Source organism: Lethenteron reissneri, unplaced genomic scaffold (assembly GCF_015708825.2).
Source record: "Lethenteron reissneri isolate LAM-NWPU_2019-01 unplaced genomic scaffold, ASM1570882v1 scaffold_1400, whole genome shotgun sequence".
Classification (NCBI taxonomy): Eukaryota; Metazoa; Chordata; class Hyperoartia; order Petromyzontiformes; family Petromyzontidae; genus Lethenteron; species Lethenteron reissneri.
The window spans coordinates 36,333-102,682 of record NW_026891114.1 but is presented as its reverse complement, the minus strand read 5'-3'; the positions used below and the strand labels follow the sequence as shown (position 1 = coordinate 102,682).

The 66,350-nt window shown below is 54.3% G+C and overlaps 1 protein-coding gene and 1 non-coding gene across 2 annotated transcripts; both read right to left on the bottom strand.

Annotated features, from left to right (window-relative positions):
- Positions 1 to 6,877: 6,877 nt before the first annotated feature.
- Positions 6,878 to 30,416, bottom strand: LOC133362199 (neuronal cell adhesion molecule-like). The gene is made up of 14 exons (XM_061581140.1): positions 30,305 to 30,416; positions 27,967 to 28,072; positions 27,531 to 27,648; positions 27,389 to 27,470; positions 26,932 to 27,057; positions 24,867 to 25,034; positions 23,764 to 23,872; positions 16,042 to 16,271; positions 14,148 to 14,282; positions 13,284 to 13,427; positions 9,876 to 9,987; positions 9,202 to 9,368; positions 7,502 to 7,750; positions 6,878 to 7,014 (listed from the first exon to the last, which is right to left on the bottom strand). The coding sequence occupies exons 1-14, from the start codon at positions 30,414 to 30,416 to the stop codon at positions 6,878 to 6,880; spliced, it is 1,995 nt and encodes a 664-aa protein (XP_061437124.1).
- A 7,756-nt stretch (positions 30,417 to 38,172) lies between these two features.
- Positions 38,173 to 38,245, bottom strand: TRNAR-CCU (transfer RNA arginine (anticodon CCU)). The gene has a single exon. It is a non-coding gene; the product is annotated as a tRNA-Arg (tRNA).
- Between the last annotated feature and the right edge of the window lie 28,105 nt (positions 38,246 to 66,350).

The window sequence follows — 66,350 nt, the reverse complement described above, 5'->3', positions numbered from 1 at the left end:
AAAATGGAGCGCTTTGGCATCAACTCAACTCGCCGTGTTTGGAGGAGGAATGCTGCCTATGACCCCAAGAACACCATCCCCACCGTCAAATATGGAGGTGGAAACATTATGTTTTGGGGGTGTTTTTCTGCTAAGGGTACAGGACAACTTCACCGCATCAAAGGGACGATGGACGGGGCCATGTACCGTCAAATCTTGGGTGAGAACCTCCTTCCCTCAGCCAGGGAATTGAAAATGAGTCGTGGATGGGTATTCCAGCATGACAATGACCCAAAACACACGGCCAAGGCAACAAAGGAGTGGCTCAAGAAGAAGCACATTAAGGTCCTGGAGTGGCCTAGCCAGTCTCCAGACCTTAATCCCATAGAAAATCTGTGGAGGGAGCTGAAGGTTCGAGTTGCCAAACGTCAGCCTCGAAACCTTAATGACTTGGAGAAGATCTGCAAAGAGGAGTGGTGGGACAAAATTCCTCCTGAGATGTGTGCAAACCTGGTGGCCAACTACAAGAAACGTCTGACCTCTGTGATTGCCAACAAGGGTTTTGCCACCAAGTACTAAGTCATGTTTTGCAGAGGGGGTCAAATACTTATTTCCCTCATTAAAATGCCAATCAATTTATAACATTTTGACGCGTCTTTCTGGATTTTTTTTTGTTATTCTGTCTCTCACTGTTCAAATAAACCTACCATTAAAACTACAGACTGATCATTTCATTGTCAGTGGGCAAACGTACACAATCAGCAGGGGATCAAATACTTTTTCTTGGTTCTTTCGGTAAAGTCACGTAGAAGGGCAGTAATAAAATAATAAAAATAAAACATAATAAAATGGTATAATAATATAATTATTTTATTGTTTTTCGGTAAAGTCACGTAGAAGGTAAGTAATAAAACAACAAAAAAAAACAATAAAATAATAAATAATATAAGAATTTTTATGTTTTATTTTTATTATTTTATTATTTCCCTTCTACGTGACTTTACCGAAAGAACCAAGAAGTTGAATCCCTGCAGTCACGAAAGACGCTTTAAATCTAAATTTAGATCAAATACTTGTCCCCTCACTGTAACAATAAAACAGAGTTACAAAGTGGCGAGCCGCGTGAAGACAAACTAAACTAACTCAGGCGAGGGCAGGAGGCAAGGCCCCGCGTGGCCAGGCCGCGCGTTGTAATGTTCCAACGTGGACATCGATTCCAATGCTGCTCAATTGACATCCCTACGAGAGGCTCTACCTTGGTAAACAACAACAACAACCACAACAACAATCACAACAACCACAAGAATTTATCACCTCAGATTTCAGATAAAGCGCGGAGCGGGCAGCTTCCTGTTACCTCGTGACGCCACGCGGCAGCAGAAAGTGACATGACGTCACTTCAAGGATACAAGACACTCCCCTCCCACAGATTCAGCAGTGACCATCGCGGAGGTGACGTCACGCACAAGAGCGCGGTGGAGTGTGACGTCACACAGCTGGATTGGAGTTTAAGTTTTTAGATTAAATTTCCATTGCTCATCTCTTGAACAGAGACCCCTTGGGTGCGTGAGCTCAGCAACAACAACGTGGACATTATTGTGTGTGTACACTGTGTGTGTGTCTACATTGTGTATACACAGTGTGTGTGTACACTGTGTGTGTGTACACAGCGTGTGTGTACACAGTGTGTGTGTGTGTGTGTACACTGTGTGTGTACACTGTGTGTACACTATGTGTGTGTACACAGTGAGTGTGTGTGTGCATTGTGTGTGTATACTGTGTGTACACAGTGAGTGTGTGTACACTGTGTGTGTGTACACTGTGTGTGTACATTGTGTGTATACTGTGTGTGTACATTGTGTGTGCACACTATGTGTGTGTGTACACAGTGAGTGTGTGTGTACATTGTGTGTGTACACTGTGTGTGTGTACACAGTGAGTGTGTGTGTACATTGTGTGTGTACACTGTGAGTGTGTGTGTACATTGTGTGTATACTGTGTGTGTACATTGTGTGTGTACACTGTGTGTGTGTGTACATTGTGTGTGTACACAGTGAGTGAGTGTACATTGTGTGTGTACACTATGTGTGTGCACACAATATGGTAGCGCATTCTCTATTCATTGCAGAGGTTCAAGGTTCAAATCGGACAGGCACAGCTGGCTACCCCAGTGACATTCACCAAAATATGCGCAGTCTGCTTCACGGCGGATGTAAGACAAGCCACGTGTCACTCACAACGCACAGGTCCATTGCATGTTGGTGTCACGGTCTAAATCGTGCTAATTCCAGACATTGTCCAGACATTATCTAGGTTATTTAATTTAGTGTGTTCTTTCTCCCTCTCTCCTAATGTTCAAACTTGCTTACTTCACTACGCGTTTTCCGCACTCATTGACATGTTAATTTTGTCTCTGCCCCCTCCCTCTCTCTGCCCTCGCCCCCTGCCTATTTAAGGCCTCGCCACAGAGACGATCTCCCTCTCTGTGCCTGTGTCTCTCTATGTATCTTGGTGATATCTGTCTGCTCATATGTCTGTCTATAGTTTTTCTGGTTAGAATTTTTGTTGCTATTTCATTTATACCTGATGATGATTGCTTGTGTTGCAATCGAAACGTCGTGATTTTTATTTACTTTTATTAATTTTAATTTTTTACCTCCGTGACTTTACCGAAAAACCTAAGAATATTATCCAGAAACCCCACAACCACCTTGTGCCACACAGGGGCAGCTGCCACTTAGGGGCGCCCTTCGATTGTTTGAGACGAGATTCCATACGAAACACCGAGTTGCTGAGGCAATTAAGCAAGCAACGTATGAATGCAAATGTGATGTTCATAACGTGGTGAATCCATAAGAGGTGTTTTGGGTTTGATCGCAAAAATATAAATGTGTCGTTAAAATCCATCACCACCAACTAGTGAGGGTTGTCACGTAACAGAACGTGCCAATTCGTCACTAGCACAGCACTAGTGTAGTGTAGTGTATAGTGTTGTTAGTGTAGTGTAGTGTAGTGTATAGTGTAGTGTGTAGTGTATAGTGTAGTGTAGTAGTGTATAATGTAGTGTAGTGTGTATGTATAAATAAGTCTTCCCGTTACAGAAGATGTCTTCCCGTTACAGAAGATGTCTTCCAGTTACAGATGTACAGAGGCACAGACACGGAGACAGTTTCAGTTTAAAGTTTCATTTATTTTGAGGTATAACCACGTGACCCATGCGGCAACAAACAAAAAACACGAAGAAATAAAATTCTTAAAATGACGACGCGCAACAGAAACATCCAGGAGAAAAAAAACTTCCCCGATATCAAGCAGCGCATATCAAACAATGACAACCATAATACAATGTACATTAAAGTTATCACACAAAGACAGACACACACGCAGAGAGAGAGATGGCTTAGCGAAGTGGCTTATCATCATAGGGACAGACCCAGCAGGTGCCGTGGGTTGACTGCTGTGCCAGGCTAGGTGCATGAGAAAGTCACGGGACAGACCCTGCAGGTGCCATGGATTGACTGCTGTGCCAGGCTAGGTGCATGAGAAAGTCAAGGTACAGACCCTGCAGGTGCCATGGGTTGACTGCTGTGCCAGGCTGGGTGCATGAGGAGGTCACGGGACAGACCCAGCAGGTGCCGTGGGTTGACTGCTGTGCCAGGCTAGGTGCATGAGAAAGTCACGGGACAGACCCTGCAGGTGCCATGGATTGACTGCTGTGCCAGGCTAGGTGCATGAGAAAGTCAAGGTACAGACCCTGCAGGTGCCATGGGTTGACTGCTGTGCCAGGCTAGATGCATGAAAAAGTCAAGGTACAGACCCTGCAGGTGCCATGGGTTGACTGCTGTGCCAGGCTGGGTGCATGAGGTCACGGGACAGACCCAGCAGGTGCCGTGGGTTGACTGCTGTGCCAGGCTAGGTGCATGAGAAAGTCACGGGACAGACCCTGCAGGTGCCATGGATTGACTGCTGTGCCAGGCTAGGTGCATGAGAAAGTCAAGGTACAGACCCTGCAGGTGCCATGGGTTGACTGCTGTGCCAGGCTAGATGCATGAAAAAGTCAAGGTACAGACCCCAGGTGCCATGGGTTGACTGCTGTGCCAGGCTGGGTGCATGAGGAGGTCACGGGACAGACCCAGCAGGTGCCGTGGGTTGACTGCTGTGCCAGGCTAGGTGCAGGAGGAGGTCACGGGACAGACCCAGCAGGTGCCGTGCTGTGCCAGGCTAGGTGCATGAGGAAGTCACGGGACAGACCCAGCAGGTGCCGTGGGTTGACTGCTGTGCCAGGCTAGGTGCATGAGGAGGAAGTCACGGGACAAACCCTGCAGGTGCCATGGGTTAACTGCTGTGCCAGGCTAGGTGCATGAGGAGGAAGTCACGGGACAGACCCTGCAGGTGCCGTGGGTTGACTGCTGTGCCATGCTAGGTGCATGAGCAAGTCACGGGAATGACCCAGCAGGTGCCATGAGTTGACTGCTGTTCCAGGATAGGTGCATGGGTCGTGTGGTGAGTCTCTATGGGTCTCTGTGTGGTGAGTCTATGGGTGTCTGTGTGGTGAGTCTGAGGGTCTCTGTGTGGTGAGTCTGTGGGTCTCTACGTGGTGAGTCTATGGGTCTTTGTGTGGTGAGTCTATGGGTATTTGTGTGGTGAGTCTATGGGTCTCTGTGTAGTGAGTCTATGGATCTCTGTATAGTGAGTCTATGGGTCTTTGTGTGGTGAGTCTATGGGTCTCTGTGTGGTGAGTCTGTGGGTCTCTGTGTGGTGAGTTTATGGGTCTCTGTGTGGTGAGTCTATGGATCTCTGTGTAGTGAGTCTATGGGTCTCTGTGTGGTGAGGCTGTGGGTCTCTGTGTAGTGGGTCTATGGATCTCTGTGTAGTGAGTCTATGGGTCTTTGTGTGATGAGTCTATGGGTCTCTGTGTGGTGAGTCTGTGGGTCTCTGTGTGGTGAGTCTATGGATCTCTGTGTGGTGAGTCTATGGATCTCTGTGTAGTGAGTCTATGGATCTCTGTGTAGTGAGTCTATGGGTCTTTGTGTGATGAGTCTATGGGTCTTTGTGTGGTGAGTCTGTGGGTCTCTGTGTGGTGAGTTTATGGGTCTCTGTGTGGTTAGTCTATGGGTCTCTGTGTAGTGAGTCTATGGATCTGTGTAGTGAGTCTATGGCTCTCTGTGTAGTGAGTCTATGGGTCTCTGTGTAGTGAGTCTATGGGTCTCTGTGTAGTGAGTCTATGGGTCTCTGTGTAGTGAGTCTATGGGTCTCTGTGTGGTGAGTCTATGGGTCTCTGTGTAGTGAGTCTATGGATCTCTGTGTAGTGAGTCTATGGGTCTTTGTGTGGTGAGTCTATGGGTCTCTGTGTAGTGAGTCTATGGCTCTCTGTGTAGTGAGTCTATGGGTCTCTGTGTAGTGAGTCTATGGGTCTCTGTGTGTGAGTCTATGGGTCTCTGTGTAGTGAGTCTATGGCTCTCTGTGTAGTGAGTCTATGGGTCTTTGTGTGGTGAGTCTATGGGTCTCTGTGTAGTGAGTCTGTGGGTCTCCACACCCTGGTCACGACAATATTTCGGGAAGCGTTCGGAGTTTTCTCGTTTGGCTGTTGCTGTTGTTGTTGCTGTTGTTGTTGTTGCTGTTGTTGTTCCCAGTGAAACGGATGAGGACAGAGCGCCTATCCAAGTTTGAGATCCTGCGAATGGGAAGAGAACGTCTCTGCTGAGCACAGGTACCGCACCACGGCAACTACACACACGTAGTAGGTGTTTACCCTTTATACTGGTACAAAAACTGACACCTTTATACAAGGCATCATGTTTGCAATAACCACAACACAAGCAGTCAAAATGCAACAAATAGAAACAACTCTTTTGTGTTTTATCTCTCTCTCAAATTTAGCATTCTCAGGAAGAACGTAATCAACCAGGTGGGGTGTTGACTGTTATGTTATACTGGTAGGAACAAAGTGGACCAGCCTACAATAGATTATATCGTACGTCCGTTTTTCCGTCCGTCCGTCCGTGTAGCAACATCGCCCCCTACTGCAAACACTTGGCATGACCCTACAAAAACCTTTACTCAGTGACGCTTTCCTGGCTAAACAAGTGTACATTCCCTTATAATTCCCTCAGATAGCTTTTAATTAAAACATTTCAATTAATGAGGCTTTCCTGGCTAAACAAGTGTAACATTCCCTTATAATTCCCTGAGATAGCTTTTAATTAAAACTTTGAAATTAAATAAAAAACTCACAGCGCCCTAAAGCCTACAGCTAGGCATAAAGCCTCGAACTACGCCTATCACTTTCCCTTCGTATCGTACCCCCGCATGTGTGCAAGGGAGTTAATGTTTAACAATGTTACATTCCCTGATGCTTTTAAATAGAAACATTTAAATTTAAAGCTTTTACATAAATATAAAAACATTTAAATTTAAAATTAACTCACGGCGGCCTAAAGCCTAGAGCTAGGCCTAAAGCCTAGAACTAGGCCTCAAACTCTATCTTCGTATCGTCCGATTCGGTGTAGCAACATCGCCCCCTACTGCAAACACTTGGCAGGACCCTACAAAAACCTTTAGACTCAGTGGGGCTTTCCTGGCTAAACAAGTGTAATAATACATTATGTTTATATTCTTTGGTTATTCGTTCCTACCAGCCCACCCCGCAGGGTCCTGTTCCGACTCTCTGTTGTATTACATTTCTAAGTATACTAGATTTGTGTTTCCATTTCATTTATACCTGATGACGATTGCTTGCGTTGCAGTCCAAACGTCGTATGCTAGTATTTAATTTATTATTTTCTCTTTATACGTCACTTTACCGAAAGAACCTGTACTGCCACGACGCTTGATTGATTGGTCACTCCACGATGCCACTGCCGCTCACCAGGGGGCTCTGCTGCCGCCGCCGCCGCCTTCACAGGCACGCGGCGACCACTGCAAGCGTCACCAGCGGGAGCATTGCCGCCGCCACCACCACGACGCCCACCGTGGGGCTGACGAAGGGGCTCTGAGTCGTCGTGGCGACCGCCTCTTCTTCTGACGAGGAGCGGGCTGGGGGTGGGGGGTCGGGGGGTCACGGAGAGCAGAGAGAAATCCAGCAACGGCGAGCGTCGTAGTCGCCCGTGCCACGAGCGATGTGACTTTTCATCGATAATAAAAAACACTGGGACCGGACTCATTTCACTGCCTTGGTGACCCTCCTGGTTCGTCTTTCATAATCAGCGGCCACCATCGATCTACCTGATACACGAACCCCCCTGGAGACTAGACAAGCCATCGCCGCCATCTTGTGCACAGCGATCCAACTGGCTCCATTGAAGCTGTCCGGCAAATGAAAAACATCGTGGACTTTTCCCACAAATCTCACTTGCGATTGCGCAAGGAAATCGACGCAACCGCAGGGAGAGAGACACGCGGACAACAAACGTACAGGCATCGTCAGGGTCAGGATCGAACCCGCAAACTCCTGCGCATCGGGCGAGGTAGTTAACATTTTGGCGTCGCTGCGATCGTGGCGGGAGGGAGGAGAGGAACTCACCGTCGTCAGCGCTGGCACCTCCACCGCTGCCTGGCGGCGTGCATGCCGACGCTGTGCTCACGCCGTAGAAGCACTGCCGAGTGGTTGTGGTGGTGGTGGTGCTATCGGCGGTCGTGGCGTCGGTTGCGGCGGTGGTGGTGATGTAGTCCCAGAGGCCTGTGTCCCCGCCCTGCGGCGTGCGTGGTGTGGCGCTGGGCCGTGCCGGGTCACCGCGTGACACCGCTCCCGGCTCCGAGCTGCTGCTGGCGACTGTGGGGGGACAGTTACCAATGGGAAGGGGAGACAGCGGCGAGCGATTGGCAAAGCAGCCTGAATGTTTATAACCGACAAAGATGCTGCGTTAGCGGGGGGATCCACGTGTCTTTGCGAGCGAGAGAAGGGAGGGAGGGCATGGACGTGGCCGAGACGACCTCTGCTGGACCCATAGACTCATCACACAGAGACCCATAGACTCATGAGTCTATGGGTCTCTGTGTGGTGAGTCTGGGTCTGTGTAAGTCTATGGGTCTCTGTGTGATGAGTCTATGGGTCTGTGTGAGTCTATGGGTCTCTGTGTGATGAGTCTATGGGTCTCTGTGTGGTGAGTCTGGGTCTGTGTAAGTCTATGGGCCTCTGTGTGATGAGTCTATGGTCTCTGTGTGATGAGTCTATGGCTCTGTGTGAGTCTATGGGTCTCTGTGTGATGAGTCTATGGGTCTCTGTGTGATGAGTCTATGGGTCTCTGTGTGATGAGTCTATGGGTCTCTGTGTGATGAGTCTGTGGGTCTCTGTGTGGTGAGTCTGTGGGTCTCTGTGTGGTGAGTCTGTGGGTCTCTGTGTGGTGAGTCTGTGGGTCTCTGTGTGGTGAGTCTGTGGGTCTCTGCATGATGAGTCTATGGGTCTGTGTGAGTCTATCGGTCTCAGTGTGATGAGTCTATGGGTCTCTGTGTGATGAGTCTATGGGTCTGTGTGAGTCTATGGGTCTCTGTGTGATGAGTCTGTGGGTTTCGGTGTGATGAGTCTATGGGTCTGTGTGAGTCTATCGGTCTCTGTGTGATGAGTCTATGTGTCTCTGTGTGATGAGTCTATGGGTCTCTGTGTGATGAGTCTATGGGTCTCTGTGTGATGAGTCTATGGGTCTCTGTGTGATGAGTCTGTGGGTCTCTGTGTGGTGAGTCTGTGGGTCTCTGTGTGATGAGTCTGTGGGTCTCTGTGTGGTGAGTCTGTGGGTCTCTGTGTGGTGAGTCTGTGGGTCTCTGCATGATGAGTCTATGGGTCTGTGTGAGTCTATGGGTCTCTGTGTGATGAGTCTGTGGGTTTCGGTGTGATGAGTCTATGGGTCTGTGTGAGTCTATCGGTCTCTGTGTGATGAGTCTATGTGTCTCTGTGTGATGAGTCTATGGGTCTCTGTGTGATGAGTCTATGGGTCTCTGTGTGATGAGTCTATGGGTCTCTGTGTGATGAGTCTATGGGTCTGTGTGAGTCTATCGGTCTCAGTGTGATGAGTCTATGGGTCTCTGTGTGATGAGTCTATGGGTCTCTGCATGATGAGTCTATGGGTCTGTGTGAGTCTATCGGTCTCAGTGTGACGAGTCTATGGGTCTCTGTGTGATGAGTCTATGGGTCTGTGTGAGTCTATGGGTCTCTGTGTGGTGAGTCTATGGTTCTGTGTGAGTCTATCGGTCTCGTTGTGATGAGTCTATCGGTCTCGGTGTGCAAACCTTCGACGTAGAGGCGTGCCTGGAGCTGCTGGTGGTGCAGCTTGTTGACTGCGTAGCAGGTGTACGTGTCGGAGTCGGCAGGCGACAGGTCCGAGATGAGCAGCGTGCCGTTGGCGAAGGTTTGGTGGCGCTCGCTCGCCAGGGATGCGCCGTGGTCGCCCTGGAACCTGGCGGTGCGCGGCGTAAGCAAAGAGGGGGGGGGGGGGAGGGAGTCTTGAGTGTTGTACACAGTGAAACTGCTGTGTGTGTGTGTTGTACACTCACACACAGCAGTTTCACTGTGTGCGTTGTACACACACACACAGCAGTTTCACTGTGTGTGTTGTACACACACACACAGCAGTTTCACTGTGTGTGTTGTACACACACACACAGCAGTTTCACTGTGTGTGTCACACACACATACAGCAGTTCTTCATCTGCGGACAGCTGCTTGCGTTGTGGCCGAAACGTCGTGAGAATTGTATTTTATTATGTTCTATTTTTATAATTTTATTATTTCCCTTCTACGTGATGACTTTACCGAAAGAACCAAGAAGATGAATCCCTGCAGTCACGAAAGCTTTAAATCAGTATTAGGGTTAGAGAATTACCAGTATGAACTACACTACGTCATCCTTGACAGTGTTTAGTTCATGGAGGCAGTAAAGTAGCCGGGCCAGCGTCGGTCTCACCACAGGATGTTGGGACGTGGCAACCCAAACACGGCACATTCTAAGTACGCGGCCTGTCCCTCTGTGGCCGTGTACAGCCTGTCCGGCTTCGACAGCATCCGTGGGGCCACGGCTGTGGGAGAGGTGGGGGGGGGCAGAGACAGGGGGAGGGAGGGTTGCTGAGTTAGAGGAATGTTGTAGTAGGTTTTAACCCTTTTAAACTGGTACAAAACTGACACCTTTATTCAAGGCATCATGTTTGCAATAACCACAACACAAGTAGTCAAAAAAGCAAACAAAAAGAAGTAACTCTAATAATGATAATAATATGCACTGTCCTTGATACAACTCAAACACAGTGCAATATCAGAGTATTGAGAGCTCTAAGTAAGCATTTACACTATGAGATCTCTTTTACCAGTGGTACGCCTTCTGGTGTCATCTAGTCCAACACCAATGGGGACTAGGCTCTAAAGAAAGCTGTCTCGGGTGTGGACCAATCAACATCAAAGACAGTGCATATTATTATCATTATCAGAATTGCTTCTTTTTGTTTGCTTTTTTGACTACTTGTGTTGTGGTTATTGCAAACATGATGCCTTGAATAAAGGTGTCAGTTTTGTACCAGTTTAAAAGGGTAAAAATCTACTACTATATTTTGCCACTGCTAAAAGAGATCTCACAGTGTAGAGGAATGTTGTGGAACCACAGCAGAGATGCCACCAGGTGAAGCAGGAGGAGATCTTGGGGGGTGGTGGTGGCAGGAGTTGACGAGGGAAGCTTCAGGAGGGAAGTGAGAGAGAGAGACAGGAGATTGGAGAATGAGGAGCGGAGGGAGACACTGAGTGGTTATCCCTCCACGGAACACAGGAGGTGGAATGTGGAGGGGGAGGGAGGAGAGGGAGGATTTGAAGGGGGGAGCAACACGAGGAGAAGCAAGACAGATGTTTACCGAGAGGACTCACACAGAGACCCACAGACTCACATAGAGACCCACAGACTCACACAGAGACCCATATACACACACTGAGACACATCTATATATATAAAATCGTGCATGTCTGTCTGTCTGTGTATGTGTGTGTGGATTTCGGACCATACGCACTTTCATTGGACGGCGGTTGCCCCTGGCAACAGCTAACGACGCCTTCGCCGCTTTCATTGGACGGCGGTTGCCCCTGGCAACGAGTAGCAACTTTTCGCCGCGGGGTGGACGCCATTTTTAATAGCGCGGGGGGGGGGGGGACCGGCACCCGTACCCAGCGTTCGCCAGGTGGGAAAATCAGGCAAGGCGTGAGGCTCTGCACGGTGCTAGGCCTCGACACCCAACACGCCACTCTGAGGTAAATTCATACAAATTTCACGTCCTCTACAGAGTGGCGAGGGAGGCAGAGTGGCGAGTGAGGGACTCAGCCTCAAAACGAGTAACTGGTGTGGCGTATTAACATCGCCACTGGGGAGACAAAGGCGGCCGGGCGTGGTGGATACAAGTCCCGGGCAAAGCCGGGTCATGACTATGTGTGTATGTGTTTATGTGTATGTCTGTGTGTCTGTATGTATGTGTGTATGTATGTGTCTGTATGTGTTTGTGTGTATGTATGTGTGTGTCTGTATGTATGTGTGTGTGTATTGTGTATGTTTGTGTGTATGTATGTGTGTGTTTGTATGTATGTGTATGTCTGTGTGTATGCATGTGTGTGTATGTGTGTGTATGTGTTTGTGTGTATGTGCGTGTATGTATGTGTGTGTATGTGTGTGTCTGCAGCAAGCGCGTGTATGTGTACCTATGGACGCGCGCGCGTGTGTTGTGTAGGGGGAACGGTAGTGTAGTGCTTAGCGTGCTGCCTGTGTCTGTGTGTGTGTGTGTCTGTCTATGTGTCTGTGTGTGTGTGTCTGTGTGTGTGCGCGTGTGTTGTGTAGGGGGAACGGTAGTGTAGTGCTTAGCGTGCTGCCTGTGTCTGTGTGTCTGTGTGTGTGTGTCTGTCTGTGTGTCTGTGTGTGTGTGTCTGTGTGTGTGTCTGTGTGTGTGCGCGTGTGTTGTGTAGGGGGAACGGTAGTGTAGTGCTTAGCGTGCTGCCTGTGTGTGTGTGTGTCTGTCTGTGTGTCTGTGTGTGTGTGTCTGTGTGTGTGTCTGTGTGTGTGCGTGTGTGGTGTGTGGGGAGCGGTAGTGTAGTGGTTAGCGTGCTGTCTGTGTGTCTGTGTGTCTGTGTGTGTGTGTCTGTGTGTGTGTCTGTGTGTCTGTCTGTGTGTCTGTGTGTGTGTGTCTGTGTGTGTGTCTGTGTGTGTGCGCGTGTGTTGTGTAGGGGGAACGGTAGTGTAGTGCTTAGCGTGCTGCCTGTGTCTGTGTGTGTGTGTCTGTGTGTGTGTCTGTGTGTGTGTCTGTGTGTGTGTCTGTGTGTGTGTCTGTGTGTGTGCGTGTGTGGTGTGTAGGGGGAACGGTAGTGTAGTGCTTAGCGTGCTGCCTCTGTGTGTGTCTGTGTGTGTGTGTCTGTGTGTGTGTGTCTGTGTGTGTGTGTCTGTGTGTGTGTGTCTGTGTGTGTGTCTGTGTGTGTGTCTGTGTGTGTGCGTGTGTGGTGTGTGGGGAGCGGTAGTGTAGTGGTTAGCGTGCTGTCTGTGTGTCTGTGTGTGTGTGTCTGTCTGTGTGTCTGTGTGTGTGTGTCTGTGTGTGTGTCTGTGTGTGTGCGTGTGTGGTGTGTGGGGAGCGGTAGTGTAGTGGTTAGCGTGCTGTCTGTGTGTCTGTGTGTCTGTCTGTGTCTGTCTGTGTGTGTCTGCGTGTGTCTGTGTGTGTGTCTGTGTGTGTGTCTGTGCGTCTGTGTGTGTGAGGAGCGGTGGGTGTAGTGGTTAACGCTACGCTGCGCTACCAACCCGGCGAACCGAGTTCGATTCCCGCTCATGGCCACCACCAGTCAAGATTATTTGAACCTCCCATAGGTCGACTCAGCCTCAAACGAGTAACTGGTGTGGCGTATTAACATCGCCACTGGGGAGACAAAGGCGGCCGGCCGTGGTGGATACAAGTCCCGGGCGAAGCCGGGTAGTACAGCTAGTAGACTTACACAGACACAGACACTCATAGACTCACACAGAGACCCAGAGACTCACACACAAACTCACACAGAGATCCACACTCACACAGAGACCCAGAGACTCACACAGAGACCCATAGACTCACACAGAGAACCATAGACTCACACATAGACCCATAGACTCACCACACAGAGACCCACAGACTCACACAGAGACCCACAGACTCACACAGAGACCCACAGACTCACATAGAGACCCACAGACTCACCACACAGAGACCCACAGACTCACCACACAGAGACCGACAGACTCACCACACAGAGACCCACAGATTCGCACAGAGACTCAGTCGTCCTTCCCCCGCACCTCCGACCGTCATAGTTGGCTACGTGCGGCTCTCACCCAGAACGTTGACGTAGGCGTTGGCCAGGATGGTGCCGTGACGGTTGGAGGCCTGGCACTGGTACACGCCGGTGTCTTCCTCCCGCAGCCGGGTCAGCGTCAGGAAGTTGCGGTCCACCCGCCGGTCCGGCACCGCGGGGGCTTCTGCTCCGTGGCACGGCGGCACGACGCCCGGCACGGTTTGGCGCGGTCTCGGCGCACGATGCGGAACGATTTTAACCACGATGTGGAATGGTCTGAGCGCGATTTGGCATTGTTTGGCAGGATGCATTTAGCGCAACGCGGCGTGATCCGGCTCACTTCGCTACGTCCTGTGGGTGAGCGTGCGACCGGCTGGGTGAGGGCGTGCACATTGCGGGCAAGTGAGCGGGCGAGTGAGCGGACGAGTGAGCGGGCGAGTGAGTGGGCAGGTGAGCGGGCGGGTGAGCGGGCGAGTGAGCGGACGAGTGAGCGGGCGAGTGAGCGGGCGGGTGAGCGGGCGGGTGAGCGGGCGAGTGAGCGGGCCAGTGAGCGGGCGAGTGAGCGGGCGAGTGAGCGGGCGGGTGAGTGGGCGGGTGAGCGGGCGGGTGAGCGGGCGAGTGAGCGGACGAGTGAGCGGGCGGGTTGAGCGGGCGAGTGAGCGGGCGAGTGAGCGGCGAGTGAGCGATGAGTGAGCGTGGCGAGTGAGTGGGCGAGTGAGCGGGCGACTGGTTGACCGAGCGTGTGATTTTACCGCGATCGGTCGACCGAGCGATCGGCTGACGAGCGTGTGCACGTGCACGTCGGTGGACAAGCGGGCGAGCGAGCGTGCGATCGATCCGCGAGTGAGCGGGCGGGGCGAGTGGGCGAGCGAGACTGACCCCCCCCCCCCCCCCCGCGTCTCACCGTCGATGGGCACACCGTTGAGGAACCAGCGGATGGTCGGTGCGGGGATTCCGCTTGCGAAGCACGTGAGCTTGGCGCTGTCCCCCGGCGCGTAGCTGCGGCTCTCTGGCAGCGGAGCGAACCAGTGCGGCTTCGCTGCAGAGGGCGGGAGGGGGGGGGGCGGGGGGGAGGAGGAGGGGGAGCGAGGGGAGGAGGAGGAGGGGGGAGGAGGAAAAGGGGTAAGGAGGAGGAGAGGGGGGAGGAGGAGGCAGGGGGGAGGAGGAGGGGGGGAGGAGGGGGGGGAGGAGGAGGAGGGGGGGAGGAGGAGGGGGGGGAGGAGGGAGGGGGGAGGAGGAGGAGGGAGGAAGAGGAGGAGGGGGGGCGGAGGGGACAGGGGGGGAGGAGGGGTTAGACAATGTCCCTTGCTTGTCAACTAGACATCACACATGTGTGGTTACCAGGCAGGTCCACTGAGCTACGTAGCTCACAGGCGGACCGGCTCTCGGACGAACAAACCCACGTGACTTTCACACGGCACCAGCAAGTGTCGCGCGGCACCAGCGAGTGTCAAGGCAGAACCAGACAGGGGGGTGGGTGGGTGGGGGGGGGGTCCCCACCTGCGATAGGGAAAGGCGGCTGATGGAAATGAACAAAGCGAGGTGTCAGTCACCATCGGTGTGGCCGGCTTCCTATAGACAGGGACCACCACCCCAGCAGCAGCAGCACCACCAGACAGCGGAGGGAGAATGGAGGCAGACCCCCGGCTGTGAATGGGAACTCGAGGTTGTTGCCGGGTTCGTAGCGGAGTGGCGCTAACACCTGAGCCACCACTCCGCCACGCGCACACACGCACACACACGCACACACACACACACGCACACACACACACGCACACACACGCACGCAGGCAGGCACACGCACGCAGGCACACGCACACGCACGCACACACACACACGCACACACACACACGCAGGCAGGCACACGCACGCAGGCACACGCACACGCATGCACACACACACGCAGGCGCACACACACACACGCAGGCACACACGCAGGCACACGTACGCACACACACACAGGCACACACGCAGGCACACGCACACACACGCACGCAGACACAGGCACGCACACACACGCACGCAGACACACGCACGCACACACACACACACGCACGCACACACGTAGGCACACACACAGGCACGCACACACGCAGGCACACACACACGCAGGCACACACACATACACACAGGCACACGCACGCACACATACACAGGCACACACACACAGGCACACAGACACACACACAGGCACACACAGACACACACAGGCGCACACGCACACAGGCACACAGACACACACACACAGGCACACACACACACAGACACACACAGGCACACGCACGCAGGCACACGCACGCACACACATACACACGCACGCACACACAGGTGAACACAGACACACGCAGGCACACACAGGTGCACACAGGCACACATACACACACAGGCACAAACACACACAGGCACGCACATAGACACACACACACGCACACACACAGGCACACACACAGGCACACACACAGGCACACACATGCACGCACACGCACAGACGCAGGCACACACACAGGCACACGCACGCACACGCACGCACACGCACGCACACACACACGCACGCACACAGGCGCACGCACACGCACACGCAGGCACACGCACGCACACACACGCACGCACACACGCAGGCACACACACAGGCGCACGGACGCACACACGCAGGCACACGCAGGCACACGCACGCACAGGTGCACACAGACACAGGCACACAGACACACACACAGGCACAAACACACACACACAGACACACACACAGGCGCAAACACACACACACACACAGGTGCACACACACACACACAGGCGCACACCTTCCACGGTGACCGTGACGGTGTGCAGCGCCACGCCCTCGCTGTTGACGGCGCGGCACTGGTAGCTGCCGCCGTGTGACAGCGTCGCGTTGCGGATGGCCAGCGTCGTGCCGGGGTCGTGCCGGCCTCGTGCCGGAGCCGTGCCGGGGGGTGCGGCGAGGGGGGCGGCTTCCTCATCCGACGACAACAACATCCCACCCCACTTGCTCCAGCTCACCTCCGGCGTGGGGCTACGCACACACACACAGGGAACGCACACGCACACACACGCGCGCACGTGTGTGTGTGTGTGTGCACGTGTGTGTGTGTCAGTTGACCCGTGGCACCTGCTGGGTCTGCCCCGTGACCTCCTGCCAGCGGGCGTTCGACACTTCACGTGGTAGCCTCAAGGCGCACATGGCCTGGCGCAAGTGACGTCAACGCCACTTAGTGGCGAATGGCGGTTGTTGTTGTGTTGCACTTGTGTGTGTGTGAAGTACCCGTCGAAGACGCTTGACAACGGAGTTGAGGCACACGTATATTTATTTAACAAGTTGCCAGTACAGGACAGCCCTAGAGGGGGTAGCGGCCCCCTCACCCGTATAACTCAGGGAATACCCCTAGCTATCCATAGCCTATCCCCTGAGTCCTCCACTAAGAGCTAGGGGAGGCTGTCTGGCCCGACACTGGTAATCGGGCTCGGTACCCGGAGTCCCAGAGCACTGGCTCTGGTTCACGGGACCACGCCACTGGCTCGAGCCTGATCCCGTGGGGCCCTGATAAGGGCGGCGATCAGGGGGAGTCCAGGGCTCTAGCTACGACGTCTTCCGACTTCTTAGCTTAACTATAACATAACTGACTAAGCCCATATAACGACCCCTTTTTATACCCAACCCTCCTTGAGGGGTGGGGCCCCGGGGGATCGTAACGCCGAACCAGCCCCCCCCAGGGTGTCTGGCTCGGACGTCGCAGAGGGCATCTCCCTGTGCACACACGTAGCCCCGCCCACTGTGTTTCTTTCCCATAGGCTGCCATGCATAACGGCCCTCTCTCCAACATCCCTACATCACTCCCCCCCGCATAGCTCGCAGCCGTCCCGGCTGCAACAATTTCAACCAATGAATCTTTACCCCTTGACTCCCCCCGTGTGTGCCCCATTTTTTCCATTTAACAGAACGAGAATTAAACAACAACACTAACAATGCCCCTAAAGGGAGAACAAACCGACGCGCCCCCCCCCCCCGAATAAATACGAAATCCGTAGAGGCAAGATATGTACATTTCCCGGAACCCTCAGCGCACGCACAACACGCACACAAGACGCACACACACACACAGCCATAATACAACAACGCGCCAAGAGCGCCACACGAACGCAGCGTCCAGCAACAATAGCACACGAAAGTGTACCAGAAAACGCAAAAAAAAATAAAAAAAAATTTTCTTCTTATTTTCGTTTCGTTTTCACTTCTTGTTCGCGTTCCAGTGTTTTTATAAGAGTCTGCGCATTTTAGCGCGCGTCCTTGCCGCAGGCCCGTCACAAGGGCCAACCTCAGATGGCGGACCATTCGGTGGCCGCTGTCCCATCCGAGGCGAGTCCGCAATTGGAGTGGCGGGACCCTCGGCATCCCCCGTGAGGGATGTGCGCGAGCCCGTCATTCCGGGAGAACCTGGGGGCGGGGCAACCGGCAAGACGTCAGGTGAGATCAACAGAGGCGGACCCTCCGGGTCGGTCGACCCCTCACATGCTTGGCCCTGCGCGTGTGGAGCAGAGTCCCGCACCGCAACGAAGGGTTTTAGTCTAGAGGGGTGAACGAACCACCGGCGCCTCCCCCACTTGATACGAACGCACTGCGGTCGCAAAACCTCGACCACCTCGACGGGGCCCCGCCATGGCCGTACCAGTTTCGAGGAGGTCGCAAGCGGTACCTGGGGACAGTGCAGCCATGCCCTGTCCCCTGGCTTCCACTGCAGCACGTGCGCGCGCGCGAGTCTGAGGCGCTCATTCGCCTTTTGGCGCATGCGGGAATTGAGCATGGCAGCATCCCGCGCCTCAGTTAGCTTTCGAAGGTTAAATTTAACGTGCTCGTCCAATTTAATTTTACCTAGAGGCGCGGGGATCTGCAGCTGTGCCCGAACAGGTGGGTCATGTTCGCGACCATACATGAGAAAGAAGGGTGAAAATCCCGTGGCAGCATGGGGGGCCAATCGATATGCTGCCAGGACCCCCTGAATTTGCAAGTCCCAATTGGTCTGTGACTCCGAAACCAGGTGCGACAACATAGACGTGATGGTACGATGCAGACGCTCGACCATCCCGTCAGTTTGTGGGTGATAGGGAGAGGTACGAATCTTCTTTGTACCTAGGAGCTCACAGACTTGTTTGAGGAGGTTCCCGGAAAAATTTTTACCCTGGTCGGTCAGCAGCCGCTCCGGAGCACCTTTGTCCATGACGTAGCCTTGGACAAAGGCGTCCACGATGGCTGCTGCCGACTGATTTGCCAGGGGCCAGGCCATAGGCCAGCGTGTGAAGTATTCGACCCCTGTTAGCAAATATCTATTGCCCCTAGGGGTGGCGGGAAACGGCCCCAGGATATCCAACGCTACGAGTTCGTTCACCCTGGAGACTGTGATGGACTGCAACGGCGGGTTCGACTCCCGAGCTGGTGGTTTGCGTTGCGCACACCGGGGGCATGCTGCCAGGAGATCCGTGACATCCCGTGTCATGCCCGGCCAAAAAAAATCCAGCTGGAGCGAGGCGAGGGTCTTTTGGGTACCCAGGTGGAGGAGGCGCTCATGAGCAGCCCACACCACCTTACCCCGTAACCCCGCAGGAACTACCAGCCGGTGACGGTGGGATTTACCGTCCCAATGCATGAGCAAGCCCGCGTGTATTTCCCAATTGTCGGCATCACCCGTCCCACACCCCCTCTCCCTGGCGCGACGACGCAGCGCGAGGAGGGAGGCGTCCTCCATCTGGAGGCGTCCCCACTCAATCACAGGCAACCCAAGCAGGGAATCCCTTCCCTGTTTCCCGATCTCATCGGGGAGCGATGTGTCAACATCGGCGGCGGCCGCCAGGACTGGAACCGTCATGTCCCCAGCTGGCTTGCAACGCCCCGACCCCAGGAGGCATGCGCATTCGGAGGTGGTTGGCATGCGCGACAGAGCGTCCGCATTTGTGTGGCGAATGCCCTTACGATAGGTGGTGTCAAAATCGAAATCCTGGAGGACCTCCAGCCATCGGGACAATTGTCCCGATGGCTGTTGAACCTTCAGGGCGTACTGCAGTGCCGCATGATCCGTACGGACAGTGAAATGCTGACCGTACAGATATGGGCGGTACTGTTGGATGAAGAAAACAATTGCCAACAGTTCTCTACGGGTGACACAATATTTTTGCTCCGCTGGAGACAACACCCGACTGCCGTACGCAACCACCCGTTCCACGCCATCAACCACCTGGGAAAGCACGCCTCCGATACCTGTGTTGCTCGCGTCGGTGTCGAGCAAAAACGGCCTCGAAAAATCGGGGTAAGTCAAAGGAGGAGCCTTCACCAATGCATCCCGAAGGGAGCAGAAAGCTACTTCCTCATCCCGACCCCAGTGGAACCGAACCCCTTTTGATGTCAAAGCATGTAGGGGTTTGGCAATTGTAGCAAAATTAGCGACGAACCGTCGGTAATATGAAGCGAAGCCAATAAAACTCCTCACCTCCCCCACCGAGGTCGGAATTGGCCAGGAGCTGACACACTGCGTTTTGGCGGGATCGGTAGCAATACCCGAGCGCCCCACGATGTGCCCCAAATAACGCACTGACTCGCGAAACAAATAGCATTTTTGGGGCTTAAATTTCAAATTAGCAGCCCGCATCCTTTGGAAAACCGCCCGCAGCCTCTGGAGATGTTCGTCAAAGGTTCTTCCAAAAACAATTACGTCATCCAAATAAATCAGGCACGATTCCCATTGCAATCCAGCCAAAACCAATTCCATCAACCGCTGGAAGGTTGCCGGCGCTGAGTGTAAGCCCATCGGCAACCGGTTGAATTGGAACAGGCCGTGCGGTGTACGGAAAGCGGTTTTAGGCTTCGAATCATCGTCCAGAGGAAGCTGCCAGAATCCCGAAAGTAAATCTAGTGTGGAGAAGAATCGCGCTCCCGCCAAGGCGTCCAGCGATTCGTCCATCCGTGGGAGCGGGTATGCGTCGGCAACCGAAACCTTATTAAGGCGACGGAAATCTACGCAAAACCGCAACGAGCCATCCTGTTTCTTAACCAGGACAATCGGTGCTCCCCAAGGGCTGGTAGAGGGAGAGATAATGTCGGCGGCTAACATGTCATCGACAGCCGATTTGACATGGTCCTTTTCGGCGGGACTCAACCGAAAAGGATTTTGGCGAATAGGCGCGCTGTCACCCGTGTCAATATGGTGACGCAGCAGGTGAGTACAACCCAAATCGTATTTATTCCGACTGAAAACGTCGGAAAATTCCTTTAGCAGCGATCTAAGCCGTTGGCGCTCTAAATTGGACAGGTTCGTCGATCCCGCACAAAGCGCGTCGAGCCACCCTTCATCGCCGTCCGAATGCGGGTGCGTCCGAGCAGCAGTGTCAATGTGGTTCACGGCAGGTTCCTCGCAGGGCACCGGCGTCGCGTGAGCGAGCACAGTCCCTTGGGGAACCACTACTGTCTGCGACCCGACATTGAGGACCGCGATGAAGGGATCCTCGTCCCCCCTTACGATGGTCTGGGCCGGAATTAAATGAGGCCCATTAACCCCGGCCCTAGACGGCCCCAGCACAACACCCTGATCCCCAACACCCTTAGCGAAGGGCCTACGAAGTTTAAGAGGTACCAGCATTTGTGCCCCCGGCGGCACACGCACTGTTTTTACGACGAACGCCGGTACCGTCGCGAACGCCGTCCGAGTCGCTACAGGGGAAGGCAGGAACGCCATACGTCGCCCCGACGGAAGCTCAATGCATCCTTGGTCGATCAAAATACGAATTGGCATCCTGCCCAAGAAGTCCGTCCCCAGCAGGCACGGAACTGCCAGTGAGGAGGAGACAAAAATCGGCCCCGACAATTTGATGTCCCCGATAGAAATTTGCGCTCGAATCTGTCCCACGATGCCGAGAGAGCCCCCGTTAGCGGCATAGAAAGGGACATTAACCGGTAGCAAAGGACGGCTCTGCACCGGTAGAATATTGTAAATTAGTTCCGAAATAATTGTCGCCGATGCCCCTGTATCGACTATGATGCGTACCTCCACCCCATCAATGTAACCGACCACGGCCGACGATCCCGACGCCGCGGCCACCACGCGATGGGCCAACACGGACCACCGCTCGGGCTCGATTTGAGTCCCCGCAGTGATCCGCGCCGGTCCATCGCAGCGCCCCACCGGCCCCCCGTTCGTTACGGTGCGAGAGTGTGCGACAGGTGGGTGCGTTGGCCAAACATGTGAGGTGCCGCGACTCGCCGGATCATGGTGCTGGAGCTTGGGAGGAGGAAGAGGAGGGCCGGCGTCCTGTCGAGGCGTCGTCCCCCGCTGTCGAGGAGAACGGCACCCCGAGGCGACATGGCCCCGGATGCCGCAGTTGAAGCACCGCGGGAGCGCCGATGGAGACGATGGACGGTCGAAACGCCTCGGCCCGTCCCGACCCGGCCGCGCCCCCGTTGTCTGTTGCCGTCGATGGTCGACGGCATAAAGTTCTTCTGACGGAAGGGTGGCTGCAGCCACCGCACGCCCAGCCGATGCCCTGTTTGCCTTTCGCCGCTGCTGCAGAAGGTTGGCGTGGAGGAGTCGCGCAGCCTGGAGGGAGGTCATTTCTGCATCCCCTTGTGCGATGACGACGATGTCGAGGTCGTCCGCCAAGAGGAGGATCTTCTCCGCGACCATTGCGTCCACGCCGTCGTCGTCCATGCGGGGGAAAGGCTGTTTTTGCCAGCGCCAGAAGACTTGTCCGGAAAGCCAGAGGCGACTCTTTTTCACCCCGCCTGCGATCGTAGAACTGCTGACGGCATTCGGCTGAAGGTCCATAGACCCCGGCCAGCAGCTGTAGCGCCATTGGTAGTGTAGCCCGCTTGTCTTTTGGCGCCGACGTGAGTGCGGCGAGCGCGTCCCCATCGAGGAGCGCCGGCAGCGCGCAAAGGGCCTCCTCGTCGGACCACCGCGCCATCTCCTGATGGGCGAGGAAGCGTCGCCGGAAGCCGCCCCAGTCACCCTCCGCACCGATGAATTCCTTCAGCGGGGGCAGCCTTTGGTGAAGCGCAGCGGTCGATGTGGACTCCCGCAGGTTGCTTTCACCTCCCTTTGGCGGTGCCTCGGCGCGACCGGCCGATGGCATCGCCTGTCGCGGCAGCGATGACGCATCCTTCGGCTGCGATGACGCTGCAGCCCCGGCGACGGCGATGTCGGAGCCGATGTCTAAGCTGGCCACGCCCCGAACAGCCGCGGCGTCCATGGCGGGAAATTCAAATTGTGAAGTCGCTGAAATGGCGGGAAAGTGCTCCGTCCGCCGGTTCTCCTCGCCCTGCGGTGGACCACCAGCCCCCAACCGCGTAATGCCTTCCAGTGTGGCGGCAGCGGCATAAAGTAGCTCCGCCAGCCGTTCGTGAGCCAGTCGTAGTGCATCTGGCTGCGGCCCCTCTCCATGCTGACGTCCCGGTGAGAAGGCGCCAGGCTCCGGCTGCACCCCATCTTGTTGCTCTGTCTCGGGCTCGGCGATCTCCGCGGCGTCCTCCTCTTGTGGTACCCTGGTCCGAGCTGTATGGCGCGTTTCCATTTTTACCACTTCTGACGCCAGATGAAGTACCCGTCGAAGACGCTTGACAACGGAGTTGAGGCACACGTATATTTATTTAACAAGTTGCCAGTACAGGACAGCCCTAGAGGGGGTAGCGGCCCCCTCACCCGTATAACTCAGGGAATACCCCTAGCTATCCATAGCCTATCCCCTGAGTCCTCCACTAAGAGCTAGGGGAGGCTGTCTGGCCCGACACTGGTAATCGGGCTCGGTACCCGGAGTCCCAGAGCACTGGCTCTGGTTCACGGGACCACGCCACTGGCTCGAGCCTGATCCCGTGGGGCCCTGATAAGGGCGGCGATCAGGGGGAGTCCAGGGCTCTAGCTACGACGTCTTCCGACTTCTTAGCTTAACTATAACATAACTGACTAAGCCCATATAACGACCCCTTTTTATACCCAACCCTCCTTGAGGGGTGGGGCCCCGGGGGATCGTAACGCCGAACCAGCCCCCCCCAGGGTGTCTGGCTCGGACGTCGCAGAGGGCATCTCCCTGTGCACACATGTAGCCCCGCCCACTGTGTTTCTTTCCCATAGGCTGCCATGCATAACGGCCCTCTCTCCAACATCCCTACATGTGTGTAGATGTGTGTGTGCGTGTGTGTGGGGAGCGGTAGTGTAGTGGTTAGCGCGCTGCGCTACGAACCCGGCGACACGAGTTCGATTCCCGCTCACGGCCAACACCAACAGTGACGATTATCTGAACCGGTCCCGGGCCTCCCCTAGGTCGACTCAGCCTTAAATGAGTACCTGGTGCGGTGTGTAAACATCGCCACTGGGGAGACAAAGGCAGTCGGGCGTGGTTGCTGGCCACCCACCCCCTCGTGTGCCGTTCCGGCCTTCGTAGGTGCTTGCTAACAGCACTTGCCCCTACAGTCTGTTAAGGCTATACGGGGGGTCTTTGTCTTGTGCGTGTGCATGCGTGTGTGTACGTACAGGCCTCGTGTGATGCACGTCAACAGCAGCGTCTCCCCGGTGAGCACCACCTTGCTGCTCGACTCCCCCGCGGGCTCCACGAACACCGGCCGGCTTTTTGACGGACGCTCTGCGTGTGCATCATCCGGGGAGCGGTGGCACAGTGGCTAGCGTCTACACTGCGCTACAAAAGCTGGCCATGAGGCGAGTTTGATTCCCGCCGTAGGGCAACACCGGTGACGGTTATGTGAACACGCGCATACGTACACGCACACGCACACACGTACACACACGTACACACACGTACACACACACACACGTACACACACACACGCACACACACACGTCCACACACACACGTCCACGCACACACACATGTCCACACACGCACACACACACACGTACACACACACACGTCCACACACACACACATCTACATGCACACACACACACGTACACACGCACACGCACACACACACGTACACACACACACGTACACACACACACACGTACATACACGTACACACACGTACACACACACACGTCCACGCACACACACGCACACGTCCACACACACACGTACACACACACACACACGTCCACGCACACACACGCACACACACGTCCACACACGCACGTACACACACACGCACACACACACGTACACGCACACACACACGTACGCACACACACACACACACGTACACACACACACACGTCCACGCACACACACACACGTCCACGCACACACACACGCACACACACACACGCACACACACGCACACACACACACGTACACACACACACGGACACACACACGTACACACACACACGTACACACACACGCACACGTCCACGCACACACACACGGCCACACAGACACACACACGTCCACGCACGCACACACACACGTCCACGCACACACACACGCGTCCACGCACACACGCACACACACACGTCCACGCACACACGTCCACGCACACACACACACGTCCACGCACACACACGTACACACACACACGTCCACACACGCACACACGTACACACACACGCACACACGTACACACACACGCACACGTCCATGCACGCACTTCCCGGCGTTTGCCACCGCTGCCGCCACTCACTGCGTGTGACGACCAGCCGTAGCGGCTGCTTGTAGCGGATGGTGCCCGTGTGCGGGTAGCGAGCGTGGCACACGTAGTCACCCTCGTCGCCGGGGAGCACATTGGCGAAATGCAGGTCACCCTCCGGACCCTGCGTCACTCGCCCATCCAGCGGCACTTTCTCCACGGCTGCGGCGGCGGCGGTGGTGGTGGTGGTGGTGGCGGCGGTGGTGGTGGTGGTGGTGGCGGTGGTGGTGGTGGCGGCGGTGGTGGTGGTGGTGGTGGTGGCGGTGGTGGTGGTGGTGGTGGTGGCGGTGGTGGTGGTGGTGGCGGTGGTGGCGGTGGTGGTGGTGGTGGTGGCGGTGGTGGTGGCGGTGGTGGCGGCGGAGGTGGTGGTGATGGCGGTGGTGGTGGTGGTGGTGGTGGCGGTGGTGGTGGTGGCGGTTGTGGTGGTGGTGGCGGTGGTGGTGGTGGCGGTGGTGGTGGTGGCGGCGGTGGTGGCGGTGGTGGTGGCGGTGGTGGTGGGCAGTCGGAGGGGCGGCGGGAGGAGGGATTGAGGAGATCGGAATCGTTGTACAGGCAGCAACAATGTTCCACACTGCCCACCAGGGATTATTTGTATGTCTGTCGTGCATAAATAAATATATAATACAAACAGCTCTTTGATTGGTGGAGACCTACTGCCGGGTATAGGAGAGGGGAGGGGCCTAAGGAAGGGGGGGGTCAGGGGAGGGCCTAAGGGGGGAGGGGCGAGGTAGTTAGCATCTCATAGCCACCGTGATGATGATGATGAGAGAGAGACACAGACCTCCTGCACACCAGGCGAGGTAGTCAACATCTCATAGCCAGCGTGGTACTCACAGCTGCAACATCTCATAGCCAGCGTGGTACTCACAGCTGTAACATCTCATAGCCAGCGCAGTACTCACAGCTGTAACATCTCATAGCCAGCGTGGTACTCACAGCTGTAACATCTCATGGCCAGCGTGGTACTCACAGCTGTGACATCTCATAGCCACCGTGGTACTCACAGCTGTGACATCTCATAGCCAGCGTGGTACTCACAGCTGTGACATCTCATAGCCAGCGTGGTACTCACAGCTGTAACATCTCATAGCCAGCGTGGTACTCACAGCTGTGACATCTCATAGCCAGTGCGGTACTCGCAGCTGTGACATCTCATAGCCAGCGTGGTACTCACAGCTGTGACATCTCATAGCCAGCGTGGTACTCACAGCTGCTACATCTCATAGCCAGCGTGGTACTCACAGCTGCGACATCTCATAGCCAGCGTGGTACTCACAGCTGCTACATCTCATAGCCAGCGCGGTACTCACAGCTGTGACATCTCATAGCCAGCGTGGTACTCACAGCTGTGACATCTCATAGCCAGCGTGGTACTCACAGCTGCGACATCTCATAGCCAGCGTGGTACTCACAGCTGCTACATCTCATAGCCAGCGCGGGTACTCACAGCTGTGACATCTCATAGCCAGCGTGGTACTCACAGCTGTAACATCTCATAGCCAGCGTGGTACTCACAGCTGTGACATCTCATAGCCAGCGCGGTACTCACAGCTGTGACATCTCATAGCCAGCGTGGTACTCACAGCTGTGACATCTCATAGCCAGCGTGGTACTCACAGCTGCAACATCTCATAGCCAGCGTGGTACTCACAGCTGCTACATCTCATAGCCAGCGTGGTACTCACAGCTGTGACATCTCATAGCCAGCGTGGTACTCACAGCTGTGACATCTCATAGGCAGCGTGGTACTCACAGCTGCCACATCTCATAGCCAGCGTGGTACTCACAGCTGTGACATCTCATAGCCAGCGTGGTACTCACAGCTGTGACATCTCATAGCCAGCGTGGTACTCACAGCTGTAACATCTCATAGCCAGCGTGGTACTCACAGCTGTGACATCTCATAGGCAGCGTGGTACTCACAGCTGCCATGTCTCATAGCCAGCGTGGTACTCACAGCTGTGACATCTCATAGCCAGCGTGGTACTCACAGCTGCAACATCTCATAGCCAGCGTGGTACTCACAGCTGCAACATCTCATAGCCAGCATGGTACTCACAGCTGTCCAGCCAGAAGACGGTGGGAGGAGGGAAGCCGTGGGGAGGAGGGCGGCAGTGCAGAACGGCCGGGGAGCCCACGGCGGCCATGACGGGCGCCAGCTGCTCACGCGGCCACCGCGGGGCACCTGCAGGGTACAGACAAAGTCTCCCCGTGTAGCCTTCGCAGGGCGTCGGGGCAAGTGCTGCCAGCGAGTTGGTGGTCAGCACCGGGCCGCCTTTGTCTCCCCGATGGTGACGTGTTTACATGGCGCATTAGGTACGCGTTTGAGGCTGAGTCGACCTAGGGGAGGGCCCAGGACGGGTTCAGCACTTTGTGTGTGGGGAGTGGTGGTGCAGCGGTTAGCGCCCTGTGTGTGTGTGTGTGAGTGGGGAGTGGTGGTGCAGCGGTTAGCACACCCTGTGTGTGTGTGAGTGAGTGAGTAGTTGACGGTGCGAGCGTGCCCCCCCCCCACTCACGCGCCAGCCTCACGGTGATGTCGTTGCTGAGCGCCGTGCCCGCCCGGTTCCCCGCCCAGCAGCGGTAGACCCCCTGGTAGCGCTGCACCGCCGCGGTGACGTCACCGTCACCGTCACCGCCACCGTCACCATCGGACTCCGCCGCCGCCGCCGCCACCGCCGCCAAGTCGACGGTGAAGGTCCCCGAGCCATCCCCACGGCGCCGCACGTGGGGGTCACTGTCGGGGTCAAAGCTGCCCCCGTCCTTGCTCCACCAGAAGCTGCAGCACAGGCGGGGAGGGGGGAGGGGGGGGGAGTGGGGGGGGGGAGGGAGGGAGGGGGAGGGGGGGTAGGGAGGGGAGGGGGGAGGGAGGGGGGAGGGAGGGAGGGGAGGGGGAGGGAGGGGAGGGAGGAGGGGGGAGGAGGGGGGAGGGAGGAGGAGGGGAGGTGGGGATGGGATGGAGGGAAGGGAGGGAGGAGGAAGGGAGAGAGTTAATTCGGGATGGAGGGAGGAAGGGGGGTAGGGAGATGGGGAGGGGGGGTAATTCGGGAGTGAGGGGAGATGGAGTGAGGGATGGATGGAGGAGTGTGCAGCGTACGTGGGCGCTGGGTTGCCGCGTGCTTCACACTGCAGCACCATGTTGTCACGTGGGTCGACGATGTAGTCCTCGCGCGATTGCCACGTGATGGACGGGGGCTGGGTGACTGCGAGAGACCAACGGGTCAACAACAAAGTTGAGTTGATGGACTTTGGTGGATGAGTGATGGGTGTAGTTTCAAGTTTCAAGTTCATGTAGTGGGTGTAGAGCCCTGTGAGACATTCGGCTCTTGAATCGGGTGCAACCGCAACAAACAAAAAACAAAAACACGAACAAAAAACATCTTAAAGTGACGATGTGACTGAGTGCTAAAAGCAAATCCAAGAAGAGACAGCAAAATATTGCAGAAAAATCACCGTACACCAACGCTGTGTGCAAACATCCCAGTGGGATGCAAGTCAAACAACAACAGTCTAACTCTGTACTACAACAAACAAACATGGCCAAACCAAAGAACTTTTCGAAAATCACCAAAATAAAGCCATGAAAGCAATGCAACAGTGCAGGTCATAGGAACTGTGACGGAGTTTTCACAATAAACGATGTAAACAACATGTACCACCAAACCCTGCAGCCACAGCTGGCTGCATGGGTCACTCCACAACAGCAGGAGGAGCATCAGTCGGAGTGTCAACATTTTTCAATGTACCTTTAAGATCAGCACACTAAATCAAAACACAGATCATACTTTGCAGCGATCATCCAGAGCGAAACATTGTATTTTAGGCCACTAAATTGCAGTGGCAGTTAGGGGTGTACAACTCCTCTAGAGCAGTTTTGAGTGAAGATCTCATAGGTAGAGATTCAAATTGCAGTTTATTGGCGACAGCATTCCAGACCCTGGGGGCATCAATAGCAAAGGCCCTTCCTCCAGTGTTTGTACGGCAATAGGGAATGTGAAGCTGGTAAATGAGCGAAGACCTTAGGTGTTTCGATTTAAAGCTTTCGTGACTGCAGGGATTCATCTTATTGGTTAAACGCAAGCAGCCGTCCTCAGGTGAAGACCAGGTCTGTCGGGGAGACAGCATCTGACGCTGTCTCCCCGACAGACCTGGTCTTCTGCTTGCGTTGTGGCCGAAACGTCGTGAGAATTATTTTACTATGTTTTATTTTTATTATTTTATTATTTCCCTTTTACGTGACTTTACCGAAAGAACCAAGAAGATGAATCCCTGCAGTCACGAAAGCTTTACATCGAAATTACATTTTTAATTTTTATTATTAAAAACATAAAATATTTTATTTTCATTATTTTATTATTTCCCTTCTACGTGACTTTACCGAAAGAATCAAGAAGATGGACCTTAGGTGCTGTAGGGGGGGGGTATCAGCTGCTTAACGGGAGGGGGGGGTGTTTGCTACTCACGGTCAAGGGGCAGGACGAGGGGCTGCTCACAAAGAGCGCCGAGCTGCAGCAGCAGCAGAGACGCCACCACGAGGTGGGGGGCGGCGGTGGTGGTGGAGAAAGAAGACGCCATCGGGGTGGGGGGGGGGCTTCCTTCACTTGGCTAGGAGGGGAGGAGAAGAGGGAGGGGAGGGAGAGGGGAGGGAGAGGCGCGCTTCGTTTGAGCTCCTGATTTTCTTATCATTTTTCTTTAAAAACCCGCTTCTAACTGCTTCTTTTCTTTACAGATTTTACTCAGTACGAGTAAGTATTCTGCCTCTTGCACACACAGGTAATCATATTTGTGTGGTTTTCTATTTTTCTTTACTTTCTGAAGCTTAACAGCTCGGGGTGAGGCACAGCCTTCTGAAACACGCTGCTGTTTCTAAAGTGCGGTGGTCAAACCCATAGTTTATTCAAGCATCGTTTTCATACTTTAACAGGCTTTTTATACTTTGCTTATAGTTCCGGTATTCTTCTGCTTATGTTGTTAATCTCAGTTTGCGATTCTCAAACTATTTAAGATTTGTTATAACTTGTTTCTTGTGTGAGCATTTGCCGTTAAAGCACAGAGTTAAAGCCACACGATAATTTGAACGCTACTGTTGACTTTGCGGATTAGGAAGCCTAATGGTTAATGATTAACTATTGGGCTCCTTTCGCGCAGGTACAGTTTATTTATTTATTTATCACGTAAATTTATAATTCGATCTCCATTTATTATTTATTTGTACATTCTATTTTTCTCAATAGGTTAATTTATTCAATAAATAATAAATACATCTAATTTATTCAATAAATTAATTTATTCCTCTTCCTAACTTTCTTTATTTTCTTCAACGAGGATTACTTCTTGATCCTCAGTTTACACTCTCGAAGGGAGCTCTATATAGAAGCGCTACACCACAGTCAGGCAGCGTTTGGGTAGGAGGAATTAAATGGCCACCTACGCACAGGCCGCAGCTGCCAATCTGCCCGGAGCCACGAGGCCCCCCACTCGGGCCTCTGCTCCAAGGCCAACCCCCCCAAGCGCGCAGCGAACATTTCCGCCGCGCGAGAACGGCATCCGCTGCTACGCCTCGAGCTCCGTCATGATCGAGGAGTACGTCATGGCCCTGGCCGCCATCGTCCCGCCAGACACCATCGCCCACGCCGCGAAGCTCAGTGGGAAAGCCGTCTTCTTCCTGACGACGAAGAAGGTGGCCGATGCGGCCGTCGAGAAGGGGATAACCGTGCGGGGAGTGTACGTCCAACTGGAACCCATCGTTTCGGTGGCGGCGTGAATCGTCGTTTCCAACGTGCCGCCCTACATCCCCGACAAGGACATGCTGGAGCACGTGTCCAAGCTGGGCACGGTCGTGTCGCCAGTACGTGGCGTGTCGCTGGGGTGCAGACGCCCCATCCTGAAACACGTCTTTTCTTTCAGGAGGCAGGTGCAAGTCCTACTGACTCCCGGACAACACGGGCAGGGATCGTTTGTGATTGTCTATGCAGGCATTGCCCATAGACTGTTTTATGCCAAGGATTGCATCAAATGCAATCTTTGCAAAGAAGAGGGCCACTTCCGAAGGGATTGCCCTAAACCGACGACGCCAAGGGTCGGAGAAAAGAGTGGGGAGGAGGGAGGCACAGCAGAGGGGGGAAAGCAGCAAGAGCCCCCACTGCAACAAGGCCCCCAACAGCCCACACCGGACCCGCCAGCCACGCAGCCTCCTACACCTGAGGTAGTGGCCCCAACATCGCCACCTCAAGCGACTAATCGCAAGAGGAAAAATACTGAAGAAACCGGATCGCAAGGGTCTAATTCAGAGGAGGAACCCCTCCCAGACCTCGAACCGGAAGAAGCGGTGAAACCTCCCACACCGGGGGAGGAAGCAGAACAGCTGCCGGACGCCGACGACATGGTTTTCGCCATCCCGGACGCCACGCCGAGTGACGCGCGGGCGGCGAGGAAGAAACTCGTCATAAGGAAGAAGCAGCGTGTGTCTGGGGACGGGTTTCCACAGCAGGAGAGCGCGGACGATGAAGGCGACATCGCCACGGAAATCGACCCGTCTACTGCGGTGATAGAGACTCACTCCCCACCAGCTATGCATGAAACGATGACAGATCCTATTGGCTCAGCCCTCGACCAAGAGGAGGAAGTCGGTGGAGAGTCATCAAGCACACTCACCGAGGATGAAATGGATGGGAATGACGAGGAAGGTCCCCGTCCCACTGCTGACCCAAAACCAGTGGAAGAAACACCCCGGGGCCATCCACCCGAAGAGCCAGCAGGAGACATCCCAAATCGTCCACGACACTGGGGGAGAGGATGCCGCTGGGCCATGCGCCAGCCCAGCCGCTGCAGCTCTTCCAGCAGAGACGGACGCCGGGGTAATCGACTCTGATCGGGACGACTGCCTCAGTGTGGGGAGCGACAGCAGCCAGGAGTCTACAGTCCTTGACTCTCAGACTTGCCTGGTCTCCTCGGAAGATCTCTGGAAATTCCTTGATGACACCAACCTGAGGAAGGACAGAGCGGACATGGCCATGGTTCGATGGAAGGACAGCAAGGCAATAAAGGCCTCTGTGACTCAAGCCGACAGAGTCCTCGCCAATCAGGGACTCAAGTCCCGGGGCAAGGAGAGGGCAAAGCTGAGATATTTCCGCAGACAAATTAGGAAGTGGGAGGACATGGAGGCAAGCAAAAACCAATGCCTATGTACATCGCCTCCCTAAACGTGAACGGCTGCAGGGAGGCAGTGCGGAGGTTTTCCGCGATGTCTCTTGCGAGGAAACACGCTGCCTCTGTCTTCTTCATTCAGGAGACGCATCTCACGGTCGAGGACGAGGATGGGACTCCTTCTACAGCCACCTTGACAACACCTCCTGTGGAGTCGCGACCCTGTTCGCTAAAGGGTTTCATCCCGAGCTCATCACCCAGACCGAAGTGGTGAAGGGAAGGCTGCTCGCGGTAACGGTCAGGGTGGGCGATGTCACCACCCACCTACTGAACGTGTACGCGCCGGTCAACAACAAGGAGAAGATCCCGTTCCTGCACCTCCTGAGGAGGCACCTGGCTGGGATCCCGGACGACGAGTGCGTGATTGTGGGTGGCGACCACAACTGCACAATCGGCGCCCTGGATCGTTCGGGAAGGCAGCAGGGGGGAGTTGGGCCGAAGAGGGAGATGCAGGGACTACTGGAGGACGCCGCCTTGGTGGACGTGTGGCGCATACATCACCCTGGCCAACGCCAGTTCACGTACACGAGGACGAGGCGCGATGGCTCGGTGACACAGTCCAGGCTCGACAGATTTTACATTTCTAAGAACTTTGTGACGTGCGCCATAACGTCTGGCATCAGGGCGGCACCCTTCACGGATCACAACCTCATTGTGCTCCGTGTCAGGCTGGAGAGAGCCCGCGAGGGTGCATCCCACTGGCATTTTAACAACTCGCTGCTGGGGGATGGCACCTTCATAGAGATGTTCGAGGACTTCTGGGAAGAGTGGCAAAAAACCAAAACGCAGTTCGAGTCTCTGGCCCAATGGTGGGACATGGGCAAAGTGCACACCAGGCTGTTGTGCCAACAATACACCTGGGGGAGCACCAGACTGAAGAACGCGGACATCACCGACATGGAAGCCCGGGTCCTCGATTTGGAGAGTCGCCTCGCCGAGGACAATGACCCTGCTCTTCTCCGAGAATACGAGGAGATTAGGGAGCGTCTCAAAGGCCTACAGGAGGAGCAGACGAGGGGAGCGTTTGTGCGATCCCGGGTGAAGCTCATCACAGACCTCGACACGGGATCCCCGTTTTCTACTCCCTCGGGAGGCAGAACGGGAGACGCAAATACATGGAGTGCCTCTTTGATGGTGACGGTGTCCTGGCGCACGAACTCCAGCAGAAGTCGACCATCATCAGAGACTTCTACGGCAGCCTGTTCTCCCCTGAAGAAACATCGGGAGCGGCCCAGGCGGAGGCATGGAGCGGTCTACCCACCCTGGAGGAAGACGGGAAAGAGCTGCTGGAGCTAAAGCTCACCAGGAATGACCTTGACGCAGCTGTAGGAGGACTGGCCCCAAATAAATCCCCAGGGTTAGACGGGCTAACAGGGGAGTTTTACGCCGCTTTTTGGCCATCCCTACGGGAGGACTACAGAGAGGTGCTGGAGGAAGCCTCTGTCACCGGGGTGATGCCTCAGTCTTGGAGGAGGGCGGTGCTCACTCTGCTTCCCAAGAACGGAGACCTGAGGCACCTACAAAACTGGCGTCCGGTGTCCCTCCTGAACACCGACTACAAAATATTGACGAAGGCTCTCTCCCTGCGACTGAAAGGGGTGATTGCACAAGTCGTAAACAGGGACCAGTCCTACACCATCCCCGGACGATCCATCCACGACGGCATTTTCCTGGTCAGAGACCTCATCGCGATGTCCCAGAGGTTGGGCATCCCAATCGCGTTTCTGGCCCTTGACCAGGAAAAGGCTTTTGACAGAGTGGACCACAAATACCTGCTGGGAACCCTCAAGGCCTTTGGTTTTGGAGATGGGTTTGTCCGAACGATCCGCCTACTCTACACCAAGGCGGAGTGCATGATCAAGATCAACGGCACCCTCACTGCCCCCGTCAAATTCGACCGAGGAGTGAGACAGGGATGCCCATTGTCGGGCCAACTTTATGCACTGGCATTAGAGCCTTTCCTGAATCTCATAAGGTGGAGACTCAGCGGCCTGGTGCTCAGGGAACCAAATGTCAGTTTGGTCCTGATGGCATACGCCGATGACATCCTCCTCATCCTTCGTTCCCTGGATGATGTCGCCCTGCTCCACGAGTGTCAGGAGGTCTTTTCGAAGGCCTCCTCATCCAAAATGAACTGGCAAAAGTGCAGCGGCCTGCTGGTTGGAGCATGGGACATGACCGAGTGTCCGGAGAAGGCAAAAACCATCAATTGGAGCACAACATCGCTGCACCACTTGGGGGTGTTCCTGGGACCAGAGGAGGAACCACCGCAAAGGAACTGGGTCGAGCTGGAGGAGAAGGTGAAGGAGCGGCTGGGCACCTGGAGTCGCCTGTGCAAGTTCCTCACCTTCAGGACAAAGACGTTGGTGGTGAACCAGCTGGTGACGTCCATGCTGTGGCACCGACTCTTCTCCCTGCACCCCCCCATGAGCCTCGTTAACGCGCTTCAGAAGCGAGTCCTCGACTTCTTCTGGTCGGGCAGAGGACACCGGGTCGCGGCTGGGGTCCTGGCCCTGCCACTGGACGAGGGCGGTCACGGGCTGGTGTGCGTGCGGAGTCAGCTGGCCACCTTCCGACTGCAGGCCGCACAAAAGTTCCTGCACGCCACCACCCCTGCACCAGCCTGGAGCGTCACGGCCTCCTTCCTACTTAAACAGCTGGGGGGTCTGCAGTGCTCCAAACAACTATTCTATATGGACCTGCAGGGCCTCCCACTGGGACAGCTGCCACCTTTCTACAGGAGCGTCCTGCAGACGTGGAGCTCCCTCGCCGTCAGGAGGCTGAACCAGCCGCAATCGGCCGAGGATCTGGTCTTCGAACCGATCCTCAGGAACCCGCAGACAAAGCTGCCGTCCACCACCGCCACCCCCGGCATGGAGAGGCGCCTCACCAACGCGCGGCTCACCAGGATGGGAGATCTGGTGGAGCCTGGAACACGGGGCCGGTGGCTCGGACCAGCAGACATGGCCGCAAAGACAGGGCTGCAATCGCTCCGGGTGGCTGCCCGGATCCTGGCCGAAGCCAAGGGGGCCTTCTCAGCGGCAGCGGGGAGAACGCCCCCCATCGGCGTTGGGGATCACGAAGCCCCTCTCGGTCCCCCTCCACCGGAGCTCTCCGTCGTGCCACTGCGTCGCCAATGCCGACAAGCGAAGGCGGATCACAACCTGTGCCGGCTGGAGGACCTACCAGAGGTGGCCTTCGCAAATGTCAAGAGGAAGGTGCTCTACTCCTACATGGTCCGGTTTCACCAACAGGACACCCTGAGGAGCCATAAGGACCATGCCTGGAGGAAAGCCCTGCCCTGCATCTCTCCGGAGAGGCCTCGCTGGAGGCAACTCTACTCCAGCCCGACGTACAACCGCATCGGCGACCTCAGCTGGAGCATCGCCCACGGCACCGTCACCACCAACGCCTCCCTGGCGCGCTTCACCGACACGCCCCCGGAGTGCCGGTTCTGCGGAAAAGTGGAGACGGTGGCGCACCAATACGTGGAGTGCAAGAGCCTGGACTCGCTGTTCAAGGTCCTGAGAAACATCCTCCTAAAGTTCAGCCTCCACTTCTCCCCGACGGTCCTCATTTTTGGATACCGAAAGGGCGACGGACCCCAACATCTCCAGGGGCTGGTCAACGTGCTCGTCGGCTACGCCAAGCTCGCCATATACAGGGCGAGGAAGGTGGCCCTGGAGGGGAAACGTCCGGCCAGCAGCCTGGGCATCTTCCGCGCTCTGGTCGGAGCCAGGGTGTGGCTGGAGTTCCGCCATGCGCGGCTGACCCACGCCGTGCCGGCCTTCAAGGAGCAGTGGGCGATGGAGGAGGCCGTGTGCTCCGTGGCAGATGACGGGGAGCTCTGCATGCTGTTATGAGCTACCCGTCGGAGGCCGTCGGACTGCGAGGGGGGCGGCGTACATAACGAGAGAGTGAGCGCGAGAAAAGGAGCGAGAGAATGAGCGAGAGAGCGAGCGAGCGAGAGAGTGAGCGAGAGAGTGAGCGAGCGAGAGAGCGAGCGAGCGAGCGAGTGAGCGAGAGAGCGAGCGAGCGAGGGCAACATAAAGCCCCGTTTAAAAAAAAAAAAAATTTACGAAATGATGAACGAAACAAAGTGCCGAATACACCGAGCATCTTCTTGTTTCCACTGATCGTAAAAAAAAAAAAAGGGAGGAAGGGAGGGGTGGGAGGGAGGTGAGAGAGGGGTGGGAGGGAGGGGAGAAGGGAGGTGAGAGAGGGGGGGAGGGATAGAGGGAGAGAGGGGTGGGAGGGAGGGAGGGAAGGGAGAGGGGAGGGGTGGAAGGGAGGGAGGGGTGGGAGGGAGGTGAGAGAGGGGTGGGAGGGAGGGGGGGAGGGAGGAAGGGGAAGAGGGAGGGAGGGGAGGGAGAGAGGGGTGGGAGGGAGGGAGGTGAGAGAGGGGTGGGAGGGAGGGGGGGAGGGGACGAGGGATAGAGGGAGAGAGGGGTGGGAGGGAGAGAGGGAGGGAGTGGTGGGAGGGGAGGAGGGAGGGAGGTGAGAGAGGGGTGGGAGGGAGGGGGGGAGGGAGGGAGGGGTGGGAGGGAGGGGGGAGGAGCAAGAGGGAGGGGGGAGGGAGTAGGAGAGGGAGGGGCGGCAGGAGGGGGAAGGATGGGAGGGAGATTTTGGGGTCTTACAATGGAACATCTGTGACGTGTTGTTTGTCTACTAAAAGCCATCCAGGCAGCGAATTTCAGTCACGTAGGGGAAAATAAATAGTAATAAATAAATTATAAAATGATAGAAATAATATTAATAAAATGATAATTATTAGACTATTTTATATAATTTAAATAATTTTATTATTTTCATTATTTTATTATTTAATATTTATTTTTCCCTACTTGACTTTACCGAAAAAACCTAAGAGTATGAATCGTTGCAGTCACGAAAGCTTCAAATCTAGAAGCATTGAGGTGTTTTAGAAATACAGATGAAGGTCTTCATTCCGATGCGCTATCAAGTTCTTTTACACAAACGCCGAGGAAGGTCACGGGGTCAGGACATGAGAACATTCAGTACAAAAGCACGATAAGTGAAGGAAAGGTGGACAAATCACTTGTAAAAAATTAACCCGTAAAAACAAAGTTTTTCACTATAAATCCTTTATATGCGTGGCATCGGTTTTATTTTATTATTCATTTCTGTTTTTCTTGAGTAAGAGTTTCATTTTTATCACATTGGTATTTTAAATTAAATATAAGGAAAGTCGTATATAAGGATTATAAGGTTTTCAGTTTTTGTATGATTGTTTATATTGTACATTTTTGTTGTTTTCTTGAATAATTTTCTGTGTTTAGGAAAAATATACGATTGTGTTAGTGAAATTTTTTTTCCCTAAAAAGTGGAAAATTTTTGAAAAAATGTTTGACGAAAATAAATTGTCACGCACAACGAGTCTGTGTGCAAAATGTCAGCTCGATTGGATCACGGGAAGTGGGTTAAAAAACGACCGAAAGATTTGCACGGTCGTAAGTGCGCAAGCAAGTGAACTTAATATAAAGGATTTAATAATATTAGAAATGGATATGTATTTTCCCCTTTTATTCTCTGCTTTATCAATGTTGATAATTGTCACCAAAGTACACTGTTTAAAACTCTTATTCTTGGGTTGTTTCGGTAAAGTCACGTAGGTAAAACATTAAAATTAATAAAAGTAAAAAAAAGTAACATTTTACTTTTATAAATTTTAATGTTTTACCTACGTGAATTTACCGAAAAAAACCTAAGAATATGAATCCTTGCAGTCACGAAAGCTTCAAATCTAGAATGTTTAAAACTCTCTTGATTAGAAGCTTTCGTGACTTCAGGAATCCATACTCTTTGGTTCTTTCGGTAAATTCACGTAGGTGTAAAATAAAATAAATCACGACGTTTCGGGCTCAACACAAGCGTCTATCATCAACACAAGCATCCATCATCATCATCACCTGATGATGGGCACTAGACCGACGTAACTTTACCGAAAGAACCAAAGAGTATAACTGAACACTGTTTTAAAACTCTCTTCTATAGGCACAGAGCTATTTTGCCTTTTCATTATCAGATTCGTTAACTTGACTTTTTGATTTTACAAAATGAACAGCTTTTTCTCAGCAACCCCAGGTGGGACTCGAACCCACAATCCCTGGCTTAGGAGGCCAGTGCCTTGTCCATTAGGCCACTGGGGCTACATGTAGCATGATGAAAACCTGGCTTATGTACAGACTTCTTAAATAAACTCACAATTAAAAAATATATGTTTTTCCCCTTTCGTCCCCTCTGTTTTATTCATGTTGAAAATTGTTTTTTTCCTAAAAAGTGGAAAATTTTGGAATTTTTTTCACGAAAATAAATTGTCACGCACAACGAGTCTGTGTGCAAAATGTCAGCTCGATTGGATCACGGGAAGTTGGTTAAAAAACGACCGAAAGATTTGCACGGTCATAAGCAAGCAAGCAAGTGAACCTAATATAAAGGATTTAAAAATACGTAAATTTTCTTTGAGATTTGAAGCTTTCGTAACTGCAAGGATTCATACTCTTAGGTTTTTTCGGTAAAGTCACGTAGGAAAAAAATAAGAAAAATATTATAATAAATGAAAAATAACGAAATTACATCACAATTGAGTTATTTTTCGTTTATTATAATTTTATAACTTTTCTTACCTACGTAGTTTTACCGAAAAAAACCTAAGAGTATATCAATTATCTGTATACCGATTAAATCTAGTTTAGTTTTATCTGTATATGGATAACACGTAGTTTAGCTGTATCTGTATATGGATAAACAAGATCGTGTTTTCATGTTATCTGTATATAGATAACGAATTAGTGAAGTTGAATATGTATTTATAAAAACATGTCAATGATGGATTTACCTTTCCTCTACTTTGCGTGGCGGTGACGCTGATTCTGCCGAGTTGTTGAACTCAGCAGCAGCAGCAGAAGGAGCAGTGCAGATGGAGGGTGGCATGTGATGTCGATCTGAATGTCACTTCTATTTACGATGGAGATGTGTTACAACGACCCTATCATCGTAAGTCGAAAATATCGTAAGTCGAAGATGGCCTCTAGCCTAGCCAGGAGTCTTACAGGGTGGTGGTAATCTAGCAAAACAGAGCAAGTTACAGTAGCGTACTGTATAGACTATATCCTGTGTGTGTTTATTAATTACAAGACTGTATTGCACAGTAACATTTAAAGTAAAAAAAACAAGGTAAATTCTTAGCCTACCTATATGAACTGCAAATTAATATGAAGTTTGTTCAGGAAACAATCCTATCTGCTAGAAAAATAAACTTTTAGCATGCATTGAACGTATCGTATCGTGGTAAAATTGAAATGAAATCGCTAAAGCTACGTATCATAATGTAGTGTATAGTGTAGTGTATAGCGTAGTGTATAGTAATAGTGTAGTGTATAGTGTAGTGTATAGTGTAGTGTATAGTAATAGTGTATAGTAATAGTGTAGTGTATAGTAATAGTGTAGTGTGTAGTGTAGTGTATAGCGTAGTGTATAGTAATAGTGTAGTGTATAGTAATAGTGTAGTGTATAGTGTAGTGTATATTAGTGTGTAGTAGTAAATAAAATCGCTCAAGCTACGTATCATAGTGTAGTGTATAGTGTAGTGTATAGCGTAGTGTATAGTAATAGTGTAGTGTATAGTGTAGTGTATAGCGTAGTGTATAGTAATAGTGTAGTGTATAGTGTAGTGTGTAGTGTAGTGTATATTAGTGTGTAGTAGTAAATAAAATCGCTAAAGCTACGTATCATAAATGCATTCACCGTGGCCAATTACAGCCAACGTTAGTTGAGCGTGGACAATTAGACCCAAGCCGAAACATAACATTTACAAAATAATGTTTCCAAATATTTATCTTTTATTTTTTACGATAGAATGTCGTGTTGTCATCAGTATGACGTAAGTATACCAAGTTTGCAGTCGATATCACATTGGGAAGTGGGTTAAAATTGAGTTACAAGATTTGAGGATACAACAACGACAACAACAACAACAAAAGCGTGTAAAATTGGAATCATCGAGAGTATTCTATATGTATAAAGCGCTCTACCTTATAGCATTTACCGTTATAAACATTGTCCATGTGTAGTAGTGCCCCAGTAATCACCATGTAATCGGATTATTTGTATGGGGTAAGGGTAAAAGGTAGGGTAAAAGTAGCCTCATTGTTTTTCTTACTCTTAGGTTTTTTTCGGTAAAGGCACGTTGGTTAAATAAGAAAAATAAAATAATAATACGTGAAAATAAGTCGATGTATTTTTATTTTATCTTATTATTTTTTTTATTTTTTTACCGACGTGACTTTACCGAAAAACAACCCCCTAAGAGTATGAACCCTTGCAGTCACGAAAACTTCAAATCTAGAATCGCTGCTTTTCCCTTTAACATCCACCTTGCCGAGGCCTACACGCACACACTCACCCCCCACTCGCTCGCTCACTCACCCACACAGCAGGAGGATGAGGTGGAGGTGGTGGTGATGAGAGGCTTGCCTGTGGAGGTGTCAGTCCCAGCACCACAGCAATGGTGGAGCAGCAGTTGCCCAGCAAGAAGCCAGCAAGCACCCAGCAGCTTGACTGCAGCAGCGTCTGTGTCCAGGGCTCCGTGGTGACTCAGCCCTGTTGACTCAACACGCCCCTTGCCAAGGGCTGCCTTCGGATCTGGCGAATGGTCGATGGTTTCCGCTGAGCTGTGTGGATTTAAGCTTCACAATCATGGAATGCGTTGTGCAATACTCACGTCTAAAGTAAACATCGTGTAGGGTAGACTCTGTCTACTGCTGGGTGAGGAGGAGGGATACAGGGGGGTGCAGGGGGGGGCAGTGTGGAGTCTGTGGGCAGTGCTGAGTCTATGGGCAGTGCTGAGTCTATGGGCAGTGTTGAGACTATGGGCAGTGCTGAGTCTATGGGCAGTGTTGAGACTATGGGCAGTGCTGAGTCTATGGGCAGTGTTGAGTCTATGGGCAGTGTTGAGTCTATGGGCAGTGTTGAGACTATGGGCAGTGTTGAGTCTATGGGCAGTGTTGAGTCTATGGGCAGTGTTGAGTCTATGGGCAGTGTTGAGTCTATGGGCAGTGTTGAGTCTATGGGCAGTGCTGAGTCTATGGTGCAGTGTTGAGTCTATGGTGCAGTGTTGAGTCTATGGTGCAGTGTTGAGTCTATGGGCAGTGTTGAGTCTATGGTGCAGTGTTGAGTCTATGGGCAGTGCTGAGTCTATGGTGCAGTGTTGAGTCTATGGGGCAGTGTTGAGTCTATGGACAGTGTTGAGTCTATGGTGCAGTGTTGAGTCTTTGGTGCAGTGCTGAGTCTATGGTGCAGTGTTGAGTCTTTGGTGCAGTGCTGAGTCTATGGTGCAGTGTTGAGTCTATGGTGCAGTGTTGAGTCTATGGTGCAGTGTTGAGTCTATGGGCAGTGCTGAGTCTATGCCATAGAGTTTTTTTTCACCCGCGTGACTTAAAGAACCAAAGAGTATGGAACGATGCCTGCAGTCACGAAGGCTTCAAATCACGACTGAAGAATACGCGAGATAAAAATGAGAGCAGTCGAGGGCGAAAAGGAATGCGTCGCGTGAGACTGGACGGGGCGTCGTGGTTTTTATTGCAACTTTCTGCCGCGGTGCAGTCTGACCCCAGCGCCCCCACTGGGCTTCAGAGCACGTCGGCTTCCTCCAGGAGAAACACAAAATATCATCCTGACAATTGTCACAGCTGAGTCACGGAACCATTAGACAGACTCGATTCCCGCTCGCGGCCAACATCTGAACCGGTCACGGGCCTCCCCTAGGTAGACTCGGCGTGTGTGTATGTATGTGCGTGTCAAGGTGTGTGCGTGTGTGTGTCAAGGTGTGTGCGTGTGTGCGTGTGTGTATATGCGTGTCAAGGTGTGTGCGTGTGTGCGTGTGCGTGTCAAGGTGTGTGCGTGTGTGTATGTGCGTGTCAAGGTGTGTGCGTGTGTGCGTGTCAAGGTGTGTGCGTGTGTGCGTGTGTGTATGTGCGTGTCAAGGTGTGTGCGTGTGTGCGTGTCAAGGTGTGTGCGTGTGTGCGTGTGTGTGTGTGCGTGTCAAGGTGTGTGCGTGTCAAGGTGTGTGCGTGTCAAGGTGTGTGCGTGTGTGTGTGTGTATGTGCATGTCAAGGTGTGTGCGTGTGTGTGTGTATGTGCGTGTCAAGGTGTGTGCGTGTGTGCGTGTCAAGGTGTGTGCGTGTGCGCGTGTGTGCGTGTGTGCGTGTCAAGGTGTGTGCGTGTCAGCACTGTACCCTTGTGTGTGTTGGTGTGCACAGTTCACGATACAATTATAAACATTCAATAGAACAATTCAACTTGCAGCTCAACATTGTTGCAGGGAACAGCTGCAAAGCCAGGCAGCGAGAAGGGGAAGTTTGTGTTGCACAATTGCAACAGGACCCCCAATGTGTATTTAAAACAGTCACCATGCCCGATCATCCCCTCGCGATGTGCACACCACCTAGCCCCCCCCCTCCCACACACATTCTGTAAGTCTCCAGAACGTGAACTTCTTTCGCGCCATACGTGTGTGTGCGTGCGTGTGTGTGTGTGCGTGCGCGTGTGCGTCTGTGTGTGTGCGTCTGTGTGTGTGCGTGTGCGTCTGTGTGTGTGCGTGTGTGTGTTACTGTGCGTGTGTGTGTGTGTGTGCGTCTGTGTGTGTGCGTGTGTGTGTGTCTGTGCGTGTCTGTGTGCGTGTGTGTACGTGTGTGTGTGCGTGTGTAGTGGGTTCGAATTAGGTGCACACACACGCAACTTGGAGGCAACACTATTTATTAAACTGTAAGTAATATAACTGTGGGGGCCGTTGGCCCCCGGGGTCCCTCCCGCCTGCATCCCCTATTCCGTTTACGTTACCCCACCTCCCTATTACCCGCTACGGTTTCGCCGGCATTCGAACGCGACGCCCCTACTGTTACAGCCTCGCGCCGCGCTCCCACGCTGCGAGCATACGTGCGCACATCATCAATCAAACGCCGTGCTCGCAGTATAGCCCTGTGCGGCACGTTACCAATGCGCATCCGTATCCGACACGTAACGAACGTATACGCACTCCCACACACACGCCGCTCCGCGCACTCCAACTCCACTCACGTTATGATCGCGCACCGGTATCACACACGGAGTGAACACACGCGACACCCATACAGCTCCACACGCGATACCCACTCTTGCGCCGCTCTGCGCCGCGCTGGCCGCTCACGTTATGATCGCGCACCTGGGGTACGCCGATTACGCACGCCGAGAGCTTACGCATACACCGTACCACACACGTTCACACTTATAACACGAGATCACACGAGGCCACGATCAGCTATTAATGATTTATTACCCGCTACCTGGAACTAGATGTTAAATCAGTGAGTCGACGAGGCTGGCCTACGCTGATACCTCTATACCTATTCCCGATTTATCTGCTATGATTCTATTTCACCTTCTTACTCACTGTTAAGTGTCCACGGCGGTCCGCTGATCCTTGTGCTAACCGCGTGCCTCGGTGCGTCGCACGGACGTCCGGGTCGCTGGCTGGAACTGCGTCTGGTCGCCTGGCGCTGGAGGAAGGAAAACCATTTCCCCTCTGCGCTCCTCTATTTATCCTCCCTACCTCAAAGGGGATGCTGCGCTGAACAATGGGCTCGTGCACCCCGAGCCCGCGCACGGCGGTTCCGGGCGCTTTTGATCTGCTAATCAGTGAGCTGCGTTGGCGGCGTACATCCTAATTACTCCCTTACCCTTCCTAACAATGGGGCCTGCGCGCTCAAGCGTAATTATGCCGTCCCTCCGCTGCCGGTGCGGGGGTGCCTGATTAGGCAGTTCAGATGCGCTGCGTGTTTTCTAATGATGCTCCTCCATCACAATGCTTATTCCCTCTGCCTGCCCCGTCGATACTGGCGTGTGTTGGGGGAAATGCGCCTCAACCGCGGTGGCCGAATGCCCCACGCCGCGACCACACCATATTAAGGCCGGTCGCAGCGCCGCGGCGCAACGTAGCACGGGGGAGGTCATCCAATTCCCTGATCGCCGGAAACCGTGAGAGTTGATCCCGATAAGGGTTTCTCGGATAAAAACCGGTCGACCAGGCGACCTCCCCTCGGAGCTCTATGGGGGGGGGGAAATGAGTGCGGGTGTGTTCATGTGAAGTGAGGTGAGGGAGACAAGGGGTCGGCTCCGTTGCTTGGTGGTGGCGAGGTCGGAGATTCGGCGCCTGCCGAACGGCTTCGTGGCGGCGGCATCACATAGCCCCCCGAGGTGCCAGTCCCCGTCCCGGGTTGACTGGAGCACCTCGCTTGGGCCGCGCCCACGAGGAAATGTTGCGGGGTCCGGGGGATCCGTCCGGACCTGGTGGCTGGCCTCGGGGCGGGTGGTTCCGTCCTCTGCAGCTCCTGCGGCGGCCTCCTCCTCCACTCCAGCGGCTCTCCCAGTCCTCCGGTACCTGTGGGCTGGGGCACAAACTCGGCAGCGGAAGGGTCTAGGGCCCGTCGTCCGCGCCATCTCCGGACTGGATCGGGGCGTCTCGGGGGTCCGGCGGGGCCCATGTAGTGTGCGAGGCCCCCCAACACGAGGTGTGCGGGTACTCCGGGATTTTGGGGCCTTCGGGTGACGGGGTTCTCTCTCGCCGGGGCCGCTTTCCACGGTTTTAAGCGGCGGACATTGACCACCGTCTCTCGACCCCCCTCCCCGCCATAAATTAGTACCGTCCAGGGGGATATCTGCCGCACCACGGTCCAGGGTCCCCGCCAGTAGGTCGTCAGTTTCCCCACCTGCCCGGCCCCGACGCGAGGAGTGTGTAGCCACACTTTAGCGCCTGTCAGGAATAAGGGGGGTTCCATGCGGGGTCGGGTGCCCTGTTCCTGCCGCCGATGCGCGGCTTCCCCTTGCGGGTATGCTCGGCCTCGGGCTTCTCGCAGGGTCTCCAACAGGTGTTCCACGGGGCGGCTTCCCTCCTCCGGCTGGGGGGAAGGGACACCGAATAGCAGATCTGCGGGTAAACGAGACTCACGGCCGAACATCATTAAAAACGGGGTTTGTCCCGTCGACGTGTGTACGGTGGTGGCGTAGGCGAAAAGGGCGTAGGGGAGGTGTTCGTCCCAATCCCGTTGATTTGCGGCCGCCATACGTTTGAGTTTCCCCGCTAGGGTCTGATTCATGCGTTCTACCATACCATTCGCCTGGGGGTGGTACGCTGTGGTTCGGTCCTTCTGGATTCCGAATTCTCGGCACAGTGCCTGGAACAGCTCGGCCTCGAACTCGCTACCCTGGTCGGTGAGGACTCGTTCTGGGATCCCGTGCTTCAGTACGTAATGTTCCACAAATGCCCGGGCCACCACCAAGGCCGTTTTATCAGGGATGGCCACTGCTACGGGGTAGCGGGTGAAATACTCTACTGCGACCAGGATATACCGGTTGCCTCGATGGGATCGCGGGAATGGCCCCTGTAGGTCGATCCCGACCAGCTGATTCGTGCGGCTGACGCGGAACGGCCTTAGGGGTACCTGGTATCGTGCCGGTTTCGGCCCGCACTGCTGACAGGCACGGCAGCCCTGTACCCAGGCCGCCACGTCTTGTGCCAATTTGGGCCAGAGATACTGGCGACGCAGGGTCTCTCGCGTGCGTCGTTCCCCATCGTGGCCCCCGAGTGGGTGGTCATGCACCAGCCGTAGCAGCTGGGGTCGCACCTGGGCAGGAACACAGATGCACCCCGGCTGGCCGGCCTCGGTTAACTCCCGTACCACTCCGTTCTGCATACACAACCGGGCATACAAACCGCTCCAGGGTCCTGGTAGGGCGCTCTTTTCCTCCCGCAGTGCCGCCTCCACGGCCGCCAGATCCGGATCTCGCTGCTGGGTCTGTCTCAGCTGCTCATCGTTCAGGCCCGGGAAGGCGCAGCCGACGTCCTCCTAGATCCGTCCGATCGGGTCCCGAGCCGCGGGTCCCGCGCTTGCCGGGCGGTCGACGGGATCCTCGGTGCCACCTGTGAGGGTCTCTGTGGTGCACACTGCACTCTCTCTCGCTGGGGGGGGGGTCAGTGGCCGCGGCCTCTCGGGGGTCCGTTGCCTGCCGGCAGCGTCCCCCCGTGAAACAGGGGCAGGCCTCCTCCGCCCTTGTCTCGGCGTACACCGTGGGCCGCCTCGACAAGGCGTCCGCGTTTGCATGCGTCCGGCCAGCCCGATACTCGATTTGCAGGTTGTACTCCTGCAACTGCGCCAACCAACGGGCCATCTGCCCCCGCGGCTCCTTGAATGTAAGAAGGAACTGAAGAGCATAATGGTCAGTGCGTACGCGACATCTCCTGCCGTACAAATACGGCCGGAACTGCTTACATGCGAAAATCACGGCGTACAACTCTGGGCGGGTCACGCAATAGTTCAGCTCGGCCCCACTCAGGGTCCGGCTGGCGTACGCGATGACTCGTTCCGTCCCATCCTGTACCTGTGACAACACCGCGCCCAGCCCGCTGCTGCAGGCGTCGGTGTCCAAAATAAAATCGGTGGTAAAATCGGGGAAAGCGAGGGTGGGGGCGTGGGTGAGGTGGTCTTTGAGAGTGGTGAAGGCCGTCTGGCAGGCCCCCGTCCACTGATAGGGGTGCTTAGGGGAGGTGAGTTGGGTGAGGGGGCGTGCAATCTCGCTGAATCCCTTTACAAATCGACGATAATAGGTGGCGAGCCCCAAAAATGATCTGATCTCCGTCAGATTCCTTGGCCGTGGCCACTCCACTACGGCGCGTACCTTCTCCGGATCGGTGCGCACTCCTGCCTCGCTGACGCGATGCCCGAGGTACCCCACCTCGCGTTGTGCGATGTAACACTTACGTGGCTTGAGCTTGAGATGAGCCGCTCGCAGTCGCTGGAACACCTCTCGTAACCTGGACCAGTGCTCAGACAAAGATCTACTGAACACGATCACGTCATCCGGGTAAATCAGGCACTGTTCCCATTGCAAGCCCCGCATCACCAACTCCATCAGCCGCTGGAACGTCGCGGGCGCGTTGGTGAGTCCGAACGGGAGTACTCGAAACTCGAATAGTCCCATCGGGGTGGTGAATGCGGTTTTTGGTCGATCCTCGGCCGCCATCTCTACCTGCCAGTACCCGGGCGCGAGATCGAGGGTGGGAAAATACCGCGCTCCGGCGAGGCTGTCAAAGGTGTCGTCGATGCAGGGTATGGGGAAGGCGTCGCCGAGGGTGACCGCGTTCAGTTTACGGTAATCGACGCGGAACCGGGTGGACCCATCCTTCTTCATTGCTAGTACCACCGGGGCTGACCAGGGGCTTGCCGAGGGCTGGATTATGTTATCACGGAGCATGTCTCCGACCGCCTCCTTGATCTGGGCACGTTCGGGTGCGCCCACTCGGTACGCGGGGAGTCTGATGGGTCGGGCTGCACCGGTGTCAATTTAGTGCTTAACAAGGTCGGTCCGACCCACGTCCGAGCCGTGTTCGCTGAACACGTCGGCGTACTCCCGCAGTAAGTCGTGCGGCCGATCGGCCTCCCCCTCAGGTAAATCTGCCCAAGGTACGTGTAACGCGTCGAGCAGGGGAACGACCTCGGCTCGGGGAGTCGGGCCGACTCGCCAGGCCAGGTTCTGGTCACCCTCAGGACGACCGGTGTCCTCAGCCCAGAGTGCGAACACCGAGTCGTTAGAGTGGCGTGCGTGCAGGGGGTGTACGGTGGCTATCGGGGTGCGCCGTCGCAGTATCGCTGGGGTACTGTGGGGGTTAAACATCCGCATAAACAATCGGTCCCCATCTGCGTTTACCAACGTGGCGGATCCCACGATCCCATACCGTTTTGCCAACTCCGGGTGAGGAGTTAGCATTACCTCCCCTGATGGTCGGAGCGCGGGGTCGGTGGGGGATGTTGCCACCGGCACCAGCATCTCGGTGAGCGGCCCGATGGTGACTGCCGTCGCCAGGATAGCGGCCACAGGTGCGAAGCGGGGCGCGTTGGTTCTCGTCCCAAGAATGGAATCCGCTCGCCGTTGCTCTCCACCACCATCACCACCATGGTGATGGTGATGGTGGTGTGTATGTGTTTGTGTGTATGTATGTGTATGTCTGTGTGTATGTATGTGTGTGTATGTGTGTGTATGTACGCTCGCATTACACAAATGTGTTGCAGGTCTAAGGCGTTCCTCGCGCAGCATTGCCGCTTTATTATTTCAGTTCTTTACTGGCGTACGCACCCTCAAAGTCGTGTGTCTGCAGCAAGCGCGTGTATGTGTAGCTATGGACGCGCGCGCGTGTGTTGTGTAGGGGGAACGGTAGTGTAGTGGTTAGCGTGCTGTCTGTGTCTGTGTGTGTATGTCTGTGTGTGTGTGTCTGTGTGTGTGTCTGTGTGTGTGTGTGTGGTGTGTGGGGAGCGGTAGTGTACTGGTTAGCGTGCTGTCTGTGTCTGTCTGTGTGTGTCTGCGTGTGTCTGTGTGTGTGTATGTGTGTGTGTCTGTGCGTGTGTGGTGTGTGAGGAGCGGTGGGTGTAGTGGTTAACGCTACGCTGCGCTACGAACCCGGTGAACCGAGTTCCATTCCCGCTCACGGCCACCACCGGTGACGATTATTTGAACCTCCCCTAGGTCGAATCAGCCTCAAACGAGTAACTGCTGTGGTGTGTGAACATCGCCACTGGGGAGACAAAGGCGGCCGGGCGGCGTGAATCCAAGACCCGGGCGAAGCCGGGTAGTACAGCTAGTTTCTTTGATTATATTTACGAGATGTTCAGAGTTTTTGATGAACGAAGAGGTCCTATCGATGTAGGTCTGTATTTGTTTCGTTACGTATTGTGCTAATTTGTACGTGGCAGAGCCTATTGTACTAACTATGGGTCTTAATGAGACATCAGGTTTGTGAATTTTTGGTAGCCCATCAAGTCTTGGTGGTTTTGATGCCCTTGGTTTGATCAGCTATTGCTCTATTCGGGATGACATTGGTCGCGACAGCCGACGTGCTAAACACGTGTTAGTATGTCGAACTACGGGGAGCGGAAGTGTCGCGGTTAGCACGCTGCGCTACGGCCAACATCAGCGACGATTATCTGAAACCAGTCCTGGGACCCCGCTAGGTCGACTCAGCCTAAAATGAGTACCTGGTGTGGCGTGTAAACATCGCTACTCGGGAGACAAGGGCGGATGGGTGTGGCCACCCACCCGCTCGTGTGCCGTTCTCGCCTTCATAGGTGCTCGCTAACAGCACTTGGCCCAAAAGTCTGTTAGAGCTATCCGGGGGATCTTTATTTTTCGTTTGGTATGTTGACCTTCTTTTGCGCTGTACGTAGCCAACCGCGCTAATCAGATGTGCGGGGGAAGGACAACAAACTAAACACAAAACAATGAGTTCTAAACCTGCAGAGTCGAGTCACCGATGCTCATATTTGTAAAGGGTGCTACTGAAGAGTCTGTGCCATGCAAGTAAAACATTGCGTCTCATTGTCAGAACTGCACATTTTGAAACGTGCTCACAATCTGGAACGAGCCGGGTGTGGGTGGCGGCATATATGCATTCCAACAACTTAGGAGACAGGGCATTTGATGGATACATTTAGGGATGATATCCATCATGTTGACGAATCACTTGCACATACAGAGAGAGAGAGAGCAGTGTGATGATAGTGCCTGCAGTAAGCAGGCACAGCGCGATTGTTGCTTGAATCTAACATCATAAAGGAGCGTGAATGATGTAGCCTTATATGAACGGGTTTTGGCTGGGTACTACATTTTCCTACCACGTGCGAAGCTCTCGTTAAAAAGGAATTGGCCAAACATGTCAATACAGGGTCATCCTGAAAGAAAGTGCCGAATCTCATAAAAAAAAAACAAGGTGGAATAAATGATTAATAATCGGTGTGTGTCGTAAAGCCTCCTCCACCCAGTACAGCCGATTAATACAACAAAATGCCACGTGAACCAAACTTTGCCAAACGCACTGCTTGCTTCAGCATCAACACCGCCGGGCGTTGGAGGAGGAATCTCAAAAGGTTGGGCCATGGGTACGAAGTTGTGCTCGCAGGTCACATCCAGAATCCTCAGCTTGACGGGAGCTCACATCTCCTGGTGACGTTCTACTTTCATGCTGCAAGCCTCTTTGGCGGAGCCATTTACAGATATCTTGCCAGCTCGATGTGTACAGCAGGGGCGGTTTCTTCATTAGGGCGATTGGGTGACGCACCACCAATCTCATTCAACCACAGAGTCACGCTAGCCGTCACTGTGCCTCTGGATATAGTCCAATCAGCGTCATGTCACGTTCTGTGGAGTACCGCCTCTTTTTGGGCGATTTCACTCCGGCTGAGAATCGCCCCGAGTGTTCCCATAGACTTACATTCAAAGATGTTTTTTTTCGAACGGCGGGCGCTGCAATGCATTCTCTACGGCTTCCGGGAGGGCTCGCACTAACGTGCTTACGTCATCATACGTAAGCACGTTTCATCCAACAATATAATTTGTGGCCACCTAGTGGAATCTTTAAAAGAAACTTGAGTGGTTTGTTTTAATAGTGAGTATAGAAACAAACAAGATGTATTGTAAGAGTCACTTTATTTTTCATTAATATTAAAGAAGTGAAGTTGCCTTTACATGCTTAAGCTGTTAATGTATCCATTGCATGGGTGGACCTTATCCTTATCAATCATCCAGACATTTGCCCCCCCTGAGAGATTTTGCAGGAGCCGCCACTGGTGTACAGCGAGACAAGCAATCAGCTCACAATCATCGTTACACAATGACCTACAGCGGGAAAAAACCCCGATTATGAATCATGCTATTGGTAGTCAAAGCCTACTCATAAAATCAAGAGAATAAATAATAATACGTTTCTAAATATATAATATCGGACAATGGCAATGACATGTACGGTAACAATCCACGAAATCAACAACTGTGTATATATGAAAGGAGGATTCATTTGGCCAATTTTACTGTGTCTGTGTGATGCTGAAATAATGTAGCAAGAGGGTGTGCGTGTTTATGCGTCTGCGTATGTGTGTGTCTGTATTTATATGTGTGTGTGTATATGAACGTGTGTGTGTGTGCATGGGGAGTGGCGGTGCACCGGTTAGCACGCTGCGCTATGAGCCCCGGCGACCAGAGTTCGATTTCCGCTCACGGCCGACGTCAGTGACGATTATCTGAACTGGCTCTGGGCCTCCCAAGGGTCGACTCAGCCTCAAATGAGTACCCGGTGTGGTGTGCAAACATCGACACTAGAGAGACAAAGGCGGCCGGGCGTGGTGCTGGCCACTCACCGCCTCGTGTGCCGTGCCGGCCTTCATAGGTGCTCGCCAAAAGCACTTGCCCCAACAATTTATACGTGGATCTGTGTTTTTTTGCACGCATGTCTACATGTGTTTGCAAGTTTCCACGTGTGCAAGTGTGCGTGCCTACGATTAGAACGCTGCGCTACGAACCCCGAGTTCGATTACCGCTCACGGCCAACACCAGTGACGATGATCTGAACCGGCTCTGGGCCTCCCCTAGGTCGACTCAGCCTCAAATGAGTACCTGGTGCGGTGTGTAAACATCGCCACCGGTATGGTGGTGGCCATCCATCATATGCGCTCGCTAACAGCACTCTCACCAACAGTCTATTAAGGCTCTGCTCGGGAACCTTTGTCTTTGTCTTGTTAAATGTGTAATGCGGGCGTAAACGACCTTCCGGATGTGACGTCATGGGGGGGAGGAGTTACGTCACGTGGGGGTAAGGGTTCAGGTCTTAAAGGGGAGAAACCAGAAGAGGAGGGGAGTGATTGGAGACTGGGCTAGAGTGAGGCCACGCAGGGTAAAGGCTGGGGGAGTGGCGAGATCGCCACACACACAGAGTACGGTCGGCACCGTCGGCCAGCGGTGACCGACCCCGGAGAAACGGGGAGCAGCAGTGAGACTGCAGCGAGGGCAGCCGGGGAGGCTGCACGGAGAGAACAGCAGCGGGGCTGCTTCGGAGGGGAGAGACAGCAGCGGTGGGGCTGCGTCGAGGGCAGCCAGGGAGGCTGCACGAAGAAGTCAGCAGCGGAGCTGCTGGGGGACGAAGGAAGGCTACAGCAGCGACAGCAGCGTCGGCCGCGAAGCGGAGGGTCTCTGAGAGAGAGCCGTGTGGGAAAGAGAACGCGAACCCGAATAAAGGACACCAAGCCAGATACCGTGGTCGAGTCCTTTATTACACTGGTGTCAGAAGTGGGGTGTGGAGCGCGTGGTGGCGTACGGTAGCCGGGTTTTGTCTCCCGCGGAAACTTGCTACTGCGTCACTCGCAGGGAACTTTTGGCTGTTGTTTTTTTTCTACGCCAATTTCGACCGTATCTGTACGGTCGTTCGTTTATTGTGCGCACGGATCATGCGGCCTTGCAGTATGCTCTTAAGATGGACCAGCCATCCGGCCAGTTGGCGCGTTGGTTGGACACGCTGCAAGAATTTTCCTTCCAAATTCACCATCGGAAGGGGGTGCGCCATGCGAATGCGGACGCACTTTCAAGATTGCCGCAGCGCTCCCCTTGCGCGTGCGCGTCGGGGACGCATAGGTTTGCGCCGATTCAATCTCCCCCTCAGCCGGTTGCGGGGGCCGTCGAGACGCCGGGTGCTCCGATGGAGCCGGGTCCGACTGATGGGGTTTTGAATCTGCCATGGTCTGTGTGGATTTGGGAACAAATGATGGATGAGTCTTTGTTGTCTTTACGGAAGCGGTCTGCGGGGGAGAGTGGGGGTCCGGGTACGGGTGGGGTGCCGGAAACCGCTCTTCGGGATGGTCTGCTCATGTGGAGGGAAGGATTACAGGAACGCTGGCATCTGGTTGTGCCAGCGTCCTTGTGATACGAGTTAATCAGGACTCTCCATTGTGACACGCTCTTACATCTGGGTGTTCAAAAGACCCTATTGACGTTGCAACGTCATTACTTTTGGCACGACATGGCGACGGATGTCGTCGGGCACGTGCGCACGTGTCCAGATTGTGCCAGGCGAAAGCCACCTAAACATCCTTATGTGCCGCCTTTACAGTCTATTCAGGTGTCTCGAGTTAATGAATTGGTGGCACTGGACATTTTGGGACCCTTCCCACCATCTGCGAGGGGTAATAAATACTTGCTGGTTGGGGTGGAGTACCTTTTCCGCTGGCCGATGGCCTGGCCGTTGCCCGACCAATCGGCCGCGTCTATTACAGACGCCTTTCTATTTGGGTACGTTATGGATAAGGGGGCGCTGGAGAGGCTCCTCACAGACCAAGGCCGGAATTTTTCTTCTAAATTGTTGGGGGAAGTGTGCGCGGCTCTGGGGACTAAGAAAATACGGACATCTCCCTACCACCCGCAGACGGATGGTATGGTCGAACGGCTAAATCGGACTTTGTCCGCCATGTTGTGCCACATGGTGAGTGAACAACAATCTGATTGGGATTTGCATATCCCTGGGGTACTTTCGGCGTACCGGATGACGCCGCATGCGGCTACAGGATATTCGCCGTTTTTCCTTATGTACGGTCGTGAAAACGTGCCGCCGATGGATGTGCAGTTGGGAACTGGAGTGAGGAGACCTGCTAAGCCTCTTCCTGATTATATTCAGGACACCGTTCGCCGTGTTACTGAGGCGCAGGAGGGGGCCCGCATGGCTACGGCCAAAGCCCAGGCCCGGAACGAGCGGTGTGCTCGACGCTCTAAGGGGGAGTGCCCCTGGAAGGTTGGGGACCTGGCCTGGCTCCATTGCCCACAGGTGCGGCCAGGTACCTCTCCTAAATTACATAAACCATGGCAAGGGCCGGTTCGCCTCATCGAGGTTCCCAACCCACAGTCGGCGCGTGTTTGGGTTGGATCTCGGCGTTGGTTCGTTCACACGTCGCGCTTGAAGCCATATGTGGCCCCTCAACCTGATGCGTCATCTCCTGATGTTGCCTTGCCGGGGTCTGTTGCTGCCGACTCACCCTTGCCTGTGCCTGTTGATCTTGCAAGAGCGCCTGTCGTGCCTGTTACAGACAGACCGGCCGTGACACCGCAGGTGACGAGGGGCTCTGCTCGGGGGGTGCCTGCCAGGACTGCGGGAACTCCGAGCCCTGCAGCCCTTCCGACCCCGCTGCGAGCACAATCGCGGGACACCTCCGAGGCTGAGCCTTCAGGGATACGGGACCGGGACGTTGGCGGGCCTCCAATAGCGACAGGAGGACTTCCTCCTGTCGCTCCTAAAACCCCGTCACGTTCCCGCTCTGCGGGAGGGCCGCCGACCATCCGGGACGGGCCGGCGACCCGCACACGTTCAAAATCCCTTACATTTCGTTGATTGTTAGTGTTGTGTTCTTGTTCTTACTGTTATATTTATTGTATGCTTCGTGTCCTTTAGTGTGTCTCGGTCGTGTTCGCTCGCATTACTTGTTGGAGTTGTTGTTCAGCCGAGGTTGGCTGGATTTTTCTCTACGGGGGAGGGTGGTGTAATGCGGGCGTAAACGACCTTCCGGATGTGACGTCACGGGGGGAGGAGTTACGTCACGTGGGGGAGAGGGTTCAGGTCTTAAAGGGGAGAAACCAGAAGAGAAGGGAGGTTGTTGGAGACTGGAGTAGAGTAAGGCCACGCAAGGCGGAGGTTGGTGGGGTGGCGAGATCGCCACACACACACAGAGTAAGGATCGGCACCGTCGGCCAGCGGTGACCGACCCCGGAGAAGCGGGGAGCAGCGGTGAGGCTGCAGCAGCAGCGGGACTGCTACGGAACAGAGGGAGCAGCGGTGAGGCTGCAGTGAGGGCGGCCGGGGAGACCGCACAAGGAGATCAGCAGCGGGGCTGCTACGGAACAGAGAAAGGCTACGGGAGCGACGGCAGCCTCGGGATGCCAAGCGGTGGGTCTCTGGAAGAGAGCCGTGTGGGAAAAGTATACGAACCCGAATAAAGGACACCAAGACAGATACAGTGGTCGAGTCCTTTATTACACAACTATTACATTCTCACGACGTTTCGATTGCAACACAAGCAATCGTCATCAGGTGTGAAAACCACGGCAAGAAAATTTGAAAAAAGTGGCGTTTTTTTCTTAACGTCAGCACCACGGACAGCAACTGGTGGTTGTTCAGACGGACGAATCCATCTAGTCACGTTCACGCTAATGGTGCCTTTCAGACCGCACTCCGTTACGCTCATAATCAGTTAGTCACGTTCACGCTTACGGTGACTTTCAGACCGCCAGTCGCTGTCCGCGGTGCTGACGTTAAGAAAAAAAACGCCACTTTTTTCCAATTTTCTTGCCGTGGTTTTCACACCTGATGACGATTGCTTGTGTTGCAATCGAAACGTCGTGAGAATGTAATAGTTGTATTTTGATTATTTCATTATTTCCCTTCTACGTGACTTTACCGAAAGAACCAAGAATATGAATCCCTGCAGTCACGAAATCTTTAAATCGAAAAACTATACATGACACACGACACTCGATACTACGGAATAGGGAGAGAGAAATGGATGGACTGGCCCAGCCACCCCTCTGCATCTGGGCGGTGGAGTGCCACTCACGTGGCCACGGTCGCCCTCCGTGTTTCTCCGCGGTGGCGTGGGGGAGGTGGGGGGTTCATCCCTGCACGCGTGGTGTGGTGGGGGTGGGGGGGTGGTTGGGGGTGGGGTGGGGGGGTGGTGGAGGGTGGTGGGGGGGTGTGGTGGGGTGGGGGGGTGGGGTGGGGGAGTGGTGGGGGGTGGTGGGGTGGTGGGGTGGGGGTGGGGGGTGGGGATTGGTGGTGGTGTGGGGTGGGGGAGTGGTGGGGTGGTGGGGTGGTGGGGGTGGTGGGAGGTGATGGGGGTGGGGTGGTGGGGGGGGGGGGGGTGGGGTGGTGGGGTGGGGGGGGTAGGCACAGCGGCGGCTCGTCACACAGACAACCCCGCCGACATCCGCCCGACGTCCGCCCGGCGCCCACGAGTGCGGCGCGGGGAGGCGAGCGTGGCGACTCACGTGGGCCACCGGGGCTCGCGCCGTCGGCGGTAGAAGAGCGTGGCCGCCAGGGCGAGGGACACAGCGAGGATCGCGGCCGGGACAACCCAGCTTGCCCATTCCACCGCCGGCTTCTCTGCGTGGCGCAACGATCCCTTGTGTGACGTTAGCGTGCTGCTGTAGCACAACGACAACAACAACCACGACAACCACCGCGACAACAACCACCGCGACAACAACAGGCGCCAGGCTAGGTGCACTTTGAGGCTCGTGCTGCTTGCGCCCAGGCGTTGCGGATTGAGGGAGTGAGATGAAGGGCAGGCAAAGACAAAGTTTGCCCGTAAAGCCCCTAGCAGACTGTTGGGGCAAGTGCTGTGAGCGAGTGTCAGCAACTATGAAGGACGGGAATGCGCCTCTAACTCCTCCTCTGAGCGAGCAGCAATCACCAGATCATCAGCATACATAACGTGGTTGAGCAATAGGGAGCCATTGCTTGACCGCACCCAGGCAACGATCAGCCTCCCATTGTATAAAAATTCCTCCGGTAGAGCTATTGAAGTCTTCACAAACTACGTGGTCGAATTAGATGTTAAATGATGTGGGAGCCAGAGGACATCCCTGTCGCACCCCAAGGTGTACAGGGAATGGCTCTGACTCCCGGCCACGTAGTTTCACCTGGGGCCTGCTCACCATCATGAAGGTCCTTAATGAGCGTGAGCAGAGGGTCAGGGACTCCGAAAGCACGAAGAACAACCCAGAGCCCAGGCCTACTGATGGTATTATAGGCCTTGACCAGGTCAATAAAGCAGAGATGTAGGTCTTGTTGGAATTCCCTACACCTCTGCTGTAACAGACGGACAGAAAATATGGCATCTGTGCAGGACCGCCCTTTCCTGAAACCGCATTGGGGCTCCGCAAGCCTCTCCTCAGTGTGCCTGGCAAGGCGATGTTGAATAATCCTTGCCAGGACCTTTCCCGGCACACTGAGGAGTGAGATACCCCTGTAGTTGTTACAGTCTGTGCGGTCCCCCTTCTTAAAGAGGGGGACCACCAGGGCATCTTTCCAATCCTGCGGAACCCGTCCAGTGGTCCAGACTGTTGTTATGATGTCATGTTGGGCAGTCTGTGCACAAACGCCACCCTCCCTCAGCATTTCGCTTGGGAGATCATCTCTTCCCGGTGCCTTTCCTGGTCTCAGACTCCGGATCGCCTTCAGTACTTCCTCAACAGATGGTACCTCAGCCAACCACTCACAGGGGGTGACTTCTTATTCCAATATTTGAGGCACCGCAGCCTCAACAGGGTCATCCCCACTTTTGCCACTTTGTTTTCCAGGCTGAGGGATTTTCCCTCCCCCAGAACCTCACAGAAATGCTCAGCAAATCAGCAAACCTGTTCCTGGGAATCAGAGATTGGATCACTGTTCTTTCCCCTAATGGTGTGGCGCTGCAGGTTTAATTTTTTAAATGGAATTAAAGAGTGATTTGTGATCGCGGGCCATTGTAGCAGACTACATCTCTTCAGAAACCCGTAACCATCCATCCTTGCAGTGCCTCACGGCTCTCCAAACCTCCGAGCGAAGGCTGCTGTAAGCCTCCTCATTCTCCGACATGTGATGCTGTAGCCAATGAAAATAGGCCTGTAGTTTTTTCTCAGCCAGCCTGAACACCTTCTCTGTCAGCCAGGATCTCTGGGGGACCGTGTACCAAAAGCAGCCATTGCAGCTGCATGTGCCACAGTCCTAAACCTCGCCCATTTCCCCTCGACATCAGGAGTCGGGGACATTGCCAACCACAGCCGCAAGCGATGATTAAATTCTCGCTTGCAACTTTCATCAGCGAGCTGAGACCATGTCACTATGGGTTTGAATGAGGTCCTGGGTGGTGGGTGTATACCCACCACCAGAGTGTAAGAATGGCAGGCACATCGTACAGATGACAAGTCGATGGTCAGTGGGCAGATTAGCTCCACGGTAGGTTCTGGTGTCAAGGACATGGGCCCACATCGACTGTTCCATCACTATGTAGTCCAGCAGATGTTCTTGCTTGGACCAGGCATGCATCCAAGTCCATGGGCTGCACAAAAATCGAGCAGCCTCCTGCCGTTGTTATTGAGCTGATTTGGCCCATGCCTTTCAATCACTCCAGACCAGGTGCCAGCATCATGACCAACTCGGGCACTGAAGTCACCCAACAGGATGACTCTATCCCGAGGAGCCACTTTAGCTAGCACCTGTGGCAGGAGGTCATATAAGGCATCTGACTCATGGGCCTTGCCTGCTTCCCTCCACGGATGTTCGTCTTCGGTGGGGGCATAAGTAACCACGACCACCAATTCTCGCCTCTGGTTGATGGGAAGGCGAGCCCAAAGTAGCCTGGTGCTTACAGCTTCCCACAACTCACCGCCACACTCACACGCCCCCTTCATTATTTTGTTCAGAAGAAGAGCCATTCCCTGTTGTTTGGCAGCCTCTTGCCCCAAGTAGAGGACTTTCCACCCCTCATGGTGGCAGGAGCCAGAGCCGGTCGACCAGACCTCTTGAATACCACAAAGATCCAGGCAGTATCGGTCCAGCTCCCTACAGAGAAGTGGTAGCCTCTCCTCTGCAGTGAGCGTTCGAACATTCCACGTGGCCACAGGCAGCGGTTTTTTCGGTTTTTTGTTGTTTCTGGATGAGCCTTGAGGGTAAGGATTCAGTCTCCTGGCTCCGCCAAATAGGGTTTGGCCAGGAGACGTCATAGACGCCTGCTCCCCCCCGGGGCCTCCGGCACAAGCTTAATAAAAAATTTCATTCACAGTTTAGTGGTAGATAGTTGAAGGTGGGGGGGTTACCAGCCACTCGCACCCGTCCAGAGTCCCCATTTGGCCGCTGTGCTGGTTACCAACGCCATGAAGGGAAGGCCAATCTAAAATTGTCCCTCCCCCCACGGCACTGCCCACCACAGCGTTGCCGTCCGAGGAGGTAGGGGGTTGTTTTTGTTGGACTAGGGACACACATGCACACACACACACGCACACACACGCACCAACATTCAGAGATGCAAGCAAACTTGTTCATGTGTCCAGTTGCCTGTTCGGACCAAAAATAGTGAGTTCAACCGGCATCTACATCTGCAAAACGTGAAGAATCAGTGGCATCTACATCTACAGAACGTGAAGAACCAGTGGCATCTACAGAACGTGAAGAATTAGTGGCATCTACATCTACAGAACGTGAAGAATCAGTGGCATCTACATCTACAGAACGTGAAGAACCAGTGGTATCTACATCTGCAGAACGTGAAGAACCAGTGGCATCTACATCTACAGAACGTGATGAATCAGTGGCATCTACATCTACAGAACGTGAAGAATCAGTGGCATCTACATCTACAGAACGTGAAGAACTGGTGACATCTACATCTGCAGAACGTGAAGAACCAGTGGCATCTGCATCTACATCTACAGAACGTGATGAATCAGTGGCATCTACATCTACAGAACGTGAAAAATCTGTGGCATCTACATCTACAGAACGTGAAGAACCAGTGGCATCTACATCTGCAGAACGTGAAGAACCAGTGACATCTACATCTGCAGAACGTGAAGAACCAGTGGCATCTACATCTGCAGAAGGTGATGAACCAGTGGCATCTACATCTACAGAACGTGAAGAACCAGTGGCATCTACATCTACAGAACGTGAAGAACTGGTGACATCTACATCTACAGAGCGTGAAGAACGAGAGGCATCTACATCTCCAGAACATTAAGAACCAGTGACATCTACATCTGCAGAACGTGAAGAACTGGTGACATCTACATCTGCAGAACGTGAAGAACCAGTGGCATCTACATCTACAGAACGTGAAGAATGAGAGGCATCTACATCTACAGAACGTGAAGAACCAGTGGCATCTACATCTGCAGAACGTGAAGAACCAATGACATCTACATCTGCAGAACGTGAAGAACCAATGACATCTACATCTGCAGAACGTGAAGAACGAGAGGCAGAGGAAAGTACAGCAGCAGGGGACATTATAGGTCGCCCATGCCACAACCAATGACCTTTGATCTCCATAAAAGAACTGGCCCAGATATATTTTACTGCAGTGCTGACCCCGTGGGATTGGTTTGTCTTTCACAATCAGCGGCCACGATCCATCTACTGATAAATGAACCCCCCGCCGGAGACTCCACAAGCCATCGCCATCTTTTGCACAATGATCCATCTGCCTCTATTTTAGCTGTTGGGTAAATAAAAAACATCGTGGACTTTTCCCACGTATTTTTACTTCCAATTGCGTAGGAAATCCATGCAAACCTCAGGGAGAGAGACACGCAAACTACAAACACGCAGCCATCGTCGGGATTAAACCCACAAACTCCTGTGTAACAGTTTAACACGTAGGCTTTCGCGACCAATGTTATTCATAATCAACGTTTTTGGGTTTAGATCGCGTTATTTATAAATGTGTCGTAACCTTCCACCACCCGACACGGCCAATCAGTAAAAAAGTGTCACGTTGACAAAAGACAAATAGTTCACTGCTTTAGCCCACCGGTGTTGAAGCCACAACATTTACAATTTGAGTACGACGTTTTGCTGGTAATTGCACCAGCATCATCGGGCAATTCAGCAGAATGTGTAACAGGCGAGGCAGTTCACATTTCGGCGTCACTGCGGTCACGGCAGAAGGGGGGAGAGGGACTCACCGGCGTTGGCACTTCCGATGCTGGTTGGCGGCGTGCGTGGTGATGGTGTGCTCACGCCGTCGTAGCGGTGACGCGTACTTGTGCTGCTGCTGGTATCGGTGGCGTTGGTGGCGGCGGTTGCGGCGACGGTTATAGTGGTGGTGGCGGCGGTGGTGGTGGTGGCAGTGGTGGCAGTGGTGGCGGCAGTGGTGGTGGTGGTGGCGGCGGTGGTGGCGGTGGTGGCGGTGGTGGTGGCGGCAGTGGTGGCGGTGGTAGCAGTGGTGGCGGTGGTGGTGGCGGCAGTGGTGGTGGTGGTGGCGGCGGTGGTGGCGGCAGTGGCAGCGGTGGCGGCGGCATTGGTGGTGGTAGTGGTGGTGGTGGTAGTGGCAGCGGCGGTGGTGGTGGTGGTGGCGGCGGCATTGGTGGTGGTGGCGGCAGTGGTGATGGTGGCGGCGGCATTGGTGGTGGTGGCGGCAGTGGTGGTGGTGGCGGCGGTGGTTTTGGCAGTGGTGGTGTCGGCAGTGGTGGTGGCGGCAGTGGTTGTGGTGTGGGCGGTGGTGGTGGCGGCAGTGGTGGCGGCATTGGTGGTGGCAGTGGTGGTGGTGTGGGCGGTGGTGGTGGCGGCATTGGTGGCGGCAGTGGTGGTGGTGTGGGCGGTGGTGGTGGCGGCAGTGGTGGTGGTGTGGGCAGTGGTGGTGGTGTGGGCAGTGGTGGTGGTGTGGGCAGTGGTGGTGGCGGCAGTGGTGGTGGTGTGGGCGGTGGTGGTGGCGGCATTGGTGGCGGCAGTGGTGGTGGTGGTGTTGCCCCAGAGGCCACTGCTGCTGCCGTCCGGCGTGGTGCTGGGCCACGCCAGCTCACCGCGTGGCACCGCTCCCGGCTCCGAGCTGCTGCCAGCGACTGTGGGGAGCGGTTTACCTAAGGGGGGGGGGGGGGGGGAGGGAAGATAGCGAGTGGGGAGACAGAGCTGAATGACAAGGGAATGCCCGTTTAGCCCCCCTCTATCTGGCCAAACAAAATATGTTGAGGCAAGCGGTGGCTGGGCATGCGGTGGCTGGGCATGCGGTGGCTGGGCATGCGGTGGCTGGGCATGCGGTGGCTGGGCACGCGGTGACTGGGCACGGGGTGGCTGGGCATGCGGTGACTGGGCAGTGGCTGGGCATGTGGTGGCTGGGCACGCGGTGACTGGGCATGCGGTGGCTGGGCATGCGGTGGCTGGGCACGCGGTGGCTGGGCACGTGGTGGCTGGGCATGCGGTGGCTGGGCACGCGGTGACTGGGCATGCGATGGCTGGGAACGCGGTGACTGGGCAAGCGGTGGCTGGGCATGCGGTGGCTGGGCAGTGGCTGGGCATGCGGTGGCTGGGCATGCGGTGGCTGAGCACGCGGTGGCTGGGCACGCGGTGGCTGGGCATACGGTGGCTGGGCATGCGGTGACTGGGCATGCGGTGGCTGGGCACGAGGTGGCTGGGCACGCAGTGGCTGGGCACGGGGTGACTGGGCATGCGGTGGCTAGGCACGCGGTGGCTGGGCACGAGGTGGCTGGGCACGCGGTGGCTGGGCACGGGGTGGCTGGGCACGGGGTGGCTGGGCATGCGGTGGCTGGGCATGGGGTGGCTGGGCACGGGGTGGCTGGGCATGCGGTGGCTGGGCACGAGGTGGCTGGGCATGCGGTGGCTGGGCACGGGGTGGCTGGGCATGCGGTGACTGGGCATGCGGTGGCTGGGCATGCGGTGGCTGGGCACGGGGTGGCTGGGCATGCGGTGGCTGGGCATGCGGTGGCTGGGCATGCGGTGGCTGGGCACGGGGTGGCTGGGCATGCGGTGGCTGGGCATGTGGTGGCTGGGCATGCGGTGGCTGGGCATGCGGTGACTGGGCATGCGGTGGCTGGGCATGCGGTGGCTGGGCATGCGGTGGCTGGGCATGCGGTGGCTAGGCACGGGGTGACTGGGCACGGGGTGACTGGGCATGCGGTGGCTGGGCACGCGGTGGCTGGGCACGCGGTGGCTGGGCATGCGGTAGCTGGGCATGCGGTGGCTGGGCATGCGGGCTACACGGCCCAGCCAACACAGCCTGCAGGAGGAGCTCCCTGATGGGACTTTGTCCAGTTCTTTCAAGTATTTGTGAGCTCTTCACACAATCCGGCTCGGTCAAACCCGGATGGATCATCGGCAAGACAGCCTCAAGGTTTCTAACTGGCAAAGATGTTCCATTAACGGAATGGACGTTTCGCAAGCGAGAGAAGGGAGGGCACGAACGTGGTCAAGAAGACCGCTGCTGGATTGGAGGGGGCCGGCCTGGCCCCCCCTCCCGCCCCCCCCGCTCACCCAGCACTTGAACGATGACGTTGGCTAGGATGGTGCCGTGCCGGTTGGAGCTTTCACACTGGTACATGGCGGTGTATCCCTTGTGCAGCCCCCTGAGCGTCAGGAAGTCGCCATCCACGCTTCGCCAGGGCACAGCGGGGGCCTCTGCTCCACCGCACAACGACACGACACTCGGCACGGTTTGGTGCGGCCTTGGCACGATTCGGAAGAATGGCAAAGTTAGTTACGACTCGGCATTATTTGGCATCGTGAATTTTTCACAATTTGGCTTAACACCATTGGAACCTCATTTGCCAGTAGAAAAATATGATAATTGTTTTTTTACCCTTCTATCTGGCAACAAAACTGACACCTTTTTACAAGGAGTCATGTTTGCATTGACCACAATACCTGCAGTCGTAATGCAAACAAAAAACATAACTCTGATGTGCACTGTTCTTGAAGTTGATTGGTCCACACCCAAGACAGTTTTCCTTAGAGCCTAGTCTCACATGGGTTGTGCGCCTTTTGGCGTCATCTGGTCCAACTTGGCATTATTTGGCATCGTGAATTTTTCACAATTTGGCTTAATTCGGTATGCTCTGTGATTGGTTGACTGAGCTGCGAGCATGGCCCTGTGATTGGCTGTGAGCGAGCGAGCCAAGTCAGCGAGCGGGAGGTCGGCCGCTCCCCGTTCACAGCCCCGGCGTCTCACCGTCGATCGGGACGCCGTTGATGAACCATCGGGCGACCGGTTTAGGGATTCCGTTGGCGATGCACGCGAGCTTCACGGAGTCCCACGGGGCGTAGACATGCTTCACTCGCCCCGGAGCGATCCAGTAAGGCTTGGCTGTCGCAGCCGAGAAAACAAGGAGGGGAGGAGGGTGGTGGTGGTGGAGGAAATTTGCCACACGTGGAAACACCAAGACAAAAATGCCCCACGCAGCCTGTAACAGTAGGGACAGGTTCTGTTAGCGAGTAGCAGCACCTCTGGTGGCACACGAGGGGGTGGGTGGCCAGCACCACGCCCGGCCGCCTTTGTCTCTCCAGCAGCGAAGTTTACCGCTACACACACTGCACCGGGGTACTCGTTTGAGGCCGAGCCAACCTAGGGGAGGCCTCAGGAGCGGTTGAGATAATCGCCGCCGGGACCCGCCAACCGCCGTGCCACCGCTCCTCCCTCCGTCGCCCCGAGAGGCACCTTCCACGGTGACGGTGACGGTGTGCAGAGCTTGGCCCTCGCTGTTGCCGGCAAGGCACTGGTAGACACCGGCGTCGCCCAACGATGCGTGCCGAATCACCAGCATCCGGTTGAAGTCGCCGAAGGTGACGTGGTCTTGTGGGAGCTCCCCGCCCACCTTGACCCAGCTCACCCGCGGTGTGGGGCTACGCGCACGCACGTGTATTGTTCAGTAGCGTCGTGTATCAGGCCTCGGCAAGGTAAGGTAATTGTACCATTTTTACCGGGTAAAAGGGTAAAGGTGTCGGCATGCCAAGGGGTAAGGGTAAAGGGTAGGGTAAAAAGTAGGCTCGTTGCTTTTTACCTTACCTGCTAAAGGGTAAAAGGTAAGGGTAGAGTGATTGTATTGTGGTAAGGTAAAAGGTAGGGTAAAGGTAGGCTCGTTGTTTTTACACTTTCACCTTGTACCTTGCCGAGGCCTATCGTGTATAGTATCTGGTGTATAGTGGAGTGACTTAAAGCGTTCGTGACTGCAGGAATTCACATTCTTTGGCTCTTTCGGGAAAGCCACGTAGATAGACAATAATACAAATATCACGACGTTGCGATCGCAACACGAGCAATCGTCATCAGAGCCGCTGAGGGAGGTTCATCAACGGCTGCCTCAGCAGCTCTCCCGCAATTTTGTTTCACCTGATGACGATTGCTCGTGTTGCGATTGAAACGTCGTAATATTTTTTTATAATTTTTCTCTCTACGTGGTTTTTCCGGAAGACCCAAAGAATATAGTGTAGTGTATAGTATAGTGTAGTGTATAGTGTAGTGTATAGTGTAGTGTATAGTGTAGTGTATAGTGTGTAGTGTATAGTGTATAGTAGTATAGTGTATAGTAGTATAGTGTATAGTGTAGTGTATAGTGTAGTGTATAGTAGTATAGTGTATAGTGTAGTGTATAGTGTAGTGTAGTGTATAGTGTAGTGTATAGTGTAGTGTATAGTGTAGTGTATAGTAGTATAGTGTATAGTAGTATAGTGTATAGTGTAGTGTATAGTGTAGTGTATAGTGTAGTGTATAGTGTATAGTGCATGTACTTACAGCCCTTGTACGATGCACACCAGCAGCAGTGCGTCTCCCCGAAGCACCAGCTTGCTGCTCGTGTCACCCGCAGGCTCCACGATCAGCGGACGACTCGCGGTACTCTTTGGGTCTTTCGGTAAAGTCACGTAGGTGAAGAATAACAAAAAAAAATTAAATGACGACGTTTAGATTGCAACACAAGCAATCATCATCAGGTGTGACAACCACAGCGAGAACATTTTTACTGAAGTTGGAGAGATGCCGGAGTTAAGGGGTCCATGTAAGTCAGAGAGGACGGTGGGGGGGGGGAGGGAACAAGGGGAGGGGGGAGCTTTGCGTGTGCGCTAGGGACTGGGACGTGAGACTGGGCAGGGCGGGGGGCTAGAAGTAAGAGGATGCGGTGCCTGGATGTGCGGGGGGGGGGGGGCAAAGCAGCGACACGATTGCAGCCAAAACAGATGATAGCGCTCAAAACAAAAGCCGCACTGCTAAACGCTGAGGATGCAATTAACTCGGTAAAAATGAACCCGTAAAAACAAAGTTTTTCACTATAAATCCTTTATATGCGGCTAGAGTCCTCTCGTCCTCTGGCTTGAGATGGCTGCCACCTATGGGTCAGATGATTGTCTGCCACCATTAAGCAATTGGTAATTAAATATGTAAAAAAATAACCTAAACAGTGTAAAATTTTGGGAAAATTTTTTCACGAAAATAAATTGTCACGCACAACGAGTCTGTGTGCAAAATGTCAGCTCGATTGGATCACGGGAAGTGGGTTAAAAAACGACCGAAAGATTTGCACGGTCCTAAGCGTGCAAGCAAGTGAACTTAATATAAAGGATTTAAAAACAGACTACTACCCAGTAAATAAGATGGAACTATGAACAGTTACATTTAACCTGGTTAATAACATCTTTCCAATGATTGCTCAATTTGTATCCATCCTCTCGCTTGAAGTTATGCTTATGTTTATATATCTGCATGGCTTCATGAACAAATGTTTGATGGTAGCCAGACGGCTTGCAGAGCACCTTTGTCTCGGAGAAAACAATATCACGAGAGCCCACAGCGTTGTAGCAATGGTCAGCAACGGCGGAGGAATTAGTTCTGCCGTGTCTCAGATCTGCCTTGTGCTCGCGGATACGGTCAGAGACATGACGTTTCA

Coding starts and splice junctions, on each gene's coding strand:
- LOC133362199 (XM_061581140.1), bottom strand. CDS start 30,416: ATGCCGTTCTCGCGCGGCGGAAATGTTCGCTGCGCGCTTGGGGGGGTT. Junction 27,058..27,388: donor CATCACCGTGAGGCTGGCGC/GTGAGTGGGGGG, acceptor TGTACCCTGCAG/GTGCCCCGCGGTGGCCGCGT. Junction 9,988..13,283: donor CGCCTACGTCAACGTTCTGG/GTGAGAGCCGCA, acceptor CCTCTCCCACAG/CCGTGGCCCCACGGATGCTG.